This window comes from Heterocephalus glaber, unplaced genomic scaffold (assembly GCF_053883595.1).
Source record: "Heterocephalus glaber isolate CG9 unplaced genomic scaffold, H.glaber_assembly_v1.0 deba00001457, whole genome shotgun sequence".
NCBI classification, from domain to species: Eukaryota; Metazoa; Chordata; class Mammalia; order Rodentia; family Bathyergidae; genus Heterocephalus; species Heterocephalus glaber.
The window spans coordinates 32,786,358-32,858,446 of record NW_028258305.1 but is presented as its reverse complement, the minus strand read 5'-3'; positions in this window follow the sequence as shown (position 1 = coordinate 32,858,446).

The following is a 72,089-nucleotide window of genomic DNA, read 5'->3' as shown; positions in this document are numbered from 1 at the left end:
TATGAATCAGAAAAAAAATTCAAAACAAGTTATTGCCTGTTTATGTGCTCAGTCATGAGATGGAAATTTAGCAAGTGTGGGAAATCCATGCAAGCATAGTGTGCTAAATAGTATAAGCTTACTATCCAGAAAAACTAAATTTAATAGCCTGCACCTTCTTTGATGCAAAACTTTAAGCAAGTCACAAAAATGCTCTATGTCTCAGTAGTCACAGAAAGATATTATTTATGGGTATTTATTATTTCACATATTATATAAATGAATATTTTTCATATCATAACAAGATGGCATGAATCTTTAAATCGGTGTGAAATGAATTTTCTCTCCTTTGGTCCTGAGACATATTCATAGAGTAAATCTTTATTTTAAAAAATTAAAATATTTTATATATTTGGGGCATCCTAACTACTTTTTATATTATCTAGTTGAAATAATATGACATGTTATAGAGCAAAAATATGTTTACATTTAAGGTAAAGACAGAGAAAAAACCATGGAACAATTTGAACAATGAATGATTAATGTAAAACATTAATTAAGAATAGAAGAATAACTACTAGGTAATAAAGAAAAATCTAACAAATATAGAAGCAGCAGCTTTAGGGAGACACTGCTATCTGTCAGGAGTGAGACAAGGTTCCAAAGAAGAAGCAAATTTTGGACAACCCCCTTCACACCACACACACAAACACACACACACACACACACACACACACACATTTCCCAAAGCTGAGATCTGGACCTCATTTTAGATAGTATGGCTATAACATCCAGGATAGCAGAGTGGTTTATAAGGTTCCACAGACTGAGATTTGCAGACAGAAAAATATTTACTGGAGTGTTGAAAATATTCATCTGGAATCTGCATTGGGTGGGCACTGTTGAACATACTAACACACTGGCTAGTACACAAATGTTCACCAGTAAGCCACCTGCAAGGCTGAGAAGGTGATCAGGTGTCAGATGTCTACAAGGATCAGAAATGAATGTAAAACTTGTATAAGCAATGCACACAAATTGCATTACCTCTGGGAGTGGAGAGAGAGGAATGATATCAAGAAGGATTCAACTGGTATTTTCATTTTATATGTAGTATTTTATTTCATAAACTGAGGAGATGATAGAGAGATAGATAGATGATAGATAGATATTCAGCCACAGCTTCTTTGACTTTTGTATGTATCTCAATCTTTATTAACATATTTTAATTAGAAAAAAATTTATTGACATATATAGTCATACTGATTTGGGTTATTGTGGATTTTTTAGAAGATCATAAAGACTATTAGGCTTCTTTCTTTACAATTTACAGCTTCTAAAATCAACTACTTGCAGGTTATGTACATTGAGAGACTAAATGACCTCACTTTATAATAGAAGAAATATTTTCATGTTATAAGTGAAAATAAAAATAAAGAAGTGAAACCCCCAATGGCCAGTGAACTAAGGAAGTGCTTCAGAAATTAGATTAGAAACTTGTATTTTGGGAATTAAACAGGATAGTAAGATCTCAATACTACAGTTGAAGAAATTCACTGACCCAGCATATTTTGCCATAGTTGTTTGTTGAAGAATTCTATGTGGCTCTTATAGGGTCTTAATTTAGGGTAGAGAGGACAGCAATTACAAATGCATCAAAAATTGTCATAAAAAATTTTTTTCATAAATAAATGTCCAAATGGAAGGAGAAGGAATGGAAATGCAATATTATTAGATAAGATGAAGGTTCTGGAAGGGTAGAGAAAATAACCATGTATACAATAACATATATTTTAGTTATAAAACATAAGTTTCAAAAAGTTTCTTCTTTAAGTATTATTTCAGACTTACGCTTTGCTTTAAAACGTCTGTGTTTAAAACCTCCATCACACTGGCAGATGTTTTTACTTCTCTGGGCTGCCAAAATATAATTAATGGCACTGATTTTGCATGTATCTTATTAACACTTTCAGCACCAGATATTTTCTCTGTGCATGTCAAACTCCCTTTGTGGATCCCTGAAGAATACAGGGATCTATTTTCAAAGTTAGAATCTCACTTTCTGAGATTAATTTGCATAAAATTCAAAACTATAAAGGAGAATGGTGTGAGAATAACATATTCTTTCATTTGTTTTTGTTTTTTGTTGAAACATAAATTCACACAGAAACACACACACTGCTTGATTTCTTTATGGTTTCTCAGTCCCTACTCTTAGGTGCAATACACCCTGTTTAATAAATTTAACAGTATCACTTATGCAGTAAAATTAATATTAAACAGGAGTTAGTCAATAGAACTAAAATAAAAGTAAGTATGCCCTGTTATAAAACATGGCATATATCATAGAAGACAGAGAATGAATTCCAGGGATTATTATTCTAGTTTTGTTACATCAAACTGAAAGAAGAAGTGGATAAAAGAAGAATGAAAATCTTGGAACAATTGCCTAATCACACATGGAAAGAAAAGGCCACCCACAAAGCCTACAGGACTGGATTCTTTTAGGAACAGAAACCAAGCCACTGAAGCAGCTCTCTTGGTTCCCTGCACTGCCTACCTGGACCTTATATGCAGCTTGCTGAGCAAGGAAAAAGGCATAATTTCCACATAGCGGGTGGCAGAAGTGTTGAGCTTGTTTTTAGTAAAATTAGGTCACTGATGTGTTATACTCATTGTATGCAATATTATCATATAACTTTTAAGCAAATTGAATTACACATATGATCCATCAACTCAATAGTTATGAAGCAGTGAAAGCTCATCTTATTCATTCTACTCATCACTTTTGAAGACATATATAGAGTTACTCAGCATTTAGAGAAAAGTTTGTATTTAGTAGTGATTTTTTTTTCCCATTAAGTTTATTGGTACATTTTCGGTATGAAATACAGTTACATTCATTATTGGGATCTTGTACCTTTACATGATGTACCTTGGTTCTTGTCTTTTCCCCATTCCCCTGCCCTTTCTTCACCCCCTCCACTCTTCCCTATTTGCAAAGACCTTGTTTCCGGTTTTTTTCCTCTTTTCATATTTTTTCCTTTCCCTTTTATCCCTTCCCCTACCCCTCCCAATTACCCTGTTCTTTTAGACCTTTTCTTCCTGTTACACAATATCAGTTATACATTTTTTAAATTACAATATTAAGATCTAGGAGACATTACCACAGATTTTACAGAATTTTAAAGGATATAGAAAGCATATTACAAAAATCTTTTTTGAAATAAATTTGACAACTTCTAAGAAGTATCTTGGAAGACATATTAAGGAAACTAACTTTGGAGGAAATAAAAAATTTGAATAGCACCTAGTAAAGAAAGTATATTCCTACCTTGAAAACCTACCTATATGACAACAGCAGGCTCATAAACATTTTAACTGATAAGTTATATCAAACAATTAAAGCAGAAAAAAGAAGAAATACTTCTCCCCTCATTTTAGGAACTCAATATTGTGCTAATCCTAAAACTGGATGAAGATAATAGAAGAAAAAGGTATGAACATAGATAGAAATTTGTTTTGCAAAACAAACTATTGGAAGTCAGATCTGGCAGGATGTAGAAAGTGGTTTTGTTATAAGGATGGCGGTGTTGGTTCAGCATTGGAAGATCCACTCCCACAAGTCATCATTTTAACAGAGGAAAGGAAAAAGCCATATGATTTTTGTCACTAGTTGGAGAAAAAGTATTGGACTAAATTCTACAGCTGCTCATGGTAAAAGCTATCAGGAGCCTGGAAGTGGAACAGAAACTTCTGAACAGATTAAAGACATGTACTCCATACTTCCAGCGAGAACGCCTTGTATAAATGGAGAAGACACAATGCTTTCTCCTTCAGGTGGGGAACAAGGGCAAATATGCTTACTCTTTATCTGTCCATTAAACTTTGAAACCTAGTACCCACCAAAATAGTCTGGCAATAAAATGACACAACTAGGATAGGATTGACACAGCAGAAGCAAAATCTTTATATGTAGATGAAATGATCATCTACAGAGAAAAGACTAAGAAATCTCTAGGAGCCCCTAGAACTTGTACTTGAATTTAGCAAGATTAGAAAACACAAGGTATATATAAAAATTCAGGTCTGTGCATACTTGCTCTAAATGAAGAATTGGATATTGAAATTTAAAAGTTATGTAGGAGTACAAAGGACCTAGAAAAATTAAAAACAAAAACAGTGTTGTAAGACATTTAATACCTAATTTTAAGACTTCTTCTAAAGCTACAGTAATCAAGGCAGTGATGGTGTAAGGAAAGACATGTAGATAATTTGAATAAAACAGAGAATCTAGAAATAGAACCACACATATGTGGTCCACTGAGTTTTGAAAGATTATTGAACATTAGCATTTTATAGAATATAAAGAGCCGAGGAAGAGATAGTGTTTTCAGCAAATGGCACTAGAACACCTGGTATCCGTATATAAAAAATTAACCTCAACCCTTTTTTTCCATACATGAAAATAACTTGAAGGGATCTATGAACCTAAATAAGAAAGCCTAGAAGTATAAAACGTTAAGAAGAAATTATAAGGGAAAATATTTATGAATTCAGGGTAGGCAAGAACTACCTAGGATACAAAAAACATGATGTATGAAAAAAAAATTGATAAATGGGATTCCATCAAAATTTAGAACTTTAAATGACATCATTAAAATGAAAAGTAGTCCTTCAACAGACCATATTTACAATACATATAACCTATGACCAGAAAATATAAATTCTTAGAGCTCATTAATAGACAACCCAATTAAAATGTAGATGTAAGAATATGATAAATAGCCAGTATAGCTACAAGGAATGGTGTGCAACTCTAGAATCAGAAAAATACTAATCAGTACAATAATAAGATTGAATTATACACTCATTAGGGAGATGAATTTAAAAGTTTTACAAGCCTTGCCATGACTTTTTCTTTTTGTTGGATTCTCCCCCTTTGAGTTTAATTTGTCACCCCCAATGGATTCATTCTGCTGGGATCCTGGGGTTGTGATCCTCATTGTCTTTTCCTAGGGTATTGTCTAAAATTTTTTGGAGTTCCGGTTTGGTATTCATGAAGTTCCTGAGGTGCTCTTTGTCATGAAAGTATCTTATTTCTGCATCAATTTTGAAAGATAGTTTTGCAGGGTACATCAATCTGGGTTGGAGGCTGTTTTTCATTAGGGCTTGAAATACATCATTCCAAGCTCTTCTTGCCTTGAGGGTTTGCATTGAGAAGTCTGCTGTGATTCTGTTGGGCTTTCCTTTGTATGTGATTTGTTTCTTTTCTCTCACTGCTTGTGGAATTTTGTTCTTCTGTTGGATTTCTGGAATCCTAACTATTATATGCCTATGTGTAGTTTTTTTTTTGATTAAGGCTATTTGGAGTCCTATATGCCTCACTTACCTGTATGTCAAGTTCTTTTCCCCTCCTTGGGAAGTTTTCTGCCCTCACTTCTGTGAAGAGACTTTTTTTATGTCATCTGCACTCTCTCCTCTTTCTTCATTGACTCCAATCAGTCTTATGTTATTCTTCTTTGCATCGTCTAGCGCTGCTGGATTGATTTCTCATGTTCCCTTACAATTTTTCTTTTCCTGGTCACTAATTGCAATCTTATCTTCTATATGTGAAATTCTATCCTCACAGTGGTTCATTCTGCTGCGCAGACTTTCGATGAAGTTTTTAATCTCTTGGAAATCTGTTTTTGTCTGTTTTATGGATTCCATTTGTTTCCTATGTTGGGATTCCATCATGTTCCTCAGATCCTCTACTTTTTTATCTGTGTCCTCTCTAGATTTATTAGTCATGTCTTACACAATGAGCAAAATCTTTGCTGTTATCTGAGTAATTATTTCTGATTTCATTTTTCCCAGATCCTTTTTTGTTGCCAGTTCAGAGAGTCCAGGTTGTTGAATATCAGATTGTTCCATCTCATTTCCCTTTGGGGTTGCTGTAGGTGATCTGGAAGTCTGCTTTTGAGACTTGTTTACGTTTCTTCTCATTTCCATGGGAGGAGGTGCTTCTGGCACCCACACTGCTCACCTTCTCTGCCCTAGGAGCTTGGAATGGCAGCAAGGGAGCTTCCTTCTGGGTGCTGGGACCAGCTCACCTTCTCTGCCCTAGGAGCCTGGGATGGCAGCAGGGGAGCTTCCTTCCAGGTGCTGGGACTGGCTGAGCTTCTTTGCCCTAGGAGCCTGGGATGGAGGCAGGGAGCTTCTGGGTGCTGTGACTGGCTCAGCTTCTCTGTCCTAGGAGCCTGGGATGGAGGCGCATTTAGTAGTGATTTTTTAATCATCTATGGTGATTAGAGAAGAGACCAAAAGCATTCCTGCTATAATTAAATGAAATATGTCAATGAAGATAAATTTTGAAAATAAGAATTATGGCCAAAACACTCAGTCCACATTTCTTCAGTCAAGTTCTTGTCCCACTTCTCTCACCCATCTACTACCACTCCACATAAGAAATCCCTCCACACAATAAGAGAACAGAAGGTGTAACAAAACTTCTGTTATTGCACAAAACAATCAAATGTTTGAAGATAATTTATACATCTCAAGAAAGCAAAGGAATCTGAGTGATTCAGAAGGCAACATAAAAGTGATAACAACTAATATCCTGAAATAAAAATAGCAAATTAAATTAGATTAAAGAACCACCTGGATAAATAACCTATGCACGATATTGTATACCAACCTATCAATTACCAGTAAAATCCATATATTTGACCTTCAACTGAGTTCATTGCTTCATAGTATGTGTAAGCAAAACTAAAGTAAATTAAACTACCTTCTATGTCTTTAATAAATCAAAAATAGTTTTACTGGTATCTGGGGATTATAAAAAATTACAATGGGGGTGTTCTACTCTGTTTTTAAAAACATTTAATGATTTTAAAAATTACAAAATGATTAAAAAATTTTACAATTTTACACCTGTTAGAATATCAAAAAATTCATATCTGTTATCTATTCATCAAACTCTAGTATGATGTGGAATAAAAGACATTCACATTCAAATTTTTCAAGCTTAGAATAAGTTACTCTAAAATTCTCATGACCAGAATGTTAATACCATGGCCATATGCAGCAAACAAGCACTTCAACAGTGGCTGATGTAAACTGAGACATGCTAGAAGTGAAAAATATACAGCAGATCTCAAAAACTTAATATTCAAAATAATGATATAAACTATTTCTTTAATAAACCCCATGTGACTACATTAAGTAATATTTTAGTTATATTAAGTTAAATTCATATATTATTGAAGCTAATTTCATCTTTTTAAAATTTTTTGAAACATAGCTATTAAAAATACAAAAGTACACACACACATATGCCTCATAGCTGTAGCCTACATTATATCTCTGCTGGACAGCACTAATATAGAGAATATTCAATTGTTATAGAGGAGGCAGCTTTTGTGGCTTGCTGCCTGCTGCGTCTGTGGCAAATATAACTTACTTGTTACACAGAATTCCCTAAAATGTTGTTAAATAAGTGACAGGAGTCAGGAGGTTTTGGCCCTGTTATCCTCAGTGAAATTCACTGTGGAAATTAATAAAAGAATTAAATCAGTCTAATGGATATTACTCTGTAAAGCTCTTCACAAAATAAAGTATTCATATTTTTACTGTTTCAGTTCAAAGTTTCATATACTGCAAACACAAAATACCATACTCGAAAATAATTGTATGATTAAAATGTACAGTCAGAATATTACATATAGGGCTGGGGATTTAGCTCAGTGGCACCATGCCTGCGTTGCAAATGCAAGGTTCTGAGTTTGAGCCTCGGTACCAAAAAAAAAAAAAAAAGAATATTACATATAACGAAAGTGGTCAGTTTTAATAAGGAATATTTTGTCTCATTATTATGGTTAATTTAACAAATGAATATATGTTTTGTTTTGTTTTTGGTACCAGGGATCTAACTTGGGTCCTTGAACTTGTGAGGCAGGCAGCAGAACCACTGAGCTAAATCCTCGGCCCCAAACGAATATATTTTAATTTGATTGTGAATATATCATAAACAGATATCAAGACTGATAAATTGAAAATAGACACAAAAATAACTATTTTGATGCAAATATAATGAATAGAAGAAAATAAGTGTAATCTAGAATGAAATCCAGATGTAACAAAGGGTAGATCTGTAATAATAAAATAGTTTAAACTTAAATTATACTTGTTTCAAGTTCTTTTCCAGTGATGCATTAGAAAGAAAATAATGGTGAGAGTTTAACCCAGTTTTAGAGAGCCAAATTTCTCTGTTACATAAGGTAATGTAATTAAGGTTTGCTTTCAATCAAATTCACAATTCTTTAATGTAACAGACAAAAACTTTGCAGGTTCAAGCGTTAAGAATTTATGTGCTTATAAAATACACACTTTGAGGTATCAATGAAAAAACAACAATGCAACATTCAAGTATGTATAGAAGGCATCAAATCAAGGGAAGTATTCAGCTTAAGTGCTTACTTGTGCATTGCTTTACATTGACATTGAAACAGAAGACCTAAAGTTATCTTCAAATTAGAGATTTAATGATTGAGGGAATATATTAAGTGTCCTCTCCTTTCAAAGGTGAACATGAAATATTCAAACAGGAATGTATGAAAGGTGGACACAGAAACCAACTGTGAAAAGGCTCTCAATGTCTGAAGCTAGAACAATTTTAGAAAGAAAATAAACAATGTAACGTTGGAATACACACCAAAGTATAAAATAAACATCCATGTCCACACTAAAAAAAATGATTAAGAATGACAGATGATAGGTAGATAGACACATCTTTCATGCATAATCCCTAAAATATTCTGTGTATACTCCAAGCCCTAGGAGGTAGAGAACAGCCGAGACTGTAACTCCAGAGTGCTCATAGTGATGTCATTCCAGTGTACATTGAGGAAAGAAAAGAGATAATAACACGGAGGTGAGAAAGCAGACAATTATTATCTGAACAAGTATCATCCTGGTCACATCAACAGTAATCAGTTCACTCTTGATAATGATATGATAGGAAAAGCATTTTACCTCTGCGGTATTTCTTTCAAAATCTGTAACTTCAGTCTAACCACAGGAAAAGAAACCATTAGACAGAATTCCAAAGACATTTTACAGTCTATAAAACATCTAACCAGTACTCCACAAAGCTGTCAATTTCATAAAAATCAAGAAAAGACTGAAGTTATCAGTTTGTACAAGTCTAAGGAGACATGCTTACCAAATGCAGCAAGAAATCCTGAGTAAGACCCTATCCCCCCAAAAAAACATGTTAGGTAAAAGCCAGGAAAATTTAAATAGTGTGAACTTTTAAAAATAATTTTTTATAGTAATTCATCAAGTATAACAGACCACACTAATGTAAACTGTTAACAATAAGGGAAAACGGATGTGGGATATATGAGAATTTTCTGTAAGAGCTTCAAAATTTTTCTGTAAATATAACTTAGATTCTAAACTAAGAAGTTGACTTTGTTTTTTTATTAATAAATGTTTGCAGAACACAATGATCATATTCATCATGGGGATTTGTATATGTATGTGTGTATATATATATATATATATATATATATATCACATCTTAATTCTTTTATTTTGTCCCATTTTCCTTCCTTCCCTCCAACCCTTCTTTCCCTCCTCATTTATGAAAGTTCTATTTTCATTTTTTTCTTTCTTTAAATCTCTTTTCCCTTTCTTCCCCTTCTCCCCCATCTCTTTTTCACCTTCCAATTTGAACAAGTTCTTCCTACTTCCGAATATCTAACCCTCATTTGGGTTTCTCACACAAGAGAAACAATGGGATACTGTATTTAAAAATGTGTGTGTGATCTATTTCTCTTTTTTAAAAGAAAGATACTGTTCTCTATCCTTTGCTATCATTTGACACATACAAGAGGCAGTCAATAAAGGAAACAAATTGAGCTATTTAGGAGTCTATGTAGACATCTATTATTCCTCATGTCTATTTGGAAAATTAGGGCTATAATGTCTATTGCTTCACAGGGCTGCAAAACTCAATGGGTAGCATGAGTAAAATATTTGTAACTCTACTTACACAAAATGGACTCAAAATTAATATAGTTAATATTATTTGGAGTGGTAACAATATCATTGTTCTTCCACAAACCTGTGAAACAATACCATTTGCTACAAATATCTGAAGCAATTTTAATGTAAGAATGTAATATTAAAATCAAGGCTCACCAACTGATGTTATCAGAAAATAAAAGGTCTTGGCAAGATTAGAGAGCTGCTGAAAGATTTGCTATCAATGTGTTTGATATAGGACATGGTTAACTTAGTAAGCAGCATTTGAAATTTTCAGGTGAAGGTAGAGAAAAAAGTAGGTAAAACCCTAAAACACTGACCTTCACAGGATACAAACGTAGAGTCCAGTCAGATTTCAAATTAATGAAATTATTTTTAAGGTTCTTTAATGTCCAATACAATGTGCTACACACTGATGAAGACACAAAGATGTTGGGGTGGGCATCCCATAAAGGGAAAATTTCTATTGGTGCACTGGGCAGAGGTCCATGTTATTTCAACTTTCAAGCAACAGAAAATTCAAGATACATGGTATCTAATATTTCTGATCTACAATACACAATTGTAATACTTAGGGATTGGAAAATGCTGTTTTCCATCATGGAATATCTGTAATTTGAATTATTTGTGTTTAGATTATGCTAATGGCCTAGACCTCTGTCCATAATAAAGTTGTACTCATTTAATCTGTTCAATTATAGACCATTGATATTGTGTCCAACTCTTTCCTTCACGTATCTGAAAATCTAGCTGTGGATTTGTATCAGTCACTATCACCTTCTTTGCTTGTCTCACCACTACAAGTTGATTTCATCATTGCATTTGGCTTCTCATCAAACCCAATTTGAAAGCACCATAAGAATAAAATATAGGAGGTTAAATGTACATGTGAGGAAATTTGGAACCAAGGATTTACCAGTAATTAATGTCAGATTGCCAGCTACCATTAGTATATCCCTTAATAAGTTTACATTATAAACTTCTCCTTCTTTACTTGAAGACAGCCATGGGTGAAATTCAGAAGGTATCTAGTTGGATTCCCAGAATGGAATCTTTTCCCATCATGTTTTGCATTGCTCCTTTGCAGCATTTCTAAACAAATTGCTATACCCTGGCAAATGACTAAACACATGACAATTATTTCCCACTTATGGAAGCCTACAAACCCTTCTTTCTCTATAGGTGATAGTTCATCAGTTTCTCTACTTGAAATCTGTAGATCTTATTGTCCTCTTGATTAGAGTGTCTTTCATTTCCTTTTCATCTCAAAGGATGGAGATATCCCCTTCCCATGAGTTTGCCCTCCTATGTGTTTATTATTTCACAGTCCTTGCTTTCCACTGTCTTTTCTCTTCATCATTTTCCATTTCCAGTGACTAAATGATACATATGTTTAAGTATATAATACATCCAGAAATATAAACATAGCAGAGACACATTCTCCTTTATACCTTCTCCTCTATACACTCTACTGCAAAGATGCCTTCTCTTTTACAGCAGGATGTAGCAATTTAAAATACTTAATCTGATATTCAAAATAACTGTTAATTTGAAAATTTTCATGAAATTGCAAAGCAGTATCTGCACAGTTTCCATCTTTCTGCTCTCCCTGTTCACTTGTCACTCTCCAGATTCACAAATGGAGCTGTCCCTAAGTCACTCATACAAGATCCCTAGTTCCCAAAAAGTCTCCACCACCTACTTGGGTAGGTCTGTAGATCTTTCTTAGCTCTCACTCTCATTCAATTGTTTATTTAATAAATTCTTTAGCCTTTTGTATTTCTTACAATTTTACCATTACATAAATTCTATCAGACTGGAAGAAGCTAAGAATTTAAAGAACAAGCAAGAAACTTTCAGTCTAGATAGGTTGGGGCTTAGGAAAAAGACTACAACGTAGTTTTGCCTTACTATTTTGTGTATATCCTTCCTCCTTTAATTCATTCTCATGTTTCCACAGATTTATACAGTCTATATCTTGCCCCAATAATAAATAAATTATTTATTCACTACTATGTGACTACCTAATTGCTTTCACTTAGTCCACTTGACTTTACTGAGATTCTTCTTTTGAAATTCACTAATGAGCTCTTTTTTCTCCCCCATTAACTTTATTGGTACATTTTAGGTATAAAATGCAGTTACATTCTTCATTGGGATCTTGTACCTTTACATGAGTCTCTTGGTTCTTATTTTTTTTCCCCTTTCCTTGCCCTCCCTTCACCCCCTCCACCCTTCCCTATTTGCAAAGACCTTGTTTCCATTCTTTTTCCTTTTCTCATATTTTTTCCTGTCTCTTTTTTCCCTTCCCCTACCCCTCCCAATTACCCTGCTCTTTTAGACCTTTTCTTCCTGTTACACAATAGCAGTTATACATTTTTTAAATTGCAAGATTAAGATCTAGGAGACATTACCACAGATTTTACAGAATTTAAAAGGATATAGAAAGCATATTACAAAAATCGTTTTTGAAATAAATTTGACAACTTCTATGAAGTACCTTGGAAGACAAATTAATGAAACTAACTCTGTCTGAAGGAAATATAAAATTTGAATAGCACCTATTAAAGAAAGTATATTCCTAGCTTGAAAACCTATCTATATGACAACAGCAGGCTCATAAACATTTTAACTGATAAATTATATCAAACAATTAAAGCAGAAAAAAGAAGGAACACTTCTCCCCTCATTTTAGGAATTCAACACACTAATGAACTCTTAAGGAGCACACAAACAACTTCTTTTCATACCATAAATTTTTTTGCTTAAATTCTTTTATTGGTACATTTTAGGTATACAGTATGTTTACATTTATCATTGGGTGCTTGTACCTGTACATGATGTATCTTGGTTCTTATTTTTTACCCCGTTGCCTGTGCACCCTTCACCCCCTCTACACCCTTCCCTATTTACATAGACTTTGTTTCAATTTCATTTTCTTTTCTCATAATTTTTCCTTTCCTTTCTTCCCTTTCCCCTTCCCCTCCCACCTCCCCTAACCCTTTGGACCTTTTCTTCTTTATCCTTACGTATTCATTGTTTCTCTTGATAGCAAATTTCTCAACAAAGCTCTTGTTCCTTATTGAGTTGTAACTTCCAATTGTCCTCTGATCTGACTTCTCTTCATTCTCTCCTCTTCCCTGGACCTCTCTCATAGAGCACCCTTCCCAATCTGCACATTCTCATTGTCACCTTTACATATGTCCCCTCAAATTCAGCATTCTCTGAATGTAGTAGTGTGTGTCAAGCCGGACTATTTGCTTTCCTTGGAGCATATATTAAATCTTTAAGTCTTCATTCCCTTTGTTTGTGTTGTCTTTGTCTCTTGTATATCCATAATTTTACAGCCCAACTTTATCTCATTGTCTCCTCTGTCCAAGAGATTTCTTTTATGATTCAAAAAGAAGAAAAAGTCTACATTCTCTGACATCCCACAGGAGTTCATCTAGATGTTCACCTTATATTAATATATATATCTATGCAGTATATCAACTATAATACCTTGCACATTACAGGTGTTCAATCTGATAACAGTAAAATTAAAAAGAAGGATTAATAGAGTGTGACATCAATAAGTGGAACAGATGAGAATGAATTTCAAAGGAAATGGGGCTGATGAGTAATGCTGATAATACTAAAATCTGAAAACAGCATTAGACATCTAAAAAAGAATCTCCATTTTTTACTATGAAATGAAGGAAATAACATGAAAGATGTCCTCTGTTTGGACAAAAATTCAGGAAATAATGTGAGTAGAGGTCAGAGAAGTTATGTTATATATTGGAAGTAGTAGTGAGGATTCAAGGCAAGGAAGGAGCAAGACAGTATGACTTGAGAAATGGTATAAGTTTCCAGGATGGAAGAAGATTATACAATGGAAAACCAGAGAACAGGGGTATATAGATGAAGAGGAGATAGATGCAAAGAAGGAAATTATACCTGAAGATGAGGGAAGGAGAGCTAAATTGATAGGAAATTTTTAGCCCAGCACTCAACCCTCATAACCAGCAGAAGGGGAGTAAAAGGGACTAGCTAAAGAGCATGGTATTTCTAATTGATGATTACATTTCCGAGCTCAAACTTGTTAAATCAGCTTTCCTCCTTTCTTTTTGAGTGTTGATTTCACCTGTTGTTTTCAGTTGCTCTATGAAGCTTCCAGATAACCCCCTCCATGGGCTGCTGCTGGGTCAAGTTTACATCTTGCTTTATCTGCAGCAGAACAGATAATACTCTTTGAAAAGTGGAAAATATCTGTCTTTGGATAAAGGGGGGTGTGCTTCTCCAGCTGGAAATTTAGCTACAAGCAAGAGTCAGGGGATTCTTAGGTGCAGATCTAAGTCCATGAAGAAAGGGCACTGAGTAAACCTACTCTCTTTTGCATACCTGAGGGGTTCAATTACAAGCATCATTTCCACTGTAACTAGAATTGAACTTGACTATTATTTGGAATGAAGCAAAGCAAATGATAGCTTAAGAGATAAAAGTCTTCTATACAATGAGAAAAAAACATGATGTGAATATTAAAACATGCTTATTATTAAAGTTACTCTTACAGCACAGATTTTCAGTGTCAGACAGAAACCCAAATCATTAAATTCTAGGGGTGTAGTGTTTTCAGGATGTGAGGCATGTTTGCATATAATGTGTTTTTAGGACTGTGAGGTCACTGTGGGAAATATTTGTAATTTAACAATAAACATCCCAAAAGACTTTTTCCAATCATCACTTGAAGATTACCACTATCTTAGAGGTGCAGAATATTTTCAGGGTCAAAGGACAGCTGAATACACATAGGTGACCATATATCTTTGCCCTGTGTCCAAAGTGCTCTTACTGAATTCATGAGAAATTGATGTTATATTAAATATTTTTTAAATAGTTGGATATCAGAGCTTGTGTAAAGTACCTCTCAGAAAAAAAGTTCCTCAAATATTTCTTCTAGGGACACCAGCTCCTCCTCTCCTCTCTCAAATCCCCCAGTAACTGTGAGTCATCAATTTTCATCTCTCCATAAGAACTCCATGAGGCCAATTTTAATATCCTTGCTCTATTTAGAGCAATTTAGTTTTGCCTCTCTGCTTCTCCATTTGGCTTTGATTTTTTAATGAGAAGTCAAGGTAAGGGATATAGTTATTTATATACTGTATAATGTACATAGCTCAAAGTTTTATATAGAGGAAGGAGACCCTGGTCAGCTTCTCTCTAATTTCCAGTCTACCTTCTCCAGGTCATAAACAAGGGCTCAAAGCCCTAGGCTTAAGATTAATTCCATATTTCACTGCTAAAATGTAACTATTCTGGTTATTCAGACATCTTGAGAACCAGAGATTTTGGTTACTTAAACTCTTCTAAGATTTTCTCACTATTCCCTCTGTGGCTTTTTCTGAACTTTTTCATGAGATTTCCTGTCTGCATCACCTTGCTTGAGTTACCAGGTCTTGACCTATCATGCATGCCCATTATTTGGATTAATAACCATATTCATTTTGGCTTCCTCCTAATGCTGACACTCTTGGCTTGCCTTGCCTTGCCTTGCTGTTGCCAGTGGTCACTATTATACTTCTCCCTGTTTGACACTGATTATTTAATTGCTCTAGAATTCTGTCACTGACCACACTTCTTAATTCTAGTGTGGCCTTGACTTCAAATTTTGAACTTTAAAGTAGGAAGAGAACTTGAAGATTATGCAGCCCTTCCATTTCTTTGATCCAAGACAATAGAAAACTGAGGTCTAACAAAGATTTGTTATAGCTAGAAGTAAAATGAAAGCTTCCTAATGCAAAGGCCACTGGTCTTGTCCCTGAACTATGCTTCTCCTTGTCAAAGTGAACTTAGAAAGAGACTTGGCCCCTTGTTGTTTGTTTTTCATCTTTATAATAAAACAGCTCCAAAGGTCTCTGTGGGAGCCATTGCAAGATATGTCAGTCAAAGCCTGAAGACCTGAGGACTCCCTGAGGACATGATTGGGTCATTAGCACAGACACACTATGAGCCTCCTTTTATAAGCATAAATCAGCCATGCATGTGCAGTATGGTCATGCAAGGTCACACAGCTGTTGTTTTTCAGTATGTGATAATGGGTACTATAACTGCCCAGCATTAAAGAGGTTTGTAGCTGTTGCTAATGTCTGCCTCACCCACCTTTTACTTTTTGGAATTCTCACCTGAAAAATTAGCCCTTCAGCCCCTTAACCCTCAACTCTGACACTGGGCATAGTCAGCAGGATGCATAGGTGAGTGTCCCCAAGGCATCTATGGAAGCAGCGCCCGACAGTGAGGGGAAAACCCAGGAAGCTACTAATATGAATCCCCCTGGATGCTAGTAGCTACCTTCTTGGCAACTTGGAGATCTCCAGGGGATTGGGAGGCAGTCCATCTGACACCTGGAGATGTTTTATGGGATTTGTAAATGCTGGAGATACAGATTCCCCTACCCTACTGTGAATCAGTGGGGTGGGTAGCTTTGTTGGTTTTTACTCTCTTCCACAATGTGAGACAGGAGGCAGAAGATCTTGTCCAGCAGGTGGACCAATTGCAGTGAAAAGAGGAGAGAAACATCTGGCTGTGGTGGAGGTCATACTGAGGGGTGCCAAAAGCTCTGTGTCCTCCTGGAGAGTAAATCCCAATCTCCAGGAGGCTCCTCTAGTGTTTCAGGCAAGGCCCACTATCCCACAAGAGGTGAAAACAGAGGAACATTTGGCCCATGGAGGGGACCTGGGAGACCACTTACTTCTACCCATCATATAGACCCATACAGCTACGGAACTGTGGGAGCTGGCAAAACAATTAAAGGATGAGTGAGACAGTGTCTGCATGGCTGCTATGGCTATGGGAGGAAAGGTCTGACAACATGGAGTCAAACTCCCAGGAGATGGTCCAATTGACCAGCATAGCTGAAAATCCCTCTATACCTGCACTTTGCAGGATGCAGAGACTGGACCACAAAGCAGGCTATCAGACCTTGACAAACTGGCTGAAGACCCATCTGGTTTAGCCAAACCCAAGCAACTTGCTAGAGTAAGTCACTAAATGGACAACCTGCCTGGACTTGATAGGTGTGCTGTGAGAAATGGGCACCCACCAGATGATGTCTGGTGCACAATATCCTAGCCCTGATAAGGAACTGCTCACAGTGTGCATGAAAGATTTGAACCAATGGGCCAGCCAGCATGTTTGGCATGGTGGCAGCCCTGCTGGTGCCTTTTGTAGATCACCTGACTCATGATGTAGTAGAGACCTTGGCATAACTGGGTGGTGTAGAATTGAAACACCAGAGTAAGGTGAGACCTGTCAAAACCCAGCCACCAAAGAAAAAGAATCAAGTGGCCCCAGGCCGACCAGCCTCACAGGAACAGATGACTGGCCCATTGAAAGTAAGCAGACACCAGCTTTGGGCAGACCTCATTGCAGCCAACTTAGCAGCTGATAAGATAGATGGGCACCCCTTAGACATATTGTCTTTGTTGAAACAACTCTACCCTGACCAGCAAAACTTGCTGATGGGCCCAAAGGTCAAGGAGGCCCTGGTGAAACAGAATGAGATGACACTGACAGGCTTTTACCCAGACTAGGAGACAGGCTGAGTATCTGGTTGCTTGAAACCCCTGCAAACCAGAGGCCACATGTGGAATTAACTATTTACTGGTACCTGAAAAATGTACAATGTGTGCTGGCATTGGTGGATACCAGAGCTGAGTCAATGCTGATTTATGGCAACTCAGACCATTTCAAAAGACACACTTCATTCAGAGAAGGGTATGGAGGTCACTATATCATGGTCCAGAAGGTTGACGTGACCTCAGGCATCGGGTGTTTGATCCCACACCTGTATGATGTCTATGTTTCCCCAGTTAATGAATACATCCTGGGGGTAGACATATTGATTGGTGCCCGGTTGGACACTATGCATGGAGAATTCCATTTGCAGATTCATGTGGTAAAAACCATTGTCCAAGGACATCCTCATCACGTACTGTTGACTCTCCCACAGGCAATGTGGGTTGTGTGGTATGAAGCTACTGGCTGCCTGGGGTTCACGAGAAAATAGGATCGACTGTTGTGAAATTGGAAGGGGCAGGGGAGATACACCCTGAACAAAGTCCAGTTTGTCCATGCAGAACCTAGACAGGATGTGGTAAATGACTGTGTACTACTGGGAACTGAACACTAACTCCTCTGTTGTACATGGCAGTACCCAATATTGCAGACTTGGACCAGATTACCCTGACACTAGGTTTATACCATTATGTAGTAGTCTTGCCCAATACTTTCTTCTCCATCTCTATTATACCTGAGAGTCAAGATCAATTTGCCTTCACCTGGGAGGGCAGGCAATGGACCTTTCAAGTGTTGCCACAAGGCTATTTGCATAGCTCTACTTAGTGTCATGGCCTGGTGGCCCAGGACCTGGTCACCTGGTCAAAGCCACACTCTGTGTCTTTGTTCCATTACATTGATGATGTTACATTAATCACTGATTACCTTACAGATTTGGAAGTTGCCACACAGTCTGAAGGAAGCTTTGCTGGCCATCAGTGAAGACAAGGCCCAGGGACCTGGCTTGTCTGTCAAATTCCTGGGTGTTATCTGGTTAGGTAGCAGAAAAGTAATCTCTGATGCAATAATTGATAAACTCCAGGCATATCCCAGGCTGAATACAGTATGCTAGTAAAAGCTTGCTAGGTTTCTGGCAGACTTTCATACTGCACCTAGCTACCTTGTTGCACCCATTATACCAGATGACCTGGAACTGTGCAACATGGGGACTGGACTGAAAGAGCCCCAAAAGGGAAGTCACATAAGTACAAGCCCTCTAAATCACTGGCCCTACCCTGTGTTTAATCCTAACTGTGAATATGGTTGAGGTTGGGTTTGGCTGGGGCTTATGGCAAAAGCAAGGGAAGCAGAAGCACCCTATTGGCTTTTGCTAACAGTTGTGGAGAAGAACTGAAACCAGGTGTTCCCTGATTGAGAAGCAGTTAGCAATGGTATATGCTGTGCTGCACAGCTGTGAAGGAATCACAGGGAGCAAACTGTGGAAGTGCAGACTAGGTGCCCAATAGAGGGCTGGAGACATACATGGTTGAATTATCCCAGGGGTGGAGTAGCCTAGGCCCCCACCTTGGCACTACAGGGACTATATCTATAGTAGAGACCCTCCTTTTTGGCCAGCTCACTGGGGCCAAACCAGCAGTGAACAGGTTGATGGACTACAGGTTATGACCCCTAGCCTCTATGTGAAAGGGAAGGAGGGATTCCCTGGCCAAGGCCTGGTACACCAATGACTTGAATTAAAGCATAACCCCGCAATGGATGGCAGTCACTGTCTTGCGCAGTACAGAAACACTCTGGTTTGAAATTGGAACAGGCAAGTTGAGCCAGTGGACAGAGTTGTGGGCAATATGGTTACTTGTTATGCATGAGGATGAACCTCTGCATACTTGCACAGTTGGACCATATTCCAAGGGCTAACGTTCTTGTTACCAGCCTGGGTGGCCAAAGATCAGCAGATAAGGCATTGACCTTTATGGAGCACTGAGTTATGGCAAGACTTGTGGGGACATGGCCAGAACTTAACACATGTGGTGAACCATATGTCAGGGTAGAGGCCTCTCTTCCCACCAGGAAATGATTTAGCAGACATCTTGACAAGGATAGCCACCATTTGACGGCCACTCTCAGCAGTGGCACTGTGTCTCGACAAGAAACTGGGACATGTAGGGCCCCACACCACACAAGGTGTAACACGATAATGCCACTTGAATTTGACTCCTACAGAGGCAAGAGTGGTAATGAAGGCATCCTCTCAATGCACTCATCCAACCCCTTGGAGGAGGAGGGTGCCCACACATTGGGTGCAGTACTGCAGCTACCCCATCTACCTGCAGCAGGTAGATTACATCAGACCACTGCCTCTCTCATAGTTACACAATTATGCTCTGGCTACTGTGAATACCATCACAGGTATAGGCTTTGCCTACCCTGTGCCCTCTGCTGACCAGTCCCAAACCATTAAGGAATTATAATGGTTGACTGCAGTGTATGGGATGCCACTAGGAATAGCATCTGACCAGGGAAGCCACTTTACAGGAGCTCAGGTGCAAAGTGGGCCAGACAATGACATCATCTGGCACTTTCATGTGCCCTACCAGCTACAAGCTGCTAATATGATTGAGAAGTGCAACAGACTCTTAGAAACTAAGCTGGCCTATTTGGCTCCAAAGTTTATTCAGTGAGTGTGGGCCATACTGCAGGCTGTTCAATTGCTCAATGATCAGCCCTGGTATATGGGTGACAGCACATCGGAGCACCTTCTGAAAGCACAGCCAACTCATCTGTGCACTCAACCGGCAGAACAAGGTCTTAAGGTGGTAATTAGGGCTTTGTGGCCAGGGAGGTGGTACCAATGGACTTGGGAATAGCTCATAGATTCCCTGCTGGGTAATTGGGTATTATTCTTAGAGGCCTGGGGACAGGGACTGAGCCATGCCATAGCGGTGAAGCCCTGGATTTCAACATGGCCCATGAAGGCCTCAGTATGCTGCACATCTGATGCCAGGGCCACCATCCTGAAGGGAAGTGACATTGAGGCTCCTTGGGCTATTCACCTGTGGCTAGTAGACCTGGCTCCAAACCCTTTGCCTCCAGTGACAGCAAGGACCCAGGTCTGGTATTCCAAAGTGTGAAGTAAGATGATCCTGGCCACCATCCTAGCACAGGATGAGCATGTGGCCTGCATTCCCCCCAGAGGGTGAGACCGCACTATGCTAGTTTCTCTCTCTGCCCTGTCCTTACCAGGATGAGCCAGGCCAACAGCGTCATCTCCTGGACACACATGTTTGTTTGTGTTCACCAGCATTCACACTGTTTGGTGTGCACATAACTCCCAACAGATGTGGCCAAGGGACTTCCATGGAGAATTGCCCTGGTGTCCCTACTCAATTGGATGGACTGGCAACAACAAAACTTGACTGGACCTGCCTAGAATCAATGATGCCAGGCTGTTGAGGTGGCTGATCTAGAAAAGCACCATCACCCCACAAGGACTGGGACTTATGATGTATAATGGCTGGGGTGGATGATGGGAACCAAGTAATATTTTTAGATGTCACCCTACTGTGAATTGTGTATTGAACAGGTCAATGTGTTGGTGGGGAATTGCACAGCTGGATAGATACCACTGAACTTGTATAATGATACATTATGGATGAATGACACACATGCCTGTTGGGATGGCAATCAGCTCATTGGTACAGTTCCTACTGATTGGCTCATTGTGGATGACTTATAGGTCTGTGGTGCCATGGGTTGGCCATATCTGCCAGCACACTGGACAGGATGCTACACTTGGGACTTTCCCTATATTAAGGATGCCATCAAGCCCACTTTAACAGACACCCTCCACAATTGGGATACTGTGTATCACAGATAGTACCAAGCTAAATGGATGGCTTGGTGGTTCTATCCTGTGGCTGTGCTGGTACCAGGGGCAGGGACTATAGACCCAACCCTCCAGGATGAAGCTCTAGCTCAACACCCAGCAGCACAGACCCTGAATATCATGTACCAGTCTTTGTTGTTGCTCACGGATGAAAAGTCTCAGATGAGAAAGATGGTGTTACAGAACTGCATGGCTCCGGACTTGCTGACTACAGCACAGGGAGGCACTTGTAGGAGGAACATGTAGAATGTTGCATTTTATTCCTCATCACTAGACCCATCCATGTACAGGAGCCCTTCCAAGAAATGGATACAGAGGTGTCTGCCATCCAGGCCTTGAAACAAGACCCGCTGACCCAATGGTGGGAATCCCTAGGATCCACCTAGCTCTGAGTGGCTCCCAGTGGTTATTTGTTTTTCCCTGTATTGTTGTCGTGGACTCTGGACACAAGGGGCAGCCCTATGCAACACTGGCAAGAAACAGCAACCTCCCAATGTTTGAGGGGGTGAATGTGGGAGTCATTGTCAGATATGTCAGTCAAACCCAGGCATCTGAGGCCTCCTGGAGGACTTGACCCTGTCATTAGTGCAGGTACACAATGGGCCTCTTTATATAACCATAAGTCAACCATGCATGCACAATATAGTCATACAAGGTCACATTGCTGTTGTTTTTCAGTATACCTCAGTTATGTGGTAATGGGCACTACAACTCCCCTGCAATAAAGAGTTTTGTAGCTACTTTTTGCCAGTGTCCGTCACACACATTTTCTTCTCTTTGAGACACTCACCTGAAAAATTATCCTTTCATCACCTTGACCCCAACAGTCTCTCTTAAATCAGATTTTAAAATCCATCACTGTATCTATAAAAAAATTCATCACTGTATCAATGATACTATATGTATTTTCATAAATTGAGAGAGATTAGTTTCATGAACACTGAAATGTTTGTTTTCTTTAATTATTAAGGGTTAATTACATATTTATTTCAAAATATTTGGGCAAAAACTTAAGATAAAAATATATTTAGTCAATGTGCTCTGGTGATTAAATGGAATTTAAACATCTCTTCATATGAGTATTTTAGGAAAATTAATGTCTATTAATGAGTATTTGCAACTAATAAAGTAAATAATATTCTTTTTTAACATGGTCTTTTTAGCAAAAATCAGCCTCGTTGCTGTAAAATTTTAAACTTCAGTGTTACCCAAAAAAACTAAAAACATGATGTATAGAATAGCTTGGATGGAAATCTTGCCCTACGTTACTTTAAAATGAAAAGTAGTTATATAAAAGCTGACATGATCATAAGTAAATGGCATTTAAAAAAACCAGAGTATAATTAGGTCAATTCCCATTCCACTAAATAGCATTAACATGATTGATTTCTGTGCCATAAATAAGAGCTTGTTTATTTCAACAAGCACTTTTTTTGCTTAGGAAAAGAATGCTGCAGTTTCTAATTTTCTTACCTGGTTAGCAGAGTTGTAGGAAATGGGAAGGAAGGAATTAGCAGAGAATTTTCAAAATCTCCACAGATACCACTAATTAAGAATGGGTATGGTAATATAAAATTATTTGTAGTCAGACCCAGAAAATATTATCAGAAATGTTTTCAAAGAAAAGTGACATAGAAAGAATGAATATTTCCACTTATACTGACATGTATATATTTTCTTTTGTATTATATTTACTTCTATGCATGGTGAGAACATTATATGGTGCCAGTTAATCTGATCTTTCATAATAAAAGGATAAGAACTTGGAGTGCTACTGTTAAATTTTTCACTCTGTGCTAATTGATTATACAGATTAATGGGCATCTTGGCAGATTCATACATGCATATAATATACTCTGATAATGTTCACCCTCTACCTTCCCTTTTTTCTTCCCTGCCCCTTAGTTTCACATTTTGGTATAGGGTTCAATGTGTATATTTTGCTCATATCCTTCCCTCCCCCTATCACTACCCTTATACCCCTCCCCCCTCTCTCTCTCTCATTCCCTTTGTCTTGTCTAATAATACTCTCCCTGCTACTTTCTTACCATCATTTTTAGAAACCACATATTAAGAAAAGGCATAGCACTTCAATTTACTTCACACCATTGGTTGTCCAGGTTTCAAATACCCTTACTGAAGGATGTGGCCAAAGAATGAGATTTACTAAATTCAGCATTTCCGAAGTGTGTAGTTATTCTAATGACTGTAACATTCAGAATGAGTTTGTGGGAAAGAGTGCTTCAGAATGAGCTGTCATGCAGGTCATTGTAGTTAAGAATATATTCTTTCCTATACATGCATACAATGGCTCAATGTCAGTGTATAGAAAGCAAAGAGAAGAAAGCCCATAAATAACCCTGAAGCATGTCAATTTACAAAGCAGAAGTTGCCATGACTCCAAAATGGGATACTATGTTTTCTATGCCTTTCTCTTAAGTATTTCCTATCAGAAACACTGAAAACATTTCTGTTTCTTTATGTATCTAATTTCCGCTAGAATACAAACTAGTTTGAGGTATTGTCCCTCTATGATTTTATGTAAAGTACCATTCCCAGTGGGTTTATAGCAGCCCATTAATCACCAGATTGGTGTCTACATCCCCTGCCTCTCAAATCTATTGTCTCTTCATCAGCAGTTTTTCTTTTAAAAAAATTATCACTTCTTTCTTCTCCTTACAACTCTAGAAATATCCCCATTTTCCTCTAAGAAAAAATTCAATTTCCTTAGGAAAGAATTTTTAAAATCTCAAGTGAAATTCATAGCTTCCAGTCCTAACTCTTTCCTCCCTTCCAGATTTAATGCTATTTCAGCCATCACTCTTCTCACCCAGAATAGCAATTATCACTTAGCAAATGCCTGATCATTCTCGAAGCCAAGCCCTTAGACTGTTTTCTAAAATAACACCTCCTCTGTCTTTTATACTTTAAAAATCTATTTTGCCACTTCTGCAATTTCATTTGTAATTATTAATGTCATAGAATTATTAATAAATGCCTATATCAAGGATTATCTCTCTTCTAGACCAATGGGGCAGAATATCCTTCCCCTACAGCTTTGAGGGTGGGAATGGCCATGTGACTTGCTCTACAGGTCCATTGGAGGGCGGAGTGACTTCTAGCAAAGTCAGGTACCAGTGTCCAGACCACCATCTTTCTCTCTCTTTTCTGTTGAGATAAAAGTCGAAGTACGTTTTGCTAAGAAATCATAAACCTAAGCCCCTAAAGCAGCCATCTCCAACCTTTTAGGCACCGGGGACCAGTTTCATGGAAGATAGTTTTTTCACAAGGGTGGGAGTTTGGGGTATGATTTGGGGATGATTCAAGTACATTTTATTTATCATGCACTTCATTTCCATTATTATTAATAAGATTCCCATAAGAAGCACAAAACCTAGATCTTTCACAGCCACAGCTCACAGAGTTGCATTCTACCATGTATCACATACCCAGGTCAACTGACAGGAGGCAAGGCAGATCTCAGGAAGTAATGTAAGCAAGAGAGGGCTGTACATGCAGAGGAAGTTTCCTGTGCTTACCTCCTTCTATGCAGCCCAGCTCCTAAGAGGCCACATTCTGGCACTTGTCCTTGGCCCTCATATTTGTAGACTTATCTTAGCAGCATCTCCTGAATAGAACCATGAGTTTGCATTTCCTTCTCGAGAGCAAGTATTGTGCTCACAGTGTTTCATACAGAGGAAAAACAAAAAAAAAGGGAAAAAATGAGAAATTAACTGAATGATATAACCATCTAAGTATGACTGAGTGCCATTAATTGACATTTATTTATCTTTACTGACTACAAAATTGCTTACAGTTTTATTCTTCTTTGTCTCCACTTGTTCTTGATAATGTGAAGTCAGCTTGACCCAAACTAAGGTAACCTACATAGCTATTTCCTAAGCTGCTACTTTAGGATATTATATGATGAGGTACATGAGGAACCAATTTCCCAAGAGTGTCTGTAGTAATATATATGCATTTTATACGAATAATTGTGGTAAAGTACAGTTCATTTCTTTCTTGTACAGCTTCTAGGGGAAAAAAGCAATTGCTGCCAGGTATTTTAAGGGCAAAAATCTGTAGGTATAAATAATTTGAATGCTAAATGTATTTGCCTTTTCACCTTTAAGGTGAATATCATTTTTTCCAGGAAAAACATCATTAGTGCTCCTCCTTAGCTCAAGTGGACACCAGAGAACCTTTGCATAAAGCTTAGACTATCACCAATACACATGCATCTTTCGTTCACTCTCTTCCAAATACTTCTCAGCTCATGGATTCTGTATGTAGGGAAGGCTGGGATTCCTCCTTCAAATTCAGGATTGGAGTTCATTCCTGTAAAGATGTTTACCAGGGCCTCTTTGGCCTTGTTTTTAACCCAAAATTCCATTTAGAAGCCTCAGCTACTATATTTTGGAAATTTGACAAAGATTTAAATGCACAGTAAATATTTTTAGATACAAAAGTGATAAACAGCAGTTTGGGATTGTCAATCCTAAACTACATTCCAGTTTGCTTGAAAATTAAATTTTAAAAATCATATAGCTGTCTTTCTTCATCTGTAAATTAAAAATTTTACATGATGATTTTTTCCTAATGAAATGGACATACCAAAATTTAAAACAGTTTTCATTTAATGTAATAATAATCAAACTACCTATTGCTATAATCTAATGAGTTTCTTGTGGAGAATATTACATAAATCAATATCTAGATGTCCTTATATAACTTGTAACACCATAGATTATGTTTTAAAAATATTGACAACATTTTTCATTTTCAATACTTAGAGTTGAAATAGAAATGTAATTTTTAATTTTTTAACTTTAATTTAAATTTTGCTGGTGTATAAATTAGATTTGAAATTGTTCCCTTTGAAAAAAATGTTGCATTCACTTGGATCTGATAGGAAATTTTTAAGTATGTTTTAAATCCTTAGTTTCTTTTATTTTTAGTATTACCTAGATGCAATATAGGCAGTGTGATGTGGCTTCTCTAAGAGCAATTTATAGGAAAAGGTAATTCCAATTGACTTATAAAACAAGCCCTTGGGTGTATGGTATTTCAGCATAATTTTAGGAGTTGTATTTGAATTTCAAACACTTTGATCTTTCAGAAGAGAGTTTCTACTTTTTTATAAAAACAAAATTAAAAATACAATTTTTGAATGTAGAAAACACAGTAAAGTTGATGTAAGTGATTTTTTTTTCTCATTCTCAATTTTATTAAGCTAGTATATTCTTGTGTTAACAGTTAAATGAAAGTCAGAGAGAATGGAAAAAATAACACACACTTTAAAAAACTAGAAGCACCAACTAAATTCATCCCTTTAATTTTTTTTCCTGGAATTCTGGCTATATTAAAGAGCTGATTATAGCTGCATGGACTGTTAGTCAGGAAAGACCTGAATCATGAACCCCATACTGCCCATTCTCAATGGTTTTTGACTTACTGATAAGGATATATGTGGAGTGAGTCATAAAGCTCCATTAGTGAGCTCAAAGGAATCAGGGAGGCATAAATAAGATAGGTGTGAAGTATTATACAAGTTAGTTATGAAAAGTATGGAGGAAACCAAAGTTAACCTTTCTAATTTACTCATTTAAAAATGCTCCATAGGACTATTTTTATTAAGTTAGCATTTAGTTATCTTCCTAAATGTACCTATATTGGAAACAAAATATATTTCATCTAAAACTTTGCTTAAATAATTTGAAAATGTACTGATTTCTTCTCAGTTATACTGAGGTATCCATTGTTTATGTCTGGCATGGCTAAGAAACTAAAGGAATGCTGGCAATGGATGTCAGCCTGTAATGATTTTAGCTTTACTTTCCAGTAAGAAATTTAAATCTCTCAAAGGAAATCTATATGGTGCTAAAAACCCATATACTTCAGTGTTGTACTCTGGACTAAAAGATGCATAGTGAGATTTAACAGCGTGAATCAATATAGAGCGACACTATGTTTTTAAGCAAATCTTTTGGAAATTTTGATTCTGATTCTTTAGAATACCTGTAGGAGTGTGTGTGTGTGTGTGTGTGTGTGTGTGTGTGTGTGTACACAAAGAAAACAAACCAAAATTTAGGGGGGTTGGGTTGTTTTCCTGTTTTTGTTTTTGGAGACAGGGTCTCACTGTGTAGGTCAGACTGCCCTTGCACTAGCCAAGTAGCCCAGGCTGGCCTCACTGTGTTCCTCCTGCCTCACACTCCCAACTGTGGGGATCACAGGCATGCACCACCACACCCAGCTAACATTTTTTAAATGAATCATCATATTGAGTGTCAGCAGAACTTAGGTGATATATATGTCAGTTATACAATGTGTATTCTACAATACTTACAAATTCAGGGGAAGGTGGGTATTGTGCCAAACATGGCTATGGTATTTTATAACTCCTCTCAAGTCCTATTTCTCAAGTCCTTGAATCTAGACTAGCCTAGGTAACTTTCTTAGACTAACAAGGCATTAGTCAATGCAAAGCAAGCAGACATGTGAAAATTGTCTAACATTTGGTCTTACCAACTCTTGCTTCCCTTTGGAGCCCTGCAACGATCATATAAGGAAGGCTAGCATAAGGGACACTGAAAGTTAAGCCTACCAATTGTAGGACATGTAAGAAAGGCTGTGGTAGAACATACGCCACCAGCTGAGCCTCTAGCTAAGCCACTAGCTGAGCAGCAACTGACTACAAGCTGGCCCAGACCTGAGGTAAGGGTACACCAGAAAGAAGTAAGACATAGTCAAAGTAAATAAGATAACTGTCTTGGGCCAGGAAGTTCGTTATGTAGATACATGGAAAATCATGGCATTTACCAGAAATATTATCTATTAGCTATAAGATTATATCAGAATTCAAAAACACATTTGAAATTTTGTACCTTCTTAGAATTACATTAAAAAATTCTATTTCCCCAGAACATACAGTAGGTGGATGTATGAAGAAAGGACAGAGAATATGTGGTACTGTGTAGCTGCACTCAGAAGTGGCAAATAAATTTCACCTTGGATATCAATTTGGATAAACTGGAAGTGGATGTTTGGGGTGTTAAGTGAAAAAGGATTTTAGAATCAACAGAAAAGACCAATTTGACAGATTAGTATTGTCATTCAAGGATCATCTTTGCTAAGTGAGGAAGAAATGGACAAATGTCCAATTGTTATCTTTTTGCAGTAGTCAATCCTAACGGAACCCCACAGTTTATACTAGATGTGTTGCAAATCTGCCCTTCAGATTCAAAATTAACTTCAAAGGTAAGATTATCTCTCCCACAGGTATAAATTAAAAAGCTATCAGTACAAGATCCTCATTAAATATGAGTGAGAAATAAAGAGTGATTTATAATAAAAACCTATTTTACTATAGTATTATCCATAATTCAAATATTATTGTGAAGAAAACAAAATATGGATTGTTCTAAGCATATTGTCTCGGTGAGCTAAATACTACAAAAGGCATGGTCATCCCTTGCTTTACATAGTAGTTTCAGTGTTCAAAAAATTCAGTGTATGTATATTAACAGCAAACAAATAACTATTTGTGATTATATATAAAACAGTCAATTTCTAGGCTCAGTTGATTATAAATGAATTATTTTTTCACCCATATAAATGTTCAGCAAGTTACATAAGTGAAGGATATTCAAGATATTTCTTACTGTGTGGTAAAGTAAACTTCCATGTAGAAAATTTAGCGAGATAAAAACTGAAATGTTTCTTTAAAATAATTTTAAATATTAAATTATTTATCTTAGTTAAAAAGGATAGCTCATTACTGAGCAAAATGTTAGCAAACTTTTTATCTATACACAATTTATATGCTATTACTTAATTTTTAGCATCATGATTTATTTGTATTTGGCAAAGTCATAAGTGCAAATAATTTGGATTTTTAAGCATTATTCTTATAATGCTATCTAGGATATGCCATTAAACACTATAAAATAACTAACATTGTAGATAACAATCCAATTTTACTTCCACTTTCCCCTGTTTCCTCTCCAGTGAACACAGCTGTGTTTGCCTTTGATTAAGTTAAGAATCAATACATCTCACCACAAAAAGTTTTAATTAATTTTCTTATACTTATAGTTTTATTTTTGAATTTGGTGATTTTTATGGCACATCTAAATATATTTTCTACCTTCCTTTAACAGTTTTATAAAAATCCAGATGATATCTATCAATTTGAACTTTTTTCTTTCTTCTAGAACTATTCTTTTAAGTGCTGTCCACCTCTTCTACCCAAGTCCAGACTGATTCCTCTCTTAGTTTTTCACACAGTTTGTACCATGGAGTTTCCTTTTCCATCATATTGGAATTTTTTTTCATTCCTCCTCTGGGTTGAGCCCTGTTTTCTCTTTTCTCATCTTAGTTACATATATTCTACACTAACTTTCTGAAAAATAATAAAACAGGAAGAAATTTTAGAGATTTACCATTTGACTCTTCAAATGTGAACTTAGAATTTTCACATTGGTTCCAGTTTTGCCATGTGCAATTCAGGGACCTTATTCCATGTACTTTGCATGCATTTAAAAATACACATATATTACATATAATTTGCTTTTTGTCTGACAGCTTTTAGAAGCTTCTCCTTATTCGTGGTGTTCTAAAATTTCATGTGTGTGCTTAGTTATGGATGGCTTCTTTCTGTTCAGCTTGCGGGGCTTTAGGTGGATGATGTTTCTCCTTCTTCTCCTCCTTCTCCTCCTTCTCCTTCTCCTCCTCCTTCTTTCTTTCTCTTCTGTACGTCTTCCTTCTCCTCACCCTCTTTCTTCTCCTCTTTTATCTGGAAAAACATATGTACCATTTATGGATAGCATTTTTAAATTTTTCTTGGATAATTTTCTTCTTTTTCCCTATTTCTTTGTACTTTCACAAATCCCATATTTTCTATTACATCACTCAGCATATTCATTTTATTGTTAGATATCTTCTGTGCATTGTCTTTTTCCTCTGTATTATTTATATTACTTTCTCTTTTTACATTGTTTTCTGCTACCCATGGTAGAGGCTTTCTTCAAATATCTAGTGACCTCTTGTCCATTCACATATGAGAACAAACCACTAAAATTTTGTAGATACTTGAGGCTTGTGAATACTCTACTGATCATCATTATAATGGCAGAAGTATAGCAAAGTTTTTTATCCCAAGCCATCCACACTGCATGTCTGTTTTCTGTTGTTTTGCTTTGTTTTCTGGGACACTAAGTCTACCAGAAGAGAAGATGACATTCCCTTCTTTCAAAACAGTTGAGAATGTGGGGGGCATTTAAGTCTCTTTTGTAGTTCAAGAGCAGAGCTAGAAAGTAACTCTGACTTGCCACTCTTAAGCACAAATATTTTCCTAATGACACTTCTCTCTCAACTTCTTTTAGCCCAGATGTATTGGAACCAGAGAACTCTCTGACGCAGTGTCTCCTGAGAACAGACCTCTCATACTCTGTCCCTGTAGAGGAAAGAGAGCCATGTGATTATGCAAGACAGAGGTGAGACCTGGGTTCTGTGGTGCTCATGTGCACTACCAATGTTTCTTCTGCTTTTAGCTCTCTTTCCATTATTCATGCTGACTCAATTTCTGAACAATTTTAGATTGTACTGCATAAACAGACATTCCTCTAAATATGATGCTTTGTAGTGGAGGCTCATAAGATTTTTTTCTTTGTCTTCTCTGCTACACTGTTTACCCAGGTTCTCATCCTTTGTCTATCTTCATGTATGAAGGTATACGGATGGTTATTTTTTCAATTTAATCAAAATGTAATTTCATGGTCACTTCTTAAATGTAAAGGAATTTTTCATTCAGAAGTACTATCTATAAGGTATGAATGATTCCAGACACTAAGACATGAAATACAAGTTATGAAATGATCATCATCAGCAATAATATATAAGCTTGAAAAAAAGTTCCATGCAGATGGAAGTCAAATGAGTGTTTATTCTTACTATGGAATAACTCCTGAATCATTTATTTTTTTTTCTTAGAATATAGAATTTATTTATTCAGTACAAGAAGGAAACAAAAAAGGGAAATAATTTTGATAAATATTTGGAAAAGTGAATTAAGAGATTTTTCATTCAAGATTAGTATTTTTCATTCTTAGAAATAGTTGCAATATCCTGAGAGAATAAGCAAGATATTGTTAGAATTTCTTGAAGGAGCAACATTCTAAAAATTGGGATGGAATTACTTTACTAACTTTTAAATTTATTCAGGTCACAAAATAGCTGATATAATGATGTCCTTTGAGAAATAATATGCAATGTTAAATTAATAAATTTAATTTTATGGCATAATATTTTTTTACATCACAAAGCTGTTTTTGTTATTTATTATGAGTTTTAAACAAAAGTGTTAATTTTTCCAAAGTTTTTGTGAAATTATTGAAATGATTATATGACATTCTTCATTGGTTAATCTGGTGAATTATATTAATGGACTTTTAAAAATTAAAATAGATTCTCATTTATGTAAAGAATTCTCCAGCTTTGCCATGCTATTGTCTTTTTTATTCTGTATATTGCCTACAGTTAGTTTTGCAATTGTTTTGCTCTGCATCTGTGTGCTTGAATATAATTAGCCTCCAGTTTCCCCTTTGTGTACAAATATGTCTCTTTTTGGTATTAATTAGAGAAATTGCCCTGTGTCTTTTGTTGTTTTTGTTTCCACAACTTGTGTACACAAAAATTAAGTTTCTTAAATTATTGCTATTTATCACTAATGAAGTTATTTGAACTTAATGTAAATTTGTGAAAATATTTTCGAACGTTGATTAGACATCTTTAATATGATTTAATTTTCTCTTTCCTTGTGGATCAGTATTGATATTTATTTTCTGAATATGTTTTCATCTGCAATTCTGCATTCATTTGCACAAATTTAATTTTAATCCTCTGTTTTTTTAAATTTGTAGCATCTCGTCTTTTTTTTTCCTCATTTTATTCCTAACATTGTTAGTTGGGGATTTATCTCTTCTTCATTAGTAGCCTCTGAAAAATCAATTTGTCAAAGGATTAATCTTTTGATTATCTCATTTCAATTGTATTAATGTGTCTTTATTATTTTGTATTTTTTAAATGTATCTTTATTATTCCATTCCATATATTTTCCTTGGGTTTATTGTGTGTGTGCAATTTGCAAAATTAAAATTATAAATATATTCCATTAAGTATATATAATTGCTTTAATAGATGTTTCACTGTTTCATTTTTAGAATGTCTACTACTTCTTCTGATATACTCATTTAAGGACATGTATTTTTAAAAAACATTATTTGAACTACTTTGTAAAAATTTTAAAATGTGTTTTTATTATCGTTGGTGCTACATTATATCCCAAGTGTGAATTTCCATCTAATTGTGCTATGGCCAGAAAAAAGTAATTATTTCTTTACTTTGAAATCTCAAGACATTGTAGCCAATACTTGTCTATTTCTTGCAAATATTCAATTGTGTGCTGAATAATATATATCAGGTCAAGATTGTTAACAATATTAACTTTTACACAACTAACTTTCATTATTAACTGAAGTCCTTATTTTATTGAAATTGCCTTTTTAGAATATATAACGCCATTTTTTCTGTTCCAGAATACTATTTAACATACCACATTCTACTAGTTATCATTCAGTTATTTGTACTATGGTGTTCAATTAAGATTTGTGTCATGCTTTTTCTTCATGATTACCCAGGGTTTATGTGCTAATGATGTCTTTTGATTAGCAGAGGTCTTTTTCTTTTTTTTGGTACCGGGTATCGAACTCAGGACCTTGTGCCTGTGAGGCAGGAGGCAGCACCACTGAGCTAAATCCCCAGCCAGAGGTCTTAATTATAATGAAGTGCATATTATTAAGATTTGTTTTCATGATTCATCCTTTTAGTTCCTTCATAAGTAATTGGGGTCTACTCTTAGGGTATAAAGATGCTCTCCTATGTTTACTTCAAAGATTGAATTCTTTAGATCTGCCTATCTGGGACTGATTGTTCTCAAATAGATGCTCAATCAAATCAAAAACATTTATGAGCAAAGACATTCTTTCACATCTGTGTATTATCACCTTTATCATGAGTCAGCTGACTAGAAAAGTTCTGTTTTTTTTCTAGACTTTCTGTTCTATTTTATTGGCCCATTTGACTATGTTTGTGGTAAAAAAAATTTCTTAATTACAAGGCCTATATTATAAGCCCTGATATATACATACACACACACACATACATACACACACACTCACACACACATATATATATATATTAGTATAAACTTGCCAACTTTTGTCCTCAAAAGTTGGGGTTTTTTTAGTATTCTTTTGGCTATTCTTACACCTTGCTATATATCAGAATGACAGAACTGCCTTACAATTTCTACAATGAAACATATTCTGATTTTGACCAGAACCACATGTATACATGAGAAAATATATATATAGGTAAAAAATAAAAATAGGTAATATTTATTATAAATGGGTAAAATTAATAGATGTACTATACTAAGCCTTCCTATCTATGAGTATATGGGATTCTTGCATTTATTTAGCTTGTTTGATTTTTTCAATAATGTTTTATAGTCAAATGTTTAATGTTAAAATATCAGAATTCAACTGAATTTACTATATTAACTTATATCTAGTGACTTTTAAAAATAAACTTATAAATCTAATGGATTCATTATAGACACTTTTATACTTTATATAGTATCAAATCATTCACAAACAATAAAAGTTAATATTTGTCCTTCTGAATCTTCAAAAATTTTCCTTGCTGAGACATACAGTAAAATACTAAATAGAATTTTTTTTACAGTACTGGGAATTGAACTCGGGACCTTGCACTTTTGCGAGGCAGGCACGGTTCCACTGAGCTAAATCCCCGGCCCATTAAATAGAAATGTTTATCGTAGAAATTTAAAATTCTAGCAATTTTGGCTTTAATATTCAGTATGACAAGAGCCAGTAGATTCTTAATGCAGATTTTTATAAATAACTTACCAGATTAAAGAACTTTAGATTACTACTTTGCTAAAGGTTTATTTATGAATATGTGCTGAATTTTGAATTTCATCAAATGCTTTTTCTGAATTTATAGAGGTAATTATGCATTTTCACTGTCTTTATTCTGTTTTGTGACTGATTTGAGTGATTTTAAGATTCTGCAACAATCTACTTTTCCTGGATAAACTCTGCTTAGTCATCTTATATTGTTCTTTCCAGGATTAAATTGAACAGAAGGACAAAAGTCAGCATCTTTGCCCTCTATTTTAGAGGAAGAGCTTTCAACTTTACATTGTTAAATATAATGTTAACATGAATTTGCCATACATGGCTTTTCTACTTTTAAGATATATTTCATCTACTTTACATCTAATTTGTTGAAAATTTTTATCAAGAAGGGATGTTAAATTTCACTGAAGGCTTTCTCTGCGTGTATTGAAACAATTGTATTTTTTTCTTTCCCTGGGGCTCATGAATGTTGTCTTTCTCTTCTGTGTTTAGGATTCCCTTATGTACTTCTGGTGGTGCTGGCTTGATGGTTACACTGTTTAGTTTATCCTTATCATGAAAGGTCTTTATTTCTCATTCAATTTTGAAGGACAGCTTTGCAGGCTATAGTAATCCAGAATGACAATTATTTTCTTTCAGAGGGCTTTAAATACTTTGCACCAGGATCTTCTGGACTTTAAGGTTTGTGTTGAGAAATCTACTGTTATTCTGATGAATTTGCCCTTATAGATGATTTGGTGCTCCTTTCTAACAGATTTGAACATCTAATCTTTCTTTTCTGAGTTTCTGGCATTCTGACTATCATGTCTAAAGAGATTCTTTTATAATTGGGCTTCTAAATGCCTCCTTTACTTGGGTATCCATTTCATTCTGTAGATTTGGGAAATTTTCTACAATAATTTCAGTGAATAAATATTTTATACCATTGGTCTCTATTTTGACCCGTTGGTTAAGTCTGCTGATCCTTAAGTTTTGAGACTCATCTGGGAGCTCTTGGAATCTTTTTACTGTCTGTTTTCTTTATAATTATTGCTGATTAAATATTCCATTACAGGCACCTTATCTTCAAGTCCTGATCTCGATTCTTCTGGCTGATCTTATCTGCTGCCAAGACTTTCAATTAAGTTTTTAATTTCTAGGATTTCTATTTGATTCCTTTTTATAACCCTCATTTCTCTACTGAAATATGATTTCATATTGTGCATTGCTTCCCTTAATGAATTCAGTTATTTATTTTTATCTTCTTTAATTTCCTTAATTATCTTAGTAATTGCTTCATTTAACTGTTTCTCTCTTTTTTGATATCTATGATCATCTTAACTGTGAGCTTTTTGTGTTTTCTTTTCTGAAATTTCATCCACTTCTGTATCTGTAGGATCAGCTCTTGGGGAATTATAAATGTTGAGGACATCTTGTTGCCCTGTTTGCTTCTGATTCTTGTATTTTGTATTAAAGATTTTAGATCAGTAGGGATAGAAAGCTCTGCCACTATTATGAAGATCTCATTACTGCCTTTCTTTCCAATGTGTCCTTCACTTTGAGAGTGATTCAGCAGGCAGGCACCCGCTCACTCTATCCACAGTAATAGGCTCAATTCCCTAGCACCGCACTGTGAGGAAAGAAAACTACTTGTCATGCCAACATCCAAGGATTCAATCTTATATGTGCATATAGTTTATTGTTTAAGAAATTCTGAGGTCTTTTAATTACCAAGGAAAATGAAGAAATAATTTTTTAAGATAACCAGAGAAATAGAAAAAAATAAGAAATTAAGAGAAAAGAAAAAATGGAAGAAAAATAGGTTGTGACAATAATATTTTTTATCCAGAAAGGAGGAGAGAAGTGAAGGGGCAAAAAAAGGGGGGGATATAAGTAGAAAGTGAGAGAAGGCATATGGAAATTAGATCCAATTAATAAAATAACAGATGTACAAGAGTAGAAGATTCAAGAAACAATTGTTAGTGAATGAGAGCCTGCCAAGTAAAGGTAAGGCACTTAAAAAAGCAAAAGCAATAATTAAAACTCATACACAGTTGTATACACACATGCTCCATACAACCACTATGAAAATCAGTTCTCAAAAAAATCTAAAATATAAATTCCACTTGACTCAGTTATTCCCCTTTTAAGTATCTCCTTGAAAGAGATAAAGACATCATATTACAGTGATTCATGCATGCCCATAGTAGCACAATTTACAATAGCTGAATCTTGGAAACAGCCTAAATGACCATCAGCAAATTTATGGATAAATAGATGCAGGCTCCAGCAACAGCCAGAGGCCTGCCCAGATACCATCTGTAAGTGCACCCAGAGTCCAGTGAGAAGTCCACTCAGACACCAGTGACTGGGGTCCATAGCCCTAAGTCAAAGGCCCTCTCAGACAACAGCTAAGTAGGTGGGCAGGCCCTAGCAGGAGGCATGCCCAAATACCACCCCAAGTGTGCACAGTTCCAGCCAGAACCCTGCCCAGACAACAGGGCAGCACAGAGATCCAGAAGCCCACCATTCTGAACCCAGGAATTGGTGCAGTGGTGACTAGCAGAGAGAAGGCTTCTCTGAGGCTTGCTGAAAATTGAAGCCCACTGGGCAAGCAAAAAGTTGCCTCAACAAAGACAAATCAAGCTGCAGTTGTTGAAATGAGAAGACACATAAACAAGTCTGAAAACCAGACTTCCAGATCACCAAAGGCAACCCCAGGGGGCAATGAGATGGATCAATCTGATACTAAACCACCTGGTCTCCATGAACTGGCAATGAAAGAGGATCTGGAAAAAATAAAATCTAAAATAATTTCTCAGATAACAACAGAGATCATGTGCATAGTGAAAGGCATAATTAATAACTCTAGAGCAGACACAGATTAAAAAAAAAAACAGGAGCTGAAGAAGATGATGGAATCCTAACATAGGAAACAAATGGAATCCATAAAACAGATGCAAACATATCCAGGAGATGAAAAACTCCATTGAAAGTTTACATAGCAGAATAAGCCAATTTGAGGCAGAACATCAGATATAAAAGACAGGATTGCAATTAGTGACCAGGAAAAGAAAAATTTCTTAAAAATGGGGACCATGAGAAGTCAATCCAGCAGACCCAACATGATGCAAAGAAGAATAACATAAGACTGATCCAAATCAATGAAGAAACAAGAGATAATACAAATGACATAAAAAAAAACTGTTCTCAGAATTAATAGCAGAAAACTTCCCAAGACGGGAAAAGAACTTGACCTACAGATAAATGAGGTATATAGGACTCCAAATAGCCGTGATTAAAAAAAAAAAAAAAATCTACACCTAGGCATATAATAGTTAAGATTCCAGAAACCCAAGAGAAGAACAAAATACTACAAGCACATAGAGAAAAGAAACAAATCACGTAAAAGGAAAGCCCATCAGAATCACAGTAGACTTCTCAACACAAATCCTCAAGTCAAGAAGAGCATGGAGTGAAGTATTTCAAGCCCTAAAAGAAAACGGCCTCCAACCCAGATTGATGTACTCTGCAAATCTATCTTTCAAAATTGATGGAGAAATAAAATATGTTTGTGACAAAGAGGAACTTAGGAACTTCATGAATACCAAACCAGCTCACCAAAAACTTTTAAACAGTATCCTTGGAAAGAAAATGAGGATCGCAACCCCAGAAACCCAGCAGAATGAACCCATCAGGCACGACAAGAAATTGAATGCAAAGGGGGAGAATCCAATAAAAACAGAAGGACATGACAAGGATAAGTCAATACATATCACAATCATCAATGTTAATGGTCTCAAGTCTCCAATCAAAAGAAATAGACTGGCAGAATGGGTCAAGAAGCAAGATCCAACAATATGCTGAATACAAGCAACACACTTAATTCAAAAAGAAACTCATAGACTGAAAGTTTAAGGGTGGAAAATAATACTCCATGCAACAAGAACCCAGAAAAAGCAGGAGTAGCTATCCTATTTGCAGATCAAATGGATTTCAAACCAACACTGATTAAGAGAGACAAAGAAGGCACTACATACTTGCAAAGGGAACAATCCAAGAAGAAGAGGTGACAATCAGAAATATATATGCACCAAACACTAGTGCACCCAACTATGTAAAACAAATACTAACGGACATGAAAAATCAAATAAGCACTAATACAATAGCAGTTGGAGACCTCAATACCCCACTGTCACAAATAGATCAACTAGACAAAAAAAGTACTAGAACTCAAACTCTTGAACAAATGGACTTAACAGATGTTTACAGAGTGTTCCACCCACATAATCAGAAGACACATACTTTTCAGCTGCAAACGGGTCATTCTCCAAAATAAACCACAAATTTGCTCATAGAACATGTTTAAGTAAGTGCAAAGGAATTGAAGTTATCTCCTGTATTTATCAGACCATAGTGTAATGAAATTGGAGATCAATAGCAAAAGAAACCCCAAGAATTTCATAAACGCATGGAAATTGAACAATACACTTCTGAATAACCAATGGATCACAGAGGAAATTAAAGAAGAAATCAGACAGTTCCTACAATTAAATGAGAATAAAAATACAACATATCAGAATCTATAGGACACAATGAAAGCAGTCTTACGAGGGAAATTCATAGCAGTGAATAGTCATATTTGGAAAACAGAGCAAACTCAAATAAAGAAACTAATGATGAACAATAAGCTTCGAGAAAAAGAAGGTTAAGACAAAACCAAAGCTTGTACAAGGGAAAAAATTATAAAGATCAGAGCAGAAATTAATGCAATGGAGACTAAGAGAATGATTAAAAAACATCAGTGAAGCAAAGAGTTGGTTCTTCAAAAGAATAAACAAAATTGACAAACTCTGCCACCCTTATAAAAAAAGGAACTAAAAGACCCAAATCCATGCAATAAGGAATGAAAAGGGAGAAATTACAACAGATCCAGAAGAAATCCAGAGAATCATCAATACCTACTTTGAGAACCTATATGCCAATAAGATGGAAAACACAGAAGAAATGGACAGATTTCTACATATGTATGAATTAACAAAGTTGAACGAAGAAAACCTAAAAATTCTAAACAATCCAATATCAATCAATGAAATTGATAACTTAATTAAAAACTTAGCAACTAAGAAAAGCCTGGGTCCTGATGTGTTCAATGCTGAGTTGTACAAGACATTTAGAAAAGAACTATTACCAACTTTGTTTAAACTCTTTAATGAAATTGAAAAGGAAGCAATACTCCCAAATTCATTCCTGGAAGCAAGCATAACCTTGATTCCTAAAGCAGAGAAAGGCCCAACTGAAAAAGAAAACTATAGGCCAATCTCACTAATGAACATAGATGCAAAAATCCTTAATAAGATACTGGCAAATAGAATGCAGAAGATCATCAAGAAGATCATACACCCTGACCAAATGGGATTCAACCCAGAGATTTAGAGATGTTTTAATGTGCAAATCAATCAATGTAATACATTATGTTAACAGAGCCAAGGATAGTAACCATATGATCATCTCAACAGATACAGAAAAAACATTCGACAAAAGCCAACACACAATCATAATAAAACCCTTACAGAAAATTGGAATAGAGGGTCTATGTCACAGTCAGATAAAAGCCATCTATGAAAAACCAAAAGCCAATGTCCTACTAAATGGTCAAAAACTGAAATCCTTCACAATAAAATCAGGAACAAGACAAGAATCTCCACTATCACTATTCGGGTTCAATATAGTTTTGGAAACATTAGCCACAGCAATTTGACAAGAGAAAGAAATAAAAGGAATAAAGATAGGAAATGAAGAAGTCAACTTGTCATTATGTGCAGATGGCATGACCCTCTATATAGAAGACCCCAAGAACTCCACCAAAAGTCTTCTAGACCTGATAACCAAATTCAATAGAATAATTGGATACAAAGTCAACACACAAAAATCAATAGCTTTCCTCTACACAAACAACAGACTCACTAAGAGAGAAACTGGAGAACTAACTCCTTTCACCATAGCATCCCCCAAAATAAAATACTTAGGGATCAACCTAATGAAAGAAATCAAAGATCTCTACTCTGAAAACTGTAGCCCTCTGAAAAAATAAATTAAAGTGGATATCAGAAAATGGAAAGACTTCCCTTGCTCCTGGGTAGGAAGAACCAAAATGGTGTGAAATTCCATATTTCCAAAACTGATACATAGATTTAATGTGATCCCAATTGAAATTTGAACAGCATACTTCACGGACCTTGAGAAAACAATCCGAAGATTCATTTGGAACAAGAAGAGAACAAGAATAGCAAAAGCAATTCTAGGTAAGGAAAACAAGGTAGAGGGGATCACAATCCCCAACTTGAAACTATGCTACAAATTTACTGTGACTAAAAACACCATAGTACTGGCAAAGAAACAGACCCAAGGATCAGTGGAAATGATTAGAAGATGCAGAAATAACTCCAGGAACACTCACCCACCACATCTTTGACAAAAAAGCCAAACACCCTCACTGAAGGAACAATACCCTCTTTAATAAACGGTGCTGGAAAAATTGAGTTTCAACTTGTCAAAGTTTAAAACTAAAGTGTGGAAGACACCGAAACACCGACTGCAGACAGGCAGGTCTGTGCACGCATTACCGAGGTCCTGACTCACATGGAAGACACCCAATCACCCCGCTGAAGACAGGCAGCCACCTGGTTCCACACTAAAAAGACACAGAGGACACCAGACCACCAGACCATGGTATTGAGTCCTGCTGCTCCTGGCCCAGAGGTAGGGGCTTCTGAGCCATTATCCCACTGCTCCTGGTCCAGAGGAAGGGGCTTCCCAGCCACTATCCCTCCCGCTGCTCCCAGCCCAGAGGAAAGGGCTTTTGGGCCACCTTCTCTCCCGCTGCTCCTGGCCCCTGTCCCACCTCTCCCAGCTCAGAGGAGGTAATCCGTGCAGGCACTAACAGCCCCCCACCCCAGTCGAAATAAGAAAACACATAAATAAGTCTCAAAACAACACTTCCAGATCACCTACAGCAAACTCAAAGGGAAGTGAGATGGAACACTCTGATATTCAACCACCTGGACCCACTGAACTGGCAACAAAAGGGCATCTGGAAAAAATGTTATCAGAAATAATTTCTCAGATAATAGGAGAAATTGTGCCACTAGTGCAAGACATGATAAATAAATCTAGAGAGGAGCTCAGGAACATGATGGAATCCCAACATAGGAAACAAATGGAATCCATAAAACAGATGCAAATAGATTTCCAGGCCTTGAAACACTCCATTGAAAGTCTACACAGCAGAATGAGCCAATGTGAGGACAGAATTTCAGATATAGAAGATAAGATTGCAATTAGTGACCAGGAAAAGAAAAATTGCTTCAAAATTATAAGGGAACATGAGAAATCAATCCAGCAGCTGCTAGATGATGCAAAGAAGAATAACATAAGACTGATTGGAGTCAATGAAGAAAGAGGAGAGAGTACAGATGACATAAAAATCTCTTCACAGAAATAATGGCAGAAAACCTCCCAAGCAGGGGAAAAGAGCTTGACATACAGATAAGTGAGGCATATAGGACTCCAAATAGCCTTGATCAAAAAAAACCTACACATACGCATATAATTGTTAAGGTTCCAGAAACTCAACAGAAGAATAAAATTCTACAAGCAGTCAGAGAAAAGAAACAAATCACATACAAAGGAAAGCCCATCAGAATCACAGCAGACTTCTCAACACAAACCATCAAGGCAAGAAGAGCTTGGAGTGACATATTCCAAGCCCTAAAAGAAAACAGCCTCCAACCCAGATTGAGGTACCCTGCAAAACTATCTTTCAAAATCGATGGAGAAATAAGATACTTTCATGACAAAGAGCACCTTAGAAACTTCATGAATACCAAACCAGCACTCCAAAGAATTTTACACAATATCCTAGGAACAGACATTGAGGATCACAACCCCAGGAAGCAAAGTAGAATGAACCCATCTGTCATGACAAGAAATTAAATGGAAAGGGGGAGAACCCAACAAAAAGAAAAAGTCATGGCAATGACAAGTCAATACGTTTCAGTTATAACCATCAATGTTAATGGTCTCAATTCACCAATCAAAAGAAATAGACTGGCAGAATGGGTCAAGAAGCAAAATACAACAATATGCTGCATACAAGAAACACACTTAATTCAAAAGGAAACTCATAGACTGAAAGTTAAAGAGTGGAAAACAATACTCCATGCAACAGGAACGTGAAAAAAAAGCAGGAGTAGCTATCCTCTTTGCAGATCAAGTATATTTCAAACCAACACTGATTAAGAAAGATGAAGAAGGACACTACATCCTTGTAAAGGGAACAATCCAAGAGGAAGAGATGACAAACATAAATATCTATGCACCAAACACTAGTGCACCCAACTATATACAACAAATACTAACAGACATGAAAAGTCATATATGCACTAATACTATTGTAGTGGGGGACCTCAACACCCCACTGTCACAAATAGATAGATCAACTAGACTAAAAATAAGTAATGAAACACTAGAACTCAATCGAACTCTTGAACAAATGGACTTAACAGATGTTTACAGAGTCTTCCACCCCACAAAATCAGAATTCACATTCTTCTCAGCTGCACATGGGTCATTCTCCAAAATAGATCACACACTCACACATAGAATGTGTTTAAGTAATTGCAAAGGAATTGAAGTTATCCCCTGTATATTATCAGATCATAGTGTGATGAAATTGGAGATCCATAGCAAAAGAAACTCAAAACATTTCATAAACATGTGGAAATTGAACAACACACTTCTGAATAACCAATGGGTCACAGAGGAAATTAAAGAAGAAATCAGACATTTCCTTCGATTAAATGACAATGACAATACAACATATCGGAATCTGTGGGACACAATGAAAGCAGTCTACAAGGGAAATTCATAGCAGTGAATATGCATATTAGGAAAACAAAACGAGCCCAATTAAACAACCTGATGCTGAATCTCAAGCTTCTAGAAAAAGAAGAGCAGGACAACCCCAAAGCTCATACAAGGGAGGAAATTATAAAGATCAGAGGAGAAATCAATACAATGGAGACTAAGAGAACGATACAAAAAATCAATGAAGCCAAGAGATGGTTCTTCAAAAGAATCAACAAAATTGACAAACCCTTAGCCAACCTTGTCAGAAAAAGGAAAGAAAAGGCCCAAATCCATGCAATTAGGAATGAAAAGGGTGAAATGACAACAGACCCAGCAGAAATCCAGAGGATCATCAATACCTACTTCCAGAACCTATACGCCAATAAGATGGACAACACAGAAGAAATAGACAGATTCCTAGATACATATGGATTACCAAAGTTGAACAAAGAAGACCTAAAAATTCTGAACAACCCAGTATCAACCAATGAAATTGAAAATGTAATTAAAAACTTATCAACTAAGAAAAGCCTGGGCCCTGATGGCTTCACTGATGAATTCTACAAGACATTTAGAGAGGAACTGCTGCCACTACTCTTTAAACTCTTCAATGAAATTGAAAGGGAAGCAATACTCCCAAATTCATTCCTGGACGCAACCATCACCTTGATCCCCAAAGCAGAGAAAGACCCAACTGAAAAAGAGAACTATAGGCCAATCTCTCTAATGAACATAGATGCAAAAATCCTCAATAAAACAATGGTAAACAGAATGCAGAAGATCATCAAGAACATCATACACCCTGATCAAGTGGGATTCATCCCAGGGATGCAGGGATGGTTCAATATACACAAATCAAACAATGTAATACACTATATCAATAGAGCCAAGGACAAAAACCATATGATTATCTCCATAGACACAGAAAAAGCATTTGACAAAGTCCAACATGGATTTATGATAAAAGCTCTACAAAAAACTGGAATAGATGGTCTCTACCTCAAACTGATAGAAGCCATCTATGAAAAACCAACAGCCAATATCATACTAAATGGTCAAAAACTGAAACCCTTCACACTAAAATCAGGAACAAGACAAGGATGTCCACTATCACCACTCTTATTCAATATAGTTCTAGAAACATTAGCCATGGCAATTAGACAAGAGAAAGAAATAAAAGGAATAAAGATAGGTAATGAAGAAGTCAAATTGTCATTATTTGCGATGACATGATACTCTATATAGAAGACCCCAAGAACTCCACCAAAAGTCTTCTAGACTTAATAACCAAATTCAGTCGAGTAGCTGGTTACAAGGTCAACACACAAAAATCAGTAGCTTTCCTCTACACAAATGACAGACTCACTGAGAGAGAAATAGGGCAAATAATTCCTTTCACAATAGCATCCAAAAAACTGAAATACCTAGGAATCAACCTAACAAAAGAAATCAGAGACCTCTTCTCTGAAAACCATGGCACTCTGAAAAGAGAGATTGAAGATGAAATCAGAAAATGGACAGACATCCCCTGCTCCTGGGTAGGAAGGATTAATATAGTGAAAATGGCCATACTTCCAAAACTGCTATGTAGATTTAATGCAATTCCAATTGAGATCGCAGACGCATACTTCATGGACCTTGAGAAAACAATCCAAAAATTCATTTGGAATGAGAAGAGACCCAGAATAGCAAAAGCAATTCTAGATAACAGAGACATGGCAGGGGGTATCACAATCCCCAACCTGCAACTATACTACAAAACTGTTGTGATAAAAACAGCATGGTACTGGCAAAGAAACAGACCTGAGGACCAGTGGAACAGATTAGAAGATGCAGAAACAACACCAGACACACTCATCCATCTCATCTTCGATAAAGGAGCCAAACACCCTCACTGGAGGAAAGATAGCCTCTTTAATAAAAGGTGCTAGAAAAATTGGGCTTCAACTTGCCAAAGATTAAAACTAGACCTGTATCTCCCACCATGCACTAAACTAAAATCAAAGTGGATTAAAGATCTAAATATTAAAATAGAAACTCTGAACCAGTTGGAACAGAGGTTAGGTAGAACCCTTGAAGACATCGGTGTAGGAAAAGATTTTATGAACAAAACCTCAGTTGCCCATGAACTAGCACAAACAATAAACAAGTAGGATCTCTTCTTATTAAAAGGCTTCTGCACAGCAAGAGAAACCACCAGCAGTGTGAAGAGACAACCCACAATATGGGAAAAAAATCTTCACCTGCTCTTCCTCAGACAAAGGTCTACTATCTCGAATCTATAAAGAACTTAAAAAGATCAGACTTCCCAAATTTAAAGACCCAATCTGAAAATGGGCATCTGAAATGAACAGACATTTCTCAGACAAAGAAGTAGAAATAGTAAATAAATACATGAAAAAATTTTCAACATCACTGGTCATTCGAGAGATGCAAATGAAAACAAGGCTGAGATTCCACTTCACTCCAGAAAGAATGGCTGCTATCATGAATTCAACCAATAACAAATGCTGGCAGGGCTGTAGGGAAAGAGGAACCCTGCTCCACTGCTGGTGGGAGTGTAGACTGTTGCAACCACTGTGGAAATCAGTATGGAGATACCTCAAAGAACTAGGGCCAGAAGTCCAATTTGACCCTGCTATTCCCCTGCTGGGGATCTTCCCCAAAGAATTAAAAGAATCATACCACAGTGATATATGTGCACCCATGCTCATAGCAGCACAGTTTGTAATAGCTAAAACTTGGAAACAGCCCAAATGCCCATCAAGTGGAGACTGGATAAAGAAAATGTGATTTTTTTATAAAATGGAGTACTACTCAGCCATAAAAGATGAGAAATTAGAGACATTTACAGCTAAGTGGATACACATTGAGGCAATACTCTTAAGTGAAATAAATAGGACACACATGAATAAATACCAAATAGTTTCTCTGGTGTGAGAAACTGAAAGTGTAAATAAGGACTAAATGTATAATAGGTAATGTGAAATAGGAAGAAAAGGGGTAAAGGGGAAGGAAGTGAGAGGGCTAGGGGAAAAGAAAGAAGGGAATGGGATTAATATGAGAAAATGGAAAAATAGGAACAAAATCTTTGTAAATAGGGAGGAATGGAAGGGTTGAAGGGAGGTCTGGGCAAGGGTGAAAAATAAGAACCAAGAGAGACTATGTAAAGGTGCAAATTTCCAATGATGAATGTCATTATATTGTATACCTAAAATGTACCAATGATTAGAATGAATAATCGATAATGTAAAATAGGAAGAAAAGGTCCAAAGGGGTAGGGGTAGTGGGAGGGGCAGGGGAAAGGAAAGAAGGGAAAGGAAAAATGATGAGAAATGGAAAAAATGGAAATAAAGTCTTTGTAAATAGGGAAGTGTGGAGGGGGTGAAGGGAGGGCAGGGAATGGGGAAAAAATAAGAACCAAGATACATCATGTACAGGTACAAGTTCCCAATGAGAAATGAGAAATGTAATTGTGTTGTATACCTACAATGTACCAATAAAAGAATTTAATTAAAAAAAAAGTTTAAAACTAGAGCCATATCTTTCACCATGTACTAAACTAAAATTGAAGTGGATTAAAGGTCTAAATATTAAAACACAGATGCTAAAGCAGCTGGAAGGGAGGTTAGGTAGAATTCTTGAAGATATTGGAGTAGCAAAAGTTTTCATGAACAAACTCTCAGTCACAAGTGAACTAGCACAAATAATCAACAAGTAGGAGCTCTTCTTACCAAAAAGCTTCTGCACAGCAAAGAAACCACCAAAAGTGTTGAGACAATCCACAATGTAGGAAAATATTTTTACCAGCTGTTCCTCAGGCAAAAATCTAGATTCTAGAATATATAAAGAACTTAAAAAATCAGACCTCCCAAATTTAAAGACCCAATCCAATAATGGACATCTAAAATGAACAGATATTTCTCAGATAAAGAAGTAGAAATAGCAAATAAATATATGAAAAATGTTCATTATCACTGGTCATTGGAGAGATGCAGATGAAAACAACGCTGAGATTCCACCTCACCCCAGAAAGAATGGCTGCTATCAAGAAATCAACCAATAACAAATCCTGGCAGGGATGTGGGGAGAAAGGAACCCTTCACCATTGTTGGTGGGAGTGCAGACTGCTGCAACCACTGTGGAAATCAGTATGGAGATACCTCAAAGAACTAGGACTAGAGGTCCCATTTGACCCAGCTATTCCCCTGCTGGGTATCTTCCCCCCAAAATTAAAAGAATCATACCACAATGATATATGTGCACCTATGTTCGACACAGTTTGTCATAGCTAAAACTTGGAAACAGCCTAATTGCCCATCAACTGGAGACTGGATAAAGAAGATGTGGTTTTTATAAAATGGAGTACTTCTCAGACATAAAAAATGAGAAACTAGAGACATTTATAGCTAAATGGATGTACATTGAGCCCATGCTCTTAAGTGAAATAAATAGGACACACATGTGTAAATACCAAATAATTTCTCTAGTCCGCCAAACAGAAAGTGTAAATAAGGATCAAAATGAATAGCAGATAATGTGAAATAGGAAGAAAAGGTCCAAAGGGGAAGGGGAAGTGGGAGAATCAGAAGAAAAGAAAGAAGGGAAGAGAAAAAATATGAGAAAACAAAAAAATGAAAACAGTCTTTGTAAATAAGGAGTAGAGGGATTGAAGGGAGGGCAGAAGAATGTGAAAAAATATAAGAACCAAGATATATTATGTAAAGGTATATATTCCCAATAATAAATTTCAGAATATTTTATACCTAAAATATACCAATAAAATTAATGAAAAACAAAAAAAGAAATGCAGTATGTATTCACAAAGCACTACTACTCTGCCACAATGATTGATAACTTGAAGCATTCTTAGTTAAATGGATGCTCCTCAGTACCATAATGTTCAGTGAAATAAATCAGACATAGAAGTTTAAATATTGCATGGTTTCTCTTCTATGAGAACCACAAACTTTAAATAAAGAGTAAAATAAAGGTCAGATAGTAAGAAATAGAAATAGTTTTTAATTAGGAAGGGGGAGAAGAAATAGAGGAATCAGGAGTGAGAGAAGGGAAAAGGGCTGGAAACAAAAAGAATGAGGAAAAAAATGAAAATAGACCTTTCACAAATGGTTGAGAAGCCAGAGTAGGATGAGAGGGGAAAGGAACAAAAAAAATTAAAATGTGTTACATACATGTGCAAACTCCCCTACAATACATGTAATCAGTATGCAATGCAAACATGTACTAATACAAATATTAATACTTAAAAAAAGAAAAATGTAAGAATAAGTTGGAATGACAATGCTTACATACAAGAACAAAGGAAAATTTGACAGGGTGTGAGTGGGAAGGAAAGAAAAGATGAGAGAATTTAAATGGAAACTGAGAGACTATAGAGGAGATTGAATCCAGTTAGTGAACTGACAGAAACACCAAGTTAGCAAACCCTAGGAAACAACCCTTCTTATGAGATACCGTAACATGTCATGGTCAGATACTATGGAAATAAAAGCAGTAACTACCGCACGTATTTACAAACAGATGTACATTCCCTTGCAACTTACAAAAAAGAAAAAAAACTACCTTTTAAAAAACATTTTTAAAAACCAGGTCCATCATTTCTCCTTGTTGAGGATATTTACATTTAAATCTAAATTAGTTCAGTTTGCCTCAGTCCAAATAGGAAAGGCTAACAGAGGTTGAGGATATTTGCACAAATGTTCATCAAGGATACTGTCTTATAATTTCTTTTCTTGTGAAGTTCTGGACTGGCTTTGCTAACAAGGTAATGAGTTTATAAAATGAGATTGAAAGTATTCACTTTTCTGTGTTGTGTATGATTTTGTAAAATATTTGTTTGGTTCTTTTTAAATGTTTGGTAAAACTCAGGAGTGAAGCCATCATGTTCTGGTCTTTTCTTTGATGAGAGATTTCTTAATATTGATTTAATGTTCTTATTATTGACCTGTTCAAATTTTCTGTTTCTGCATAATTCAGTCTTGATAGGTAGTGTTTATGAAGGAGCTTAACTAATTTTCTAGTTATCCAAGTTTTTGGAATATAATTATTCATAGCTTTCTCTTAGGATGCCTAGAATTTTTGTAGCAACAATTGTAATGTTTTCTTGTTCATTCATAATTATATTTGAATCTTCTCTGTTTCTCTTAGCTGAACTTATTGTTTGCAAATTTTGTTTATCTTTGCAAAAACACTTAGTTTCATTGATCCTTCCTATTGTTTTTCTATACTGTGCTTCACTTATTTTTGTTCTGATCCTTATTTTCTCCTTTTACTAATTTGAGTTTATTTTTTTCTTTTTGTAGACCCCTTAAATAAAACAGTGAGTTGTTTATCTGAGACAGGTCTTTTTTATGTAGGTGTTTACTGCTACAAACCTTCCTCTTAGACCTGCTTTTGTTGCAACTTGTATTTTCATGAGAGAAATTGATCCATAATTTTCCTTTTTTTTCCTTATGACATCCTTATCATAATTTGGTATCAGCGATATGATAGCCTTTTAAAATTTTGTCTAAAAGTTTCCTGCTTTTCTCTGCACAGGAAAGTTTTACATGAGATTATTGTTATATCTTATGTTGCATGTTTGGGAAAATTCACCAAGTAAGATAGAGACTGGACTTTTAATGACTTTAATATAAAATAATGAGATTTTTTATTTATTAATCCTAAATTTTGGTATACTGTATTTTGCAATCAGGTTACACATTCTACATAGAGTTTCAAGTTTGTCGGCCAAAGCTAGTTTACTATTCACTCATTTTCGATACTGTAGCATCTTATTGATTGTCTTCGGATAGCTAGCCATGCTAGTTTGTTCTCTCCTCCTCATCATCCTTATTTTCTTCTTCTCATTCTTCTCTTTCTTTCTATCTGTCTCTCTGTCTGTCTCTCCCTCTCTCTCTGTCCCTTTTTTCCTGGCCTCAATACCTTGATCTTTACTAAAAGCAAGCAAATTTTTAATATTTTCAAAGACCAATCTTAAATTATTCGTTAATATTTTGTCTATATTTTCTCTCATAATCATTACACTTATAAATATTATTTTCTCCCTTCTACTCTCCTTGAATGTAATTTTCTCTTTCTTGTTATAGTGAATATCTTCATATAACAGATATTTATAATCTTTCTTTGAATATATGAATTTTAAGACATACATTTTTCTTTAGACAAAGGTTTTACACATTAACATGTTTTGTTACATGATGGTTCTATTATTAATTTAATTTTTTTTTCTTTTGCTGTCAGGAACTTTAATAAGGCATGGCTGATGACTCTTGCTGCTTATAGTTACAGGTCAAAGAGGAAGGGCATCACATCGACACTTTCTGAACGCTGTCTCGGAAACAGAGATTGTGACGGATTGTACTCTTCCAGCCTTCTGGAGCCGTCCGGAAGAAAGGGAAGTGCAGTTTCCCTGTCACCAGGGGAAGAGGCTAACCGCTTCCGCTTCTACGGGGGCAACTGTTCATTATAGGAGGGCAGCATCAAGTCCACCCCCGCACCTTCTGAGCCTCTGTCATCTTGCTTTTCCAGGGATGGCTGAGGGCAGGGGGCTCGCTTGTCACATCCTCCTTCTTCATAGGATCTCTGACCTCCACCTTGCCCAAAGAGTACACGATGTTGGGATTTACCCACATCCACAGGTTGGGTTCAACATCCGAACTATCTCCTTCAGGGTTGGGTTTCTTTTCCAGAGGCAATACAGGCGGATGAACTATTCGGAGTTTATATTTGGCAAAATAGCAATCAAAATTATAAAGGATCTAGGAGTTAGTTCATGAAGAATGGACTACACTTCTATGGGGAAGAAAGAAATCTCTTTTACAGGACATAATGGACTAGAAATAGGGCGGGGAGTGTAGGTCAGTGGTAGTTTTTGCTTAGCATCCACAAAGCAATGGTTTCAGTCCTTAGCACCACAAATGAAAAAGAAAAAAAAAAGGCAGGTGTGGTGGTGCACACCTGTAATCCCAGCACTCAGTACTTGGGAGGCTGAGGCATAAGGATTACCAAGAGTTTGAAGCTGGGCTAGGTATTCAGCTCAGTGGTTCCGAGGCCTGTCTCGCAAGCGCAAGGTCCCAAGTTTGATCCCTGGTACCAAAAAAAAAAAAAAAGTTTGAAGCCAGCCCAGTCTACATAGTGAGTTGAAGTGCAGCTTGAACTACATAGTGAGAGACCTTGTCTCAAAAAAAAAAAAAAAAACCACCAAGGGCCAAGGATTTAGCTCAGTGGTTCCAGTGCCTGCCTCTCAAGTGCAAGGTCCCGAGTTTGATCCCCGGTACCAAAAAACAAAACAAAACAAAACAAAAAACAACCAAAAGTTCTCAGTTCTCTTGTATAGAGTTCCTACAAAATAATTAAGTAGGGGCAGAGGTTTAGCTCAGTGGCACTGCACCTGCCTGGCAAGCACAAGGTCCTGAGTTCAATCCCCAGTACCGGAAAAAAAAATCAATAAGTAAATTTAATGAGTGGGCAAAAGATGTGAACAGCATTCACAAGGATGGGATCCTTGAATGGCTAATAAGATGCTCAGCCTTACTGCTACTAATAAAAAAAAAAAGTAAAATAAAGAAATAACACTTTACATCAACCAAACTGACAATTACAAAAACAGACAATCCCAAGTGTTGACAAAGATGCAGGGAAACAGAATCCCTGCAAGTCTGAGGATCAACTGATACAGGCCCTGAGAAGAGCAGTCCCTATGAACAGTAATGAGGAAGGACAGCAGCTTCCTGGTCCTTCAGCCTGCTCCTGGGTGTGTGTGAATTCTCAGTCACTCCAGAAACATACAGCTGGGCATGGTGGCACACACCTGTGATCCCAGCACTCGGGAGGCCGAGGCAGGAAGATCACTGGAGTTGGACACCAGCCTGAGCTACACAGGGAAACCTTGTCTCAAAAGAAAAGAAAAAGAAAAAGAAAGAAAAAGACAGAAAGAACTGCTAAACTCTTGGCTATTCCCCTAGCTCCTGGATTACTGTTAATTTAAAATATTTTCTAACTTCCATTATTTATTCATTAACATTGCCTTTTTAGAATATTACTTTATAGTTCCCAAACAATAACTGAATACACAAATATTTCATGTGCACATGAGATATTTTCCCAAATTGAGTATATACACTTTCCATATCTCTTTATTTTCTTTTTTCATTCTGTCATTGTTGGGACAATGGTCTATAATAGGAAACTATTTTAATTACAATATTTATATCTGCCATAAACTTAATCAGTTTGTTGTGTTTGTTTGTACTATCAGTTATTAAGAATTGTTTAAAAATTTATCCCAATAATTCAGGCTCGTCATTTCTCATGTAATTCTGTTAATATTTGTTTTATTTACCTTAAATCTCAATAAATAATACATACCAATGTAACAATGTAATGTCCTTCTTTTATATTACCTCCAGGATCATTATAAACTAATGATAATTATCTCTTTCCACATGTATTTTTATTGAGACAGTTTGCTTGTTCTACTGAGAGATTGTTCTTAAGTCATGCATCTTTTCTCAACTTTTTACTTTTGCCTTCTTATATCACTGTATTTAAAGTATCTGTCAGAAAATTGGTGTATTTTTAAAAAAATGAAATCTTCAGGTTGTTCTATTGTAGTTGAAGCAATTCGTCTACTTATACCAAGTATATTGTTTGATATATTTGACATTGTATTTAGCTTTTACTATTATTTGTCTCATTTTATGTTCTCTTCTTTATGAATTAACTATTTTCTTATTGATCCATTTTCTTTTAATTAGTTTGCATATTTATTTTCTAGAATTATTTCAATGATTATACTATGCAACTTTGACAGTACAGTCAGAAATATTTTTTTACCATTTATCTGAAGCTACTGTGATCTTATAAGTACATTTGCTCCATTTATTCCCCTCCTTGTCTTGGTTATGTTGTCATTTGTTTTACTTCCACATGTATTTTATGTTCTGAATACATTTATATGACTGGTTTGTTCAATCAACACCTGCCTGAATAAGTAGTTTGTCTGCAGCTTTCATTCAGTCATTCGTTTCTTAATTTCCAAAGGTGATCAGTCACATTTTTCTGTCAGGAATTTAGTGTTCTGTTTTAGTGTTCTTTCTTTATTCTTTTAAGTGTGGATCGGCTGGAACAATTTCTTTATTTGTGTTGGAATGGAAATATATTTGTGCCATCTGTATTTTTAAGGGATTATTTGCTATGGAAATTTATTTCTCTATTTTTCTTTGCATCTGTAAAGATGCAATTCCATATTATTACTACTCTATGTGTTTCTGTTTAAAGCCAGTTCTCAGTTCCATTGCCTTTCTCCATCTCTGCATTTTGTCCCTTATCTTCTGTTACCAAGCTTCATTTCAATATGGTGAGTTATGAATTTCTTTATATTTAATGTATTTGTAATTCAGAGTACTTAGTTGTGTATTTTGAGAGTTTTCATAAGTAGTGGGGATTTAAAATCATTATCTCTTCAAATATTGCCTCTACTTTGTCTCTCCTCCCCTCTGGCACACCACTTATAGGTATTTTAGTTGTCTTCATTGTGCCTCATATGTCTACTGATGCTGTCTTCTGTACTCTCCACATACATCTTTCTTCTCCTTCACCCCAGATTACTTTATTCATCTATAACTTTAGTTATTTTAACCACCTGCTACTCACTACCTACAAGTCTGTAAATACCACCTTCTATGGAGTTAGTTTTCCTTATTGATTTTTTTAGCTGAATTATTTTCATTTGTTTCTTTTCCATTAGACAATAGTTCCTAATGAAATGCTTCATGCTATTTTCTACATTCTTTGACATATTAATCACAGATATGTCTGGTCTCAAAACTACACTTACATCATTTATACTTTGGTACTGTTATTAATTTTATTTAGCCTATCAGGGCATTCTTGCATCTCTCTCTCTCTCTCTCTCTCTCTCTCTCTCTCTCTCTCTCTCTCTCTCTCTCTCTGTCTCTCTCAAATAATATATATATCGGGGATTTTTTGGTTGTTGTTACTGAGGAGTGAACCCAGGGCCTTTAAACTGAGCTATATTCTCAGCCCTTTCTATTTTTTTATTTTGAAGCAGGTCTCACTAAGTCACTAAGTTGCCCAGGCTGGCTTCAATTTTCAGTTCTCTTGCCTCAATCCCCAACAGTGCTAGGATTACAGGTGTGCACCCGTAGGTCTTGCTTATATATATATAATTCTGGATATTAAGCATGAAACATTTAGAGCCATTGACTATATTCTCTTCTTTCAGATAGAAATGATCCTTTTAATACCCAGGGAACCTAGGAGAGAGCAGTTCATTTTGCTTAACCAGAGAGTGAGTTAATTTCTGGTTGTAGTGCAATTTGTCTGTGCCTTTTTGGTCCAAGCTCCTCTCTTTAACTCTCTGGGCTAAAAAGTGAACCCATCAGTGTTTCCTGAAGCCCCTCTATTTGCTGGCCTCTTTTTCACTATGAAACTCATAATAACTGTATTGATTTTCAAGTATCCTTTTAGGTTCTTAGCATCTCTCCCTGAGCACTTCAGGAATTCAATAAATGTTTGAGGGGGAGGTCATTTCTCAGGCCCTCCCTTCACACCTTGATGTCGGCCTCTCAAATCCTGCCTGCCTTGGGACTTTTGTACTCCACACTGTCAAGCTGCCAAAGCTCTTCTGACTTCTTTGGCTGGTGACAGCTACCCTCTGCCAGGATTTTCAGCCTCTCACTCAACAGCACAATTTGGCAAACTCTATTTCTGGGTAAACTATGACAGAAATTTGGAATCAGTTCTCTGGCTTGCTTCCTCTTTTCTAAGATCTTGGTATCATGAGGTTGATTACCTTAAAAGCTCTGGATGACTTCAAATAGATCTTAGCATGTGTTTTACCTGACTTTTCCATTGCTTTTATTGGTGAGTTTCATCTGCTGTATCCTGTTCAATCATAACATTCTTCTATTAAAAAATTATTATATTTTTTGTATCTCTTTAATTAGTCTTTAGCCAGTGAATTGACCTATGGTAGCCTGTCTTTTGTTTTTTTATGTATTTCTATACTGATGTAGAAATTACTGTGTACCAGTTCCAATACAAAATTTAGTTGATAACATCATGTATTTATTTTATAAAAGTTCAGAGACCTTGAGTTGCCACTTTTACATGGTAAATGATAAAGAATTTTTTTTAAAAAAATCACCAAATAGTTCACTTGGTATTGGCCTGACACCAACTCTTCTTAGTAAAATAAATTTGCAAATACTCATAAGTGTCAAAAAATTTACACAGTTGAAGGATACATTATTAGCTATTTTCAATTGTGTTAATGAATATTCACTTGCTACTTTTCTACTAACATTCATTAGTGAATAAAAGATAGCAAATGCCTTCATTTTAAAGTTCATATACAAAGAAAAAAATTTAACTGAGAAAAACATATCATTTTATGTTCTTATAGAAACTATGACTTTCTTTGATATCATTAAGGAATATCTGGCCAATTCATACAAGCAAAGTAGAAATAAGATGATAAACTTTTCATTATGTTATAGCAAGAATCAGGATATTCCATTATTTTCGTGTCTATTTTTATTTATTTATTATTTATTTATTTAGAAATGACATCTCGATAAATTTAGAATTACATACACCTCATTGTTAGTAAATCTGAGATTCAAAATTGTATGAATTTTTGAGTATGTTTATAAATTCCCAAAATAATTTCTGCCAGAAGTATGGCCTTACCCTCTGGGAGCACTCAATGTAGTCTACTAAGTACCAAAGAACAGTTTATCCAAAAATATATGAGAATCTATTAGCTTTTATAAATAATCAATTTGGACAGTATTTGTCACTGAAGTAAAAGACTTAAAACTATACAAAACTAAATCATTTTGGGGGAAATGGGAATGAATTAAATTCAAACATTTACAAACTATCTAAACAATTGTGCAAGCACTTAGTATTGTACTCATTACATAGAAAGGCATCCCAAAAAGAGTGAGAAAAAGTACCTCTTAAGATCTCTACCATTGAGAGATGTTTCGTTATGTTGCTAACCTGACCATACAGCTAACATCTACTTTGTAGGATACTGTACTTCATGCTTTGAGCTATAAGAGAAGAGGAAGGGAGTGTTTTAGTGATTTGGGGCCATTTTTGATATCTCAGTAGCCAAATCGTATTACACAGCAAGAAGGTGAATTAGTTGGACAATAAAAGAGCAGTCATACTAATGTTAAAGTGAGGGATAACAATTATTGAAATTGTATATCAGGGCCAAGGATTTCGCTCAGTAGTTCCGCTACCTGCCTCACAAGCGCAAGGTTCAGAGTTCCAACCCTGGTACAAAAAAATTAAAAAAGAAAGAAAGAAAGAAACTGTATATCATCTAGAATTGTTTTTTAACCAACAAAATAACTATAATATAATTTATTTTACAGGCGAAGAAAGAGCCCAAGAGTCTATAATGCTGCAGTACAGTTCAGTTTTCTTGATGGTGAGATTTGCCTTCAGAAGAGTTCATGAAATTGATTGCTTTTTTTTTTTTTTTTTGTACCAGGGATTGAACTCAGGACCTTTCACTTTCAAGGCAGGTGGCGGCACCACTGAGCTAAATCCCCAGCCCTTTGATTGCTTTTTTGAATAAGGCATTAGATATTTATTAGACATCTGGACTACACAAAAAGCCACAGACTAGTTCTGAGACAAATGCTAAATATAGAGTTCATATCATAAATACCCAGATATGTTATTTCTGTATTTGAAGTTTTTATTTCTTGAAAATAAATAATTAGATTTCATTTTGATTGTTTGTCTTCACACACATTAGCAATGCTGCACTAAAAACAGAAATATGGTGATCCATTTTTGACTAAAATAAGTCTAAAACCAAGTCTGGTTAAAAAAATACATACATAAGAGTATAAATCACAACCAAGGAACAATAAAACCTCTTTATTCACATCTTAGCCACTAAAACATGCATGGATTACAAATGACTTATTCTTGGAAAGAGTCCCTCAAATCCAAATTGTAGCATAACTCACAGCACAAATAAACATGAAAAAGCTGTCAAATATGGCTCCAAGTCCCAAAGATCTGATCATCTACATTAAAAATGAATGAAATGAAAGAAAGGGAAAAACCATCTGCAATTTAGATTTGTCATTTGGTTGTCTTCATGTATTTCAGGATAAAGGGGCTGGCAATGTGCAAAAAAATCCATTTGGGAATGCAAAGGGGATCCATAGCTGCAATTTTAATATTTTAGAATAATCTATATTTTGGACTAGATAAACATAAAATCTGTTGTTGCCTAGTGATCATTTTCTTTTAGGCTACAAGCCCATTTTTGCTACAGTTAAGAGAAACCTGTTAGAAGTTACATACTGCAGATAAGAAGAGAAAAAGAAAGAAAATCTCATGGTCATCAGTCAGAGAGCATTGATTATAGTACAGCTAGGCGTCTCATTTCTTTTCTTTGTAATTTTGTCAAAACTAGTACATTCTGGAGAATTCAGACTCCACTTGGTTGTATGACTTTCTCAATCTTTTCCTTGAAAATTCCTTTACTTAAAATAAAACAGTCTTAGGTATTTTATGGACTTTGTAAAATAATGATACAACTCTCACAAAGATGACTTTCTTTATGTACCTTTAATTATAAATGTCAGGGGAACATAGGAATGAAATAACTGATTTCACAGAAAGGTTAATATACAAATTGAATCAATTGTGGGGTAGATGGAAGTGTGTGTGCGTGTGTGTGTGTGTGTGTGTTTTGTCTGCATGTATGTCTATGTGTGTAAGTACATGTATGCACATATTTGAGCAGTGAATAGTCTCTGGCCACCATCTTTCTACCACCACTGTAGAGGCTATGCAGAAAATTATTTTATTCATGTTGGCTACTTAGAATAAATCTCTCCTTTAGCAATTGTCTTGAATAATCAAAGAAATACAAGGAAATCTGGAATACACTCACTGCAGGCATGTGAGCATTTGGAACCTGCGCCACAACAGGACCACAAATGATACGTATGAACAAGTGGTTATGCTAACCCATAGGAGGTGCCACACATGTAAATATCTTGTAGTGCTAAGTTTAAACTGAGCAGCATGGCGGAGGAGATTGTGCTGTTTTGTTTTTTGACAGTCTCTCTCTCTCTCTCTCTCTCTCTCTCTCTCTCTCTCTCTATATATATATATATATATATATATATCCTAGCTACTGCTTGTAGTAGAATTATATAGCTCTTTTCTCCTGTTGAAAATGAAATTTAAGCACTACCAATAGTCTCTCAAGGACAGCAAAAGGAAATGTAAAGGTCTGCAATTAAAAATAAGACTATATATTTTAGGTGTGTTTACAAATCCAAGTCTGTAAAATTTGCCACAGAATTAGAAAAAAAATCACTTGAGAAAATTTTTCATCACAGAAAAACCTCAATAACAACCCTATCCAAAACACTACGTCAAGCCACCAAGGGACGTAGAATTTAGTTTCTAAAGAATATCATAGCTTATTTTCTCATTGATTTTTGTCATTTTAAGTAGGTAGGAAGGAAGAGGTATCCTGACCAAACAAACAAGAGTAAGTGTGTATTTTTGAAAAAATATATACTTTGACGTACAGTTAGGTTAATAGTGTAACTAGATACAGTCCAGGAAATTGGTCAACAGAAAGTTGTGCATTTACCAAGAAAGTTTTGTAGTATAGAAAGAAATTATCAGTAACTGTTATGAATCAGGTATAGAATACAAAGAATTAATAGTATACAGCACCCGTCCTGAGAATTCAAGTGGAATATATGTAACAGTGAAAGAAAACATTTGATTTTCCAGAAATTCTCAGGTATTATGTCTGCTAGGTAAGCATCTACTTTCAGTATGAGTTGCCTGCAAAATTGTACACTCACAAAGAAGTCGTATTTCTCTAGAATGGAAATAAGAAGAAAAAGCTATCAACTAGTAGCAGCTGACACTGCATTGGAGTGGGGCAAGAGTGGGAGCATCTTGAAAGGGAGCCCAGTGAGTGATCACAGCCAGTGATTCTGAACTCAAGTGGACATACGACAGCAGCTTCCAGGTGCTGCAGGAAGTCAGGGGGTAGAGATCAGAAATGCTGCTGAAAATTCTACAATACACAGAACACTCTTACTTACAGAATTATTTAACCAAAAATATAATTACAGTTTTGATTGGACAATCTTAATCTAGCCCAAAGGCAGTGTTATTGCAATGTATAAAGAATGCTTCTTAACACTTTTGTTTTGCCTGTTTACTACTCAAGATGAAAATCTCTCTGAGATAGGGAATTTGTCTGTACTGTTCATTGCTTTATGACTAGTGTCTAGGATAATGCACAGCACACAGTAGACAGGCAAATGTGTGATTAGTGAATGAAAAACTGAGAAACAACAGTTGGAGAGGACTTCATAGTATTGTGACTGAGCAGATATGGAGGAGGAACAATAAACACTGGAAGAGCCAGATGAGTGCAAAGGAACTTACAAAGCTCTAACAGTGGATATTGAATATCCAAGGATATCCATACAAAGCACAGAGAGCTAGGGCTTAAAGAATAAATAAATCATATTTTGTATATATCATAGCTATCATCACACACAGTTTCTTAGTCACTATCCCACTACTAAGACACAATATCTTACATCCACAATTTAAAAGAAGAGAAGTTTATTTTGGCTCCTGGTTCAGTCCACAGTCAGCCGTCTCCAAGGCAGAAATGACTGGTGAACGGGCCTGAGCAGATGACTGCTCATTCCAAAAAACCAGGAAGCAGAGAGAAGACATGGAGGAGAGGGGACAAGAATACACTTTTCCAGCTCACACTCCCAGTGACCCACCTAAAGGCAGATTGCATCTCATAACAGCACGTTCAGCTGTGGAACTCATGAATCAAATCCATTGGTGAGAATAGTGCCCTCATACTCACATAACTTTCCACACACGTGAGAATTTTGGGGCACATTTTAGATCTAAACCATAACAGTACACAGTTAACATTATTGCGTGATAAAAAGCATCTAAAGTAAATTATTTTAGTAAATTCCAGTATGTTATACAATATTAATATAATCCTCAGTAACATGATGATGGCTTTTATCAAAACAACAAGAGATAGCAAGTGAAGGAAATGATGTGGAGAAAATTTATGTGGAGAATAGTGAACCCTTGAATATTATTCCTACAAAGGTAAGCTGGTACAGCCATTATATTATGATAACAGTATAGGAGTTCCTCAAAAAGTTAAAAATTGTGCCTTTGACCCATTAACTCTTCTGGGGATATGCACAAAGTAAATGATATCCACACTTTTTTGAGATATCTAGAATGTCGAATGTTCACTTCAACATTCTTCACAATACACAAGATGCAGAAATAACCCAAGCATCCATGAATGTATGAATGGATAAGGAAATCGTATTCTTTATTTCATTTTATTTAATATCAAAAAGGAAGAAAGAAATAATACCCAAAACATTCATGTCAGAATACTTCCTTTGCAAATGTATCGCCTCACTATGAATGAATGTATTATAAAGAGACATATCTGTCCTATGGCTGCCATTATACCTTGGCCTTCTCATTGTGTCCCAGTGACTAGAATAACATTCATCAGGCATCTAATCTAATCCTTAAAGTTCATATGCACTTGTCTGAGAGTCCCCAAACTTCCACTTTTAGTAACTGCTTCTAAACTCTTCATCTATATTCAATCTTTGAACCTCTAAAGAAATGATTTTTAATCAGTCTGCTTTCATTTATGAAGTTCACTTCACAAAAAAATAAAAATTAGCAACCATAAAAACTGCCATTTTCCCTCTAATTTTATCTATCCAAAATTAATTCCATTTGTTGCTTCACATTGAACCTTTATTTAATTTTTTGACTTTCAATTTTATAAAATTGATATTCATCTTGCTCTTGATATTTTCTGCTTTTGATTGTCTAAAACTTAAAAGCAACACCTTTTTTCTTCATCTACTAAATCAACAATATGCCTGAATTAAATGTATTTTTGGCTATGAATTTTCAGAGAACATTAAATTCCTATCTTTTTTACAATGAAAGTCAGTAATTCAGAATGAAATCATCTGCTCCTAATACTGCTGATAAATTGTCACAAAACTGCCAATAATAAGTAGTAAAAAATCAGTATTTTAAAATTCAAATTACTTGATTTAAAACTAATTATACCACATCATCAAAGACACTTTAAAAATTACTCTTGACCCATCTTTGTATTAACCATCTGTTTCACAAAGTTTTTGGAAAATTAACTGGGCTAGGAGCAGAAGCACAGTTCTGTGAGGCCAGAACCCAGGTCATCCTGAGTAACATCTATATTAAGAAAACAGCAATGTATCTCTGTGAGGGCCACACCTGTACTAACTGAGTAATATGAGGGCGGGCTGGGAGCCTTCATTCTTTCCCTAATCATGAACTGAAATCATAGGTGTTTAGCTTTTTTATTATTAAGTAATGTCATATCATTGTAGGTTGATTGTTTATGTTCTGCAAAATGAATGTCTGAAATTCTAAGCCCTAATGTGATATTGTTGGAAGTTAGGGCCTTTGAAGGGTGATTAGATCAAGAGGATGGAGCCCTTAAGAATGAGATTAGTGACCTTATAAAAAGAAAGAGAACCCAGAGAGCTCATTTACTCCTCCCACACATGAGAACTTGGTAAAAAGATAGCTTTTGGTTATCTGTGAGTCAGGAAGCAGGCCTGTGACAGTTAACCTTGGTTGGCAATTTGACTGGCAATTTAACTAGCCCATTGGTAACACACTTTTGGGTGTGTCTGTGGGGGTGTTTCCAGCAATGACTGACATGTAGGTCATCAACTTGAAGGATGACCTGTCCTGATTGTGAATGGCACCATCTCTCAGGCCCGTGGCTGGATGGAATGGAAAGGGGAAGAAGGAGGAAGCTGCCCTGCACTTGCAAGCTTGATTCCACTTGGGTGGGTGGATCTTTTGCTGCTGCCAACACCTGGGAGCATCAGCCACCATCTTCAACCTTTCAGCGTGGAACAGGCAGCTCTCCAGGGAGTGTCAAGGCCGTCAGCCCTGGACTGGCACTGCAGCCTTGGCTTTTTTGAGCTGAGGGTTCTAGCTTCTTATAGCAAGCAGCTACTATATCCTCTGGCTCTTCAGCTTGCTGATGGCCATTGTGGATTCATGCTGTAAGCCAATCGAATCAACCCTGTGTAACAGTATATACACATTTGATTCTGTCTCTCTAGAGACCCATCACCAATAAAAGGCACTTATTAGACACTGAGTCTCTTTATCTCTTTGTGACTTTTCTGGGATTTCCTGGCTTCCTAACTGTGAGAAATAAACATTTTTTTTAACCACCCACTTTATGTTATTTCTATTGTATGGACTTGCACTGACTTAGACACGTTTATAAGCACTGGTCATTGTATTAGAATTTTCTAACTTCTAAATGTTTTAGGTTGATCTGTATTTTTACTGGTTGGATTTCATTGGTGAGAAATTTTGTTTAGTTTTGTATTTAAGTGAGGGTTTAAGAATACTGTGATTTCATATTTAAGTGTGTTTTTGTTGGTTTAAAACTTGTATGAAATTTTTTTTGGTATTCATTCCAGCCTTATGCTCTATTTTCTAAGAATTAGTTTCTTCACCATTATCTTTGCATTTTAAATGTAATCGTGAAGAAGTACAAAACCAGTTTGACTTTTTTGCTCTTTATAGAAAAATTATTTTCTCCTATAGTGTATGTGTTACTATTAATTGCTCTGTTATACTCTGAACAGGTTTAGTGTTTGACTAGTACATTCTATTCAGGAAGTTATTTTCTATTTTAATTTAGATTCTCTTTCCCATTTATTTAACTTTCCACTTCTGGAATATTTATGACAGATTATTCATGTTGTACTTCACATATCAATTATAGTCTATGTAATTGTGTTCCTTTACTTTGTTCTTTCTTTTTTATTAGCACATGTTTGTAGTACATGTACTTTGCAATCATCGTGGAGAATGGGTACATGTAAGAAATAGCTTGTTTCCTTTTAAATCCTGTGCCCTTTTCCTCCTACCTTCCTCCCTCCTCCTCTAGATCCCTTTTTCTCATTTTAATTCTTGTTGATATTGTTAATCTCAGTTCCTGTATGGCATATAATGTTTACATTCTTGGAGGTTATTAGGTTCCTGTGTGCAGTGTATCTGTATTCTACTTATTTCCCCTTCCTCCCCGCCTCTCTCCTTACCATAGGAATCCTGAGCCCCTTATCTTTTGCAGGACATCTTTCTGCTTGCCTCTTTTTCTTGAAATCTTTAGATGAAACAATCTTTTATTCACAAAATTAATTTTTTTGTCTGTCCAGCCAGTTCTCTGACACTTTATTAACTTTTTACTGTAGTTCTTTTGGATCTCAGTTTAGCTTTGCTTTTCTGCCTTAAAACTCACATTCATTCAGGCTGTTGTATTTTACTTTATGTTTGAACTTTGATATTGTGATTGAATATATCCTTTCAATTCTTCTGTAGTGGTGAGCACTGTTGGCAAATTTTCTTCTTTTTTTAAAACTTTTTTTCAGATTGTATTCTTTATCCTACTGACACGCTAAGTTTCTTCTTTCCTTATAACCATCAAGATGATGAATTTATTTAGTCATTATGCTTTTCTTTTTTACATTTCAGGAGAAAAAAAATCTGACAACATCATCTGTGTCCTCTATAGATTGGGTGTATATTCTTCTTGACCCTTTTTCATAGCTTCTGAGGTCTGGACTGCTTTCCTACCTGTAATGTGCAGGTAGGAAATAATGTAATGAGCATTTCGTTTTCTTTGTTTGTTTTTGTTTTGTTTTGTTGTTTTGTCACCTCAGTATTTGAGAGCAACACAGAAGAGATAACCACACTAACTATATGCCATCTATTTTGGGTATCTTTCCTTCAAATTGGATTATATTGAACATATTTTTGTTGTTATTTTTTACTTTTTACATTTCACACCATCTTTCAGAAATCACTCCAAATAAGTACATTTAAATTTAACACATTTATAATAATTATCTTGATAAACCTTTAGTGAAGATAGATGAATATGTAAGTTGTTTTAAAAAAGGATCCAATTATGGTTATAATAAAATTATTTAGAAAATTTTAATTGAAAAACGATGATCTGATAGGAGGTTGCAGAATACAAAAGGAAGAGTAGGAACTATCACAAAATAGAATTAGCAGTGAATGACATAGTTATACCATCATCTCAATCATATATGTATTTTTATGCCATATTAAGGAAAAGCAGAATTAACTTCTTGACAAAGATTTTTCAGTACATATTTTTAATTTATATGTATACTACTATTTTTCTAAGAGCTACATATTTATTAACAGTGACAGCAGTATTTTTACATGTGTGGAGAGTATCATTTAAATTTTATTACAGATAAGGAAAAACACCATTCAATATTTTGAATATTTGTTATTCTATTCTTTTAATTAAATTTTAATCCATTATTTTGCAGCTGAACCATTTGTGTACATGCAAACAAATAGGTACTCCAATAAGTGTTTTCTCTCCAGGTTTTATTATTTGGAAATCTGTTCATGTGCTTTTCAATGTCTAACTAGTTTGTACAGTTAAGGATTTTTTAACCTGGAGGGGATAAATAAGGCAAATTATTCATCAGTAAAATTCTACTACTAATAAAACAAAAAACAAATTGCCATGTCTTTAATCGTATACTTAAAATGTTGTAATTTTAAACCGCACCCACATGCAGGCTCATTACATTGATGAGCCCTCACTAGTAGGTATATGGGCATCAGAGACTTTTGTTACACATTTTGTTCTTGTAAATTCACAGTTTATAAATTTTATTTTTTCTGTAATCCTTTCAGCTCTCCACAAATAATTCCATCTGTTTTATTGCTCCACATTCCATAAGACCTTTGGCCAATAGTTGTAGCAATAGAGTAATTCAAAGTATTCTACAGTTTTCTTTTTCTACCCTTACTGTGGATTAGCATGGATTCTACATTTCCCTCACCCTTGTAGGGATAGAGACCCATAGGCAGGGAAAGATAAGGACCGCCCTGCAACCACTGAAGGAGTTTAGATAGGTGGTAGAACAGGATTAACCACCTGTGAAGAGCTGACAGCCTGCGGTTGTATTTCCTCTTCACACTATACCCTGTAAAGCTTGGTTTGCTAAAATCAAAAGAAAAAAAAGGAAACTTAACCCTAAGGTGTAAAAAGCCCCCAACAACCCTTCCTTTGTAATGAGCCAAGTCAACCAATTAGCCAATCAAGTAGGGAGACTCTCAGTCCAGAGACAGGATTGGCCCCTGACTACTATAAAATGAATACCTTGAGCCCCCCTTCAATGGTGGCTCTGTTCCGGGGACCCCTACCTGTCTCTCAGAGAAGGCAGCTGTACTCTTGCCTGCTTCCTGAATGCAAGTACAAACTTTGCTCCTACGCTTTCCATCTCTATCTGATTCTTCCACAACCTTCTTCACTGTCAGGAGAGTCAGGCCCAGGATTGTGGGGACTTCCCACCCATCTCTGCCGATGACAGACTTGTCCACAAAGTTACTTAAAAATATTCAGACTTCTCATCTGTCTTCTAATCATTGTTTAATCTTCTCAGGACAAGTCTCTATTCCCTGTAGTTACCTGTATTTCCTTTTTGATGTTCCTCCTTTTCTTTCCCCTCTCACATTGTCTATTTATCATATTTAATGACAGGTATCATACTTACTATTTGTTTTTCAGGGAGAAATTCTGGTTCCCTTCATCCAGAAGGGGGAATTTATATACTTTCAAGTAATATTCTAGAGAAAAAACAAACCTATCTGTTTCACCTAAACATCTGCTTATTGAAAATTTAAAATTGCCCATAAATCTATGACTTTTTCCTCAAGTAATACCATTTTCTAAAGTAATACCATTTATGATAAATACAAAACAAAAATAATTTTGCTATTGTACCATTACTTTTTAAAATTTAACATGTCATTTATTTCTAAAGCTATAATTCAGTGCACAGTCACTAAGTTAGAAGCTAATTATGAATAAGGAAATCTTCTGAGATATCTTGGAAACAACATATAATTATTTACATGTCTTTAGAATATGTGAGCCAAGAAATATATTAGTGACCTAAACATTTTTTAATGTACTCATACTTTGCATAATCTACATACAATGGGTACCTCTCTCTTAAGATTTTAGATGTTAAAGTAAAAGCATCATTTAAATGTGTAACAGCTTCACCTACCAAATGAAAGAGGTTCAGGATGGGGAAAGGAAGAAAAGAGTCTAAGGTAGATCTGAGTTAGAATTTTGGGAACCTTGAACTTAGCAACACATAAGTCAGTCACAGGTACCTGCTGTAAGTTATGGTGCAGTGAAGAGGACAACTTTAAAAGATAGCAGTTCAGAATTTGAAGTGAATTCTGTGGTCTAGAACATATTCTAGTTCTGTGATGAGGAAAGCAGAGGTGGTGATAGGAGAATAACTTTCCAAAGAGAGAGTAAAGAGCCTCCAGAGTCATGGGAATTCAAGATCATGAAGTATCAGAAGTTGCAGTAAAACCAAAACTTAATGCAATGTTTATGAGCAAAGAAACTAATACCCATGTACAAACAACATATCTGGGTGCTAATCTCTAAGTATGAGCTATTTTTCTCTACTTGTTCTTGTGGAAACAAATGTGTTTACTCTTTCTGGCCACTGATCATTTCTCCTGTAAACAAGGCTCAATCTATCTTACATACCAGAGTGTTGTTTCTCATGTGTTAATGAACTTATTAACTTCGCAAAAATTGCATTTTAATTCACTCAGAAATCTGAACTTCTCTCTCTCCCAAACTAATAACAGGGACTTTTTTTTCCCTGATTTTTGAGACAGTTGAAATTTCTATTTTTATCAGGCCCCAAGAACCTCTTCTCTCTACAAAACAAAATGGATTTCAGTCCCATCCAAGTGGCCAATTAGTTTTAAAGCATGCTCTTAAAAAAGGCAACGTTAGAGTTAAACCGCCTTTGTTGTGACTTTAGTTCAATCACTTTACCTCTATAAAAATTTTTTGAACCTTCATTTGTAAAACAGGAATAAAACCGATCATATTTTCAGAATGTTGTAAAGGTTTAAGAGGGTAATAAACATTAAGCGATTATGAATAGGCTTAGCACATGAGAAGAACTACAGAGATCTTAGAAATCTGAAGAGTCCGTTTCACTTCAACAATATTACATAAGACAAAGGATTTGGACTCTGCCTTAAAGTTGATTTGGGCAGTGAACAACCTGTAAATTTCACCCAAAATATTTTTGACAAGTTTGTGATTTTGTTCCTTACCTATGGAGAATCTGATTTATACTTTTGTGAATCCTTTATACCTGAAACAAAGAGGAAACCCAATAAATGTTTAATGCCAATGGTGTTAGTAATGTGTGACAGTATTGGGAAAATTAGGATTACTTAATTATAATCCATGCCAAATGGGGAGAGTTTTACCACACCAAATCAATAATCTGAATTTCAGAATTTTACCTAAAAATCTTTCCTTTTGAATGGGAAGGACATTTAATTATGCCATAAATATAAATTAAAACTTATAACATTGCAGTTTGTTGACTTATCTTGATTTGGATATCTGTGTCTGCTATATGTATGTAGTTCTAACACAGACAGACAAGACACTGTGTGCTCCTATATGTGAAGTACAGATGTACTGCATCCCCAGACCCAAAATAAGCTCAGATGGTGGGGAAACAGTAATTGAGTGGAAGATCACAGGCGTTTGGCACAGTGGAATATTGGAAAACTTGTTGCTTCTTCAGCTGTGTCCACAGGAAGGACAACATGCCACAGAAAGTAGACCTTGTCAGTCATGAGTTAAATTCATCACTGACAAAACTTAGTTTACAAAAATTGACTAGTTTTCCCTTAGGAGTGTGATTTACATCTTCTAATTTGCTAATAAGTGACAAAATTTGTTAGTAAAATATGACTTAGTTAAGACATAGCATAGATCATACTGTGACTCTGTACTATGCAACATCTGCCAATAACAGGTCAATCTTTTCCTCTACTTTATAAATTCTGTGAATGACTTTCTCAATTGGGTAATTCCAGTTAGGTAGTAAATTTCTCCTAAACCTGCTTTTGACTTTTTCTTCCCCTTTACTGACACCTCACTTTCTAAAGCTCAGTATTTTCTCAAGATTGACATAAATTTCCCATGGTAATCTTTCCCTTTTGAGTTACTCTTTACAAAACCATCCTTGTTGTATACTCCGAAATAATGCTGGCTTTAAAGAGGAAGAACAAGGTATGATTAAGTTAGAGTAACTCATTTAGGTTTGATAGAGAGAAGCAAAAATGATTCTATTGTGGCACATTTAGCATGTCTCAGAGGGCGTTGTTTCAACTCAATTTGTGAAGTTTTTGTGAAACTAATCCATATTCATCACAAAAAAATACTGGGAAATTAAAATGTATAAAACATATCATATTCACTTTCTTTATAAAGATAGCTGCAGTTGAGAGCAATTACATGCAATTACAGAGCAATGCCAACATTGCCAATATAACAACATGCCAAGTTATATAGATAGGGAACTAAATACTGTGTATATATTTTAGAATGTGGCCTCTCAGAGTAACTGTATCTTGTAATTATATTTCCTTTTGTCAATGCAAGTTCTTCTATGACTGTATGTGGTTTTTGCTATGAAGTGATCATAAAATATTTATTTTTCTATTGTTGAAAATTTGTGTTCTTATTTCAATTCCTCAGCTTTATCAATAATTCTTGTAGCATAGATAAAGTCACATCCTTGTGCTACTTATTTAATAATTATCTCTCAGCCTCACATATAATGGTACTGCTAAATCTAAGAGGTCAGAAATACCTTTTCCAAGTTTGTGTGGACAATGATTTCCCTTTAGAACTTGTGACTGGGAGGTGCTGTGGGGAAATTTTAAGATCAAGGAGAAGAAAAACTTCCTGATTCTGTTTTCAACATTCTGGCAGTTCCTGGCTACTGCTAAAAATTTATTCTTTTTTTTATTGGTACATTTTAGGTATACAATATAATAACATTCATCATTGGAAATCTATACCTTTACATAATATATATTGGTTCTTATTTTTTTACCCATTCTCCTGGGGGGAAAAGGGAAGGGGAAGTGGGAGGGGTAAGGGAAAAGAAAGAAGGGAATGCTAAAATTTATTCTAAAGGAAGTGGAAATGGCTGATTCTAGATTACAGCAGCCAGCACAAAAGAAATACAATTCTGATGGCTATAGTCTCGGTCAAAGTAACTGCTTTTAATGTATGTAATGAATGAATGTATGTGTGAATGTTTTTATGGTAAGGAATGTTTATATGTTGATCCTGGAAAGCAACTTACAAAAACATGTAACCCTCTCCATCATTTAATATATAAGAAAACTACTAGAAAGAGAGGAAATAATTCCCCACCATTTCAAAGGATAGTGTTGCAGTATAAATAAATAAATAACAGTAAATTTTATAGTTCAAATATTGCATTAGTATTACTGGTGGTTGGTCTTATTTATACATCCAACATATAAGGGGAGTAAAAATGACCTTAATATTGCATAGTGGAAGATCATACAACAGTGACCTCAAAAAATAAAGCTTCTAAATAAGAAATTCATGAAAAACAATTGTGGGAAGTAGTTTATGAAGCAGACTTCAAACAAATGTCATTTAATATAGAGGTTGTATATACCCACATGTAAAATTATATTTTAAAGATATATAAAAAGCCTCAAAATGTATCATATATGACAATAATATATATTTTAATAATCATTTTTTATTGAACAATATTCAATGTTGCCTGCAATGAAATAGAAAAATCTTGGATTTAACACATCATAAAAGATGAAAGAAAGACATTATAAAAAGAAATGTTTAAACTATGAAGACAATTTGGCATGTAACTTGGTGTAATTTACATCCCATGATAATCAGCAGAATATTTTTTAATATATGGAAAGAATTTCAGTGTCTCCCTGAAGAGGCAATATTCCTAAGAAGTCAATATTAACTTCAGTTCTGGGAAACAAATATTTTGAGGCAAGAATACATAAAATATTTTATCTGGCATTCTGTAATTATATTACTTGATTCTAACATGGGGAGGATTGCTTTAGTCAGCTTGATGCTATGGGAAATATAGAAGAGTTGACTTTAAACTTGAAACTCACTGCTGTTTTTTTTTCTTCTACACAATAGATAAGGATTGTCAGGAAGGAAACCAAAATTACACTGATAAGCATCAAGCTATGAAGTATTTTATTGGGCTCTATGGTAAATCATTCCCATAATTGACTATAAAGATTTTTTTTTCAGGCAGGTCAATCAAGATTCCCCTGATCTGATCAACTGTTGTGAGAGACAGACATTAAAATCTACCTATCTTCTCTGCTGCTCCACACAAATATCTTGGTCCCCATAATTCAGCAGGAGATACAGAGAGTGACTAAAATCTGACACAAGAATAAATGTTTCAATTAAATTCTCCTAAATACTTGAGTGCTTCACAAGCTTGCCTAGAGTACCTTTTATCAGAGTTTCAACAACAAAGAATCTGATTCAGTCAAAAGAGTGGCTTCTGAAAACTGCATGACAACCTAATCTTAATTAGTTGGGTCATTAAGGAGGACTCCAAACAAAATCATACATAGTATTTAATTTTATCACATCAGCAAATCCTTATCTTGACATGAAGACATCAAAATTATCTTATAGGGTCCTGTACCAAGTGAACATTTAGTTGTATCAAGTACAGATGGTGATGCCAGCTCTATTCTGCAACTTTTCTTTTTATCAAGAGACATTTTGCCTGAAAGCTTCAAAGACTGTCAGGAACAATGACTTCCTCCAATTCCTCTTCATGTATACAGCATCATTTACTCTCATCAGTAAAATAGTAGACCTAAACAAGGGGATCACAGATTTGGGTGAGAATTCTATAGTAGTAAAAAGATAACCACATGAACCGTACAATACCATGGCTAAGCCACTAGGGCACAAGGAAGAAATTTATGTACATAAAATGTACTTGAAGAGTGTGTGTTAGTCATAGAGATTCTACAGAGCAGTGTTAGGAATTGATGTAAGAGATCTTTTTAGAATGTCTTGCTACCAACAAGGACAAAGGCTCCCCGACAGAAATTGAATTGTTGCAAAAAGGAAGGGGATCAAATGATGGAGGGAAGGGAAGAAAAAGAGAAGGGGATAAGAAAAGAATTAAGATGTTCTATGTACATGGACCAACTTCTCATATTGAATGCAATCAGTACGTGTTACAAACATGTATAATACACACATACATACAAACTTACATACATAGTTACATAAATAAGGAATCCTAAAGTTTAAAAAAGGAACTTATAGAGCCTTTCTACAGAACTGAAAGCTCTCTACCCCCACTGAAGGCTGTGTAACTGAAGGCAGGTGATGTTGATAGGAGGGGAAAAAAATGATACAGCCTTGTCTCATTGAGTGAAAAAAATTCTGGTATTTATAAACCATTAAGTCCTCATCACAACCTTGCCTGAAGGGGATAACAGAGCTGTTTTTGATTCAACAATGTTTTTATATCATCTCTTCAATTTTGGTATCATAAGGAGTTCAGGTTATTTTTTTTAATATCTTTTTTATGTTATAAAACCACTATTACCAGGCAAAT